This window comes from Sorex fumeus, unplaced genomic scaffold (assembly GCF_029834395.1).
Source record: "Sorex fumeus unplaced genomic scaffold, SorFum_2.1 ptg000014l, whole genome shotgun sequence".
Taxonomy (NCBI): domain Eukaryota; kingdom Metazoa; phylum Chordata; class Mammalia; order Eulipotyphla; family Soricidae; genus Sorex; species Sorex fumeus.
The window spans coordinates 17,010,759-17,082,847 of NW_026606071.1; the positions used below are offsets into that span (position 1 = coordinate 17,010,759).

Sequence of the window (72,089 nt, forward strand, 5' to 3'; positions counted from 1 at the left end):
TCAATTTCAAGGTTTCAGATTAATTTTGGTAACAAGTATATTGGGCTAGTACATCAAGGCCCAGTGCTGGTCCTTAAGACTTAACATGTTTCCTATGAAAGCCTGTCATTGACAAATCAGTGAACTGTGGTTTCCACCAGGTACAACAGAACACTGTTATTAACAAGAAATAATTAGGGTCAAAGGTCTTTGTTGGTCATTATATGTAATATAGCACTTTTCATAAAAACAAAAATGTCAGCATTGACTCAAATTTAAGGAGACATGCCATTATGGGGTTTTTCTTTCACTGTGGTTTAGTTCAAGCATGATATTGAATCCTTTAGGATAGGGATCTGGTATTTGTACTTGTGGCTACAGCATGTGGGAAATAAAATTTCAATATAATTCTATCTCAACTTTCTGACTGGTTGAACTTAACACCACCTGTATTATATCTATTGAAAACTATGTCATCTTCCCTCCTATATTTAATTCCATAAAGGAAGAGTATGTAAGTATGCTTCTGACATTGTATATTATAGTCAAAATAAAATTTATTAGCTTTGCTCAACTCCTTCCTTTTCAGTGATTTAAGTGAGGGACGTGACTGCCTATATCTTATATTAATAACAGAGCATGTTATGCTGAAACTTTAAGGACATTATTAGGTCTCCTTTCATTGAATTGTGTTTTGGGGTTTAGATATTCCATAATATCTTTAAAGTAAAACTTGTGGTGTGCTTGCTCTTCTGATTATAGTCATTTTGAGTACAACCTTATCATTAAATTTCAAGACATAAGTTTTTTTTATAAATGAGTAACTTAACACTATTAAATTGCCATAAAAAGTTTTAAAATTAGATGCATTATCTATTATAAGATCATAGTAATAGATATTATTTATTGAATTAAAGAACTATAGCTAAAATTGTTTAAAGCAGTAACAAAATTTCCATTGATGAATACTAGAAGTATTAAAAGTACATTTATTTTAATGCAATAAACTGGTTTATCTTCAAGAAGACCTGGATATATTAAAATATAACATTATAGGAAAATAAAATCTCAATTTGACTGTAGTGTTCACCTTCAAATAATCATGTCCATAATGACTGAAAATAATACTGAATTGATTACACAAATTCTATCCAGAGAGACTGTTACTAGATTATTGGGTGGTATCCTAGGCAGAATGGTCTTAGAATCAATACATTTAACCATAAACTTGTTGCTTGTGAGATGAAAAACAGTCAATTTAAAGTGTTTGAAGTTTGACCAAAGATAAAGTTTGTTTTTCCTTCAGAAAGATTCTTGAGCAGACTAATGTAATTCTATATTAATGTGGATGTCTAGGAAAAAGATGCTTTCCCCTCTGGTATTTTGTCAATGTTGGATTTCATTAAGCTATAATCTAATGTATATAATGTATCTTTAATCCTAATATAAATAAGAGGTTAAACCCAGAATTAGAGTTGGGATAATCAACCTTAAGCATGCTGTTCTGAGAAGTTAAGAGGTAAGAGGTTATGCTCCTGAAGATACCAAAATGCAGTGTTTGGATTTTTAATGGCCGTTTGCATCTAAACCTATAGCTATCATCACCTCTGTGCAAGCTAAATTGTGAAAAGGAGGTGTGAATGGAAATTAAATGTTGACAGTTTAATGAAGCTTGTATTATTTTTCTAACCATAACCTTTTCTGCATCATGAAAGCTCCGTTTCTTCAGATTTCTTCCCTGGCCCTTCTCGTCTTACCTGAGGACAATCTAGAAAGGTTATTAGGATGGAAAATGTTTTGCTGGAATTCTTTTGCATATCATTTCCGAGAATTTTCCAAAATAGCAAAGGGATGCTGACTTGCCACTAGGACTCAATAGAGTGTAGCAAATCAAACAATTTTCCAAAAGGCATTTTCCTACCGCTTATTTGACCACATTTCCCACCCCACAGAGAAGTATTGTGGCTGCAAGCAGAATTAACACTGAGATTGAAATAGGTGAATTTTCAAATTTTAGAGAGAAAAATGAGGAAATAGAAACCCCAATCAGAACAGTTGATTTTTGATTGGGGCATTGGGTTGGGGAGATGACAAAAGACAGATAAAGTATAATTGGGAAAGAAACAAATCCACTTACTTTCTGTAACTGAGCAAAGGTTGGCAGGAGACATCTGTCCTCTGAAGAGTGCAGAGCCAGAGCGTAACTTTTTTGAGCAACTGAGAGAACAATTTAGATTCTACTCCAAGTGAACTGCGGGTCTGGTCTAATCAGGGAAACTTTATTTTTCATCATTCCTTGCTGAGCTGTGACACATGAAAATAATTACTGAGGTTAGGGATGGAAAATATTTATTAGGTCAGCTCGACCATCCTTCCCACTATGTAGGCTGGCTCCCACTGGGCCTGGAAAACTGAGCTATGATCCCAACCTGGCATGTCCCTGTCTTCCATCACCTGAAAAGCAGGTTATTCAGTTCTTACTTGATTTGTGTTGGGTCTCTGAAAGTCAAGGAGGAGAAGGAAGGAAGGCAGCAAGATGCAATTCATCTTGGAACAGGAAACCCTGCCTTTTAGTTATTGACCTCCTACCTGCATAGGTTATTTGATAGGCTTCAAAAGGTGATGATCAACCTCACCTGAAAGATATCTTTCCTGTTAACCACAAGACTATATTTAAGGCAGAGGGACTTTCTTTTGAAGGGTTGCATCCTGTATGCATGTGTTTTCCTTATATGAATTCTTCAGTTTAGCAGAGTCTTGCTGAGGGGCCTTCATGCCCCACTGGTTGTTACTCAGCCAAGAAGGAAAGAGCAGATCCCCTCTCAGCTTGCCTGCTCAGGTCACTTCCCACGAGCTTTTGTCCCGTCTGCTGTTTTTCGTCTGCATGACTTCCAGTTGGCTAACATTGAACCTGTCCTAAAGAAACCAGAGCAGCACTTAGCCATCTAAACGAAGTCTCTTCAGAGCCATAGAGACAGGGTTGCCCCATATGCTAGGCCTCCCAAATAAATGGTCTCCTCAACCCCCTGCCAGTTCTAGTCTATGTGCCCTTGTTTCATGCGGAAGTCTAGGGCCAGTTCTCTACAGGACTCTGTGCACAGGGGCACTTAATATGTCTAAAATAGTGTTCTCTATCACATCCTTGGCCCATGTGACTTGGGAGTAAGAGGGCTAAGAGGGCTTCCAGCTTCTCAGAGTCGCCTCACACACCGACAAGTAGCTCAAGGACCCCACACAGAAAATAGCTCCAAAGAATTGCCTAAAATTCCTATCCAAACCCCAGAATATCTAGGGGGAAAATGGAGCAAAACTTACTATAAAATGAAGGAAGTGACTGAGGAAAAGGTTATAATGATTGAAGATATTCACATTCAGAGCTAGGGTTGCTTGTACAGGTGGTGTAGGGTGGGAATAAGCATGCACGGAAAGACAAATGATCCATACAGTCTGCTTGTCCATGTACAAGAAGGGCCTATATGGGATGTTTTTAAGGTAACTGAAAACCATCCACAATTCTCCTGGGCAAGTTCATAGGTCTGTGGAGAGAGAGAGATCTTTTACTGGAGCTAGATAGGGCCCTAATATTACCGCAAACTGTTTATATCTTTTAGGTCTGCCAGGCAGGAGTGGTGATAATTGAGCCCTTGGCTTTGCACTAAATCTCTGTGTTTAGTGGTGAGCAGGGTTTTACATAACAGATCTTCACACAGAACTCTGAATAGGCTGAATTTTAATTAAGTCATGCCACTGGCTTCCCCACTCCCTTGTCCACATCCACCGACACTACAAGTACAAAGGCCTTAAAGCCCTTCTCATTTGTCAGCCAGCAACATACCATCCTGGAGAGGAATATTCTCCCAAGAGGGAACTGAAACATTGGGTGTGTAAGGCTTAGGCAGTATTTCACACAAATACCTAATCAGTTTAGTTTTTAGAATGTAAGAGAGGCCATCTCAATCATTAGAAAAATTCAACACATTCTAATTTTAAGAAATTATTTAACTCTATGATGTGGAGACTTCTCTCCTGAATGATCATTAGCTAGTGAGAAGATTGCTTGAGAACTGGGAGAAACACAAATATGAATAAGATGCCAGAAGTGTAAACAAAAGCAACAGTTTTAGAGCAAGAGTTTCTTGAGTTAAAAAAAATTAACAGCATTTCAATACTTTTCTACTGTATAGCAAAACTAAGTCATGTCCTTTTTAATTTTGCCTTTACTATATATTTTCATTCTTTATAGACACTGAAACTTGCTAGTTTCATTTTAATATTTTTGTTCCTTTTAATATCCATAAAGACTTTTGTTCCCTATTTTACTGGGAAAAAATTATGCTTTTAACTCTCTCCTTTTGGAAAATAAATCAGCCAAAATGTAACATGATATTTAAGTGAAGAGTGCCACTGAATTAAATGGTCCATGTGGTATTACATTATGTTTTCTGTTTTATTCTATGCATCCTTTCTAATACAGGCTAACGCTGGTGTTCATGTAAATTGCTCTGGTTTTATAGAACCGGATGCTGCATTCTTTTTGAAACCCAGGGCTCTGGTGCAGTAATAGGGAAAAAAGGCAGCAACAAAATAATGGGCACTGGCAATCAAACTATCATTATAGGTACATTATGTGCAGGGTGCTAAATTGGTAGAGGGCCTTTATTTTTAATTTCTGCTCATCTGTTCACCATTATTAAGCAAGCTTAGACACCAGAGGAGGTTTAAGAGTGACAGAGGGTAATTATACACTTTAGCAAAAGGTATTTTTCTTCATGAGGTTAGAACTGCACACACAAAAAAATCCCCTTCAGAATTTCAGAAAGAACTTCAATGTACATTTTTGTTTGGATAGGAACACAATTTTTATTTTATTTTCCAATTTGAGTTTTACATACTGTCATTCTTAAGAGAATTTTATACTGTGGATATCATTTCGTAGATTTTTGAAGTGATTTTTCAATTATAACTTAGGCAACATGATTATAATAGCATTAAAACTTATCATGTTTATACACAAAGTTACTGTACTTCCCCCCAAAATCAGCTATTTATTTTTATTTTTATCATATTTTCATGACCCAAATCCATAATTATAAAAAGGCATAGAATTTTCACACTTGTAGATTTATTTTCTGGGAGAAGCACACCTGTCATGCTCAGGGCTTACTTTTGGCTCTGCACACGAGGATCACACCTGGCAGGAGGGGACCATGTCGGGTGCCAAGGATCAAACCCAGGTAAGCTATGTGCAAGGCAAGTGCTCTAACTGCTATATTACCATTCCAACTTCTCATAGTTTTTTTTTCAAAAAGATATAATTATAATAAATAATTGTTTAGTTTTGTACTCTGTTTAAAATTTTTCATAAAGGAATTAAATAAACTTTCAGTCTTCCAGTTATGGTTAGGGCTATTGGGGTGAAAATGTGAGCATTTTAAAATTAAATTTGAGATATCAGTTACCTTGAATATCAAATGAACAGTGATAAGAACTATTAAAATAGCAGTTTTTATTGAACTTTAATTGACATAAAATAAATTTTCTGTATTTACATTATATGCTTTTATAAGTTTTAATGTAGTGTAAATGTAGAACATATATATATGTTCTCTACTGAAACTATTACTATAATCACAACCAAGGTAGAGAAGAGAGTCATGGTCCCTAAGGTTTTATTATGTCTCTTCCATTGTAATCCCTCTTTTGCACCTCTCCCTGCATTCTACTACAGGCAACAATTTATTAGCTGTCACTATAGCTTATACTTTGGGGGAAGGGTTATCCTCCCAATTAGTACTGAGGGAATCCAGGAATCACTCAAGAGATACCCTATGCTAGAGGTCAGAGTGTTCAACAATAGAATCTGGTAAAAGAGCCACTCCAGAGATACCCTACTCAGAGGTTAGATTGTTCAACATAGGATCTGGTGATCCACCGCTGCTCAGATTTGGTGATGTTTTAGGCCATGAGAGCCATATGCAGAGCTGCTCAGGAGTGGGGGCATATGGTGCTGTGGACTGAACTCCGAACCTTTGGTATAGAAGGAACATTCTTCAGCCCCCTGAGCTTCCAGTCCTTTTCTCTAGTTCTACCAAATAAAATAAATAAATATCACTCATTCTCTGCATTATTTCAGCACAACTATGGTGTTGCATGCAATAAAAAACTCATGCCTTTTTTAAAAATTAAATACTATTTCATTATACGGGTCACGGTCACAGTCCTCCCGTTGTTCATCGATTTGCTTGAGCGGGCCCAGTAACATCTCCATTATGAGACTTGTTGTTACTGTGTTTGGCATATCGAATACGTCACGGGTAGCTTGCCAGGCTCTGCCGTGCAGGCGAGATACTCTCGGTAGCTTGCTGGGCTCTAAAATTGTTTATTCATCTGTTGATGAAGATTTGAAGTACGTATATTTGGGGCTAATACAAATAAAGCTGTCATAGATGTCCATGTACAAATCATTGTATAGAAATATGCTCTGCGGCCAGAAAGATAGTACAGCACATAGGGCGCTTGCCTTGCAGGAAGCAGAATTGGATTTGACCCTCAGCAACCTATACGGTAGGGTAGCCCAACCTTGCCAGGAGTGATTCCTGAGCTCAGAGCAGGAAAGCAGTAAGCCCTGAGAACCACAGGATGATCCCAGAAAAAAAGGAAACATGCTTTATTTTCTTTGGCATAATTCTGAGAAATATCATAATATATTCATATGATGAGCAGGAGTTTAAATTTTTAAGAAATTGGAAAACTGTTTTCCAAAGTGATTATACCATGTTTATATTATTCTCCTATTACATTCTATGAAATTATATTGTTCCTCATCATCAATATTTGATAGTCAGAATTTAAAATTTTTGGATATTTTATGGGTACAGAGAAACATCTAATCTGATTTTAATTGCTTTTCTCCAATGACTATAATTTTCAGCATCTTCTAACTTTCTTATTTGTCATTCGTATGTGTTTTCTGGTGTACTTAATGTTTAATACTTTTTCCTATCTTTTAATAATGTTGTTTATTTTCTTATGTTAAGTCTTAGAGTTTATTGTATATTCTGATTATATTTTTATCAGATATATACTTTGCAAATATTGCCCCCTCCTGGGTTTGTATTTTTACTCTTTTATAGTGTAAAAGAATAAAGTATGTATATATATATATATAATATATATGTATATATATATATATATCAGAGATCCTGGCAAGCTACCGAGAGTATCCTGCCTACACGGGCAGAGCCTGGCAAGCTACACGTGGCATATTTGATATGCCAAAACCAATAATGATATCAGGTCTCATTCCCCTGACCCTGAAAGAGCCTCCAATCATTGGAAAAGACGAGTAAGGAGAGGCTGCTAAAATCTCAGGGCTGGCAGGAATAGAGGCATTACTGGTGCCTGCTCGAGTAAATTGATGAACAACAGGATGACAGTGATACAGTGAAACAGCGATAATGTAATTAAAATATGAGTGGAGGGGAGAAGGCAGCTGGAATAGAGAAGGAATCACTAAGAAAATGATGGCTGGAAGTATCAGTCGGGATGGGGGATGGGTGCCTAAAGTAGATAACGGACCAAACATGATGACCTCTCAGTGTCTGTACTGCAAACCATAATGCCCAAAAGTAGAGATAGAGTCTGGGGAATATTGTCTGCCATGGAGTCAGGGGGAGGGTGGGGAAGGGGTTATACTGTGGATATTGGTGGTGGGGAATGTGCACTGGTGGAGGGATGGGTGTTAGATCATTGTGCTATTGTAACACAAACATGAAAGCTTGTAACTTTCTCATGGTGATTCAATAAAATAAAAAATAGAATAATATTAATTTTATTAAAGTGCTTTTGTCTTTCATTTATCTTATGGATCATGGTTTAGCTCTCATAGCTAAGAAATCTAATTCAAAAAGACAAAGTCTTTTTCTTAAATTTTTTTCTAAACATTCACAGTCTTATATTTAGTCCCAAGGTCCATTTTTCACTTATTTTCTTGTATATAATATAAAGAGTATTTGGAAGTTCATTATGTTGTATAAATATATTGTTCCAGCACCATAGTTGAAAAACTCTATGAGTTTCCATAAAATTTCATTGTATTTAGATAATAATATTGATTGTTCATGTTTTCAGGAGTCTATCTTTGTATTTTATTTTGTGATATTTGTATAATTAGGTAAAGGTATAATTAACTTTTAACAGTATTGTATCTTGAGACTCATGAGTGTGGTTGATTTCATTTATTTAGGTCTTTAATTTCTCTCAGCAATGTGTAGTTTTAGCACATAGATTTTGCTAATATGTCATCAAGTTTAGAAAATATAAATATTTTAGTGTAACTATAAATTGTGTTGGTTTAAAATTTAATTTCTGATTTTTGCCAATATACATAGGAATATGATTCATTTTTGTATAATAATTTTGATGTATTCAATATGCCAGAAACAGTAACAACAAGTCTCACAGTTTGGTGTGAGACGTTATTGGTGCCTGCTATTTACTTTGGTGCCCATTAGAGTATTTATTCTAAATGGCCATTGAGCTACACTAGCATGCAACATGGAAGAATGGAGACGTTACTGGCGCCTGCTCGAGCAAATCGATGAGTAATGGGATGTCAAGTGAGCAAGTGATCAAATGATTGCAAATGATTTGACACGGGGGATTATTCTTGAGTTTTTTTTTGTTAGGGGAACAATTTCCCACAATTTCTATAGCATGTCCATGTTAGAGTATCTCAAAAGAAACACAACCACTTTCCTCTTGATAAATGTGTATTCTGTGTCTGAACCCACTCTAAGTCTCAAACCTTGGCTTTTCCAGTATAAATAAGGTTACCTAACCTGAGTATGTTCATCTATATCATAGGGTCATGATATGATACTATCTGCTTCGTAGAGTTGTTATAATCATCAAATGAGCAATTTTATGTAGAAAGTTTGAGACAGAGTATGATTTATGTTTAAATATTCAATAAGCATTACTCACTAAAATAGATATGTAGAATGAAGTTCAGTAGTTCCTGCCAACTTAAGGGTATTTTAAGAATTACCAATTATAAATTAATGAACAAAGCATGGATCTTCTAGGGTAGAGATACCAAACCTTGTATCCAACTTATATTTTCTATGACAGTAGACATAATAACATGATCAGACCTAAAAGGAAAAAGGAAAAGGGATGAACTTTACAAAAGGTTACATTACTGAGGTCCAGCCCTTAACTCAAAGAAATGAATGTCTCCTCTATTTTAGAATCATAGACTTATGAAGTGAGCCCATTAGATACAAATTTATGATGTTCCTTAAAGAAAATTTATCATCATAAAGACCTCTAAGTAAATTGAAAGCTCAATGAATAATTGGAAATTAAATCATCATCTAATGGAATGAAGCCAATTTACTACCATCTCCACCTTAAGCAGGAGAAGAAATGGTGGAAGGAGTAGGAGGAAACTTGACTATAATAAACCATCAAGTGACAGTTGTATAAGGATATATGAATATTAACTGTCTCAAAAATTGTAAATAAAATTCAGGATTTTAAAAGAAGAGTTCTTTATTAATGGCTACAGTTTTCTGTTGAATACAGTAAAAAGTCTCACATTCTTTTTCATAGCACCCATAACTTTAATGTGATATCATCTTCCTCCTTCCTTCCTTCCTTCCTTCCTTCCTTCCTTCCTTCCTTCCTTCCTTCCTTCCCTTTCTCCCTCCCTCCCTTCCTCCCTCCCTCCCTCCCTCCCTCCCTCCCTCCCTCCCTCCCTCCCTCTCTTTCCTGGCAGGTATTTATTGATTGTTTTTTTGGTTTTGTTTTGGCATCATACTTAGCTATGCTCAAGGCTTACTCCTGGTTCTTCTCTCAGGCATCATTCTTGGGAGGCACAGGGCACCATATTAGGTGCCCGGGATCTAACCCAGGTCTGCTGTATGCAAGACAAGTGCCCTAGCTACTGTACTATCTCTCCAGCCCTACCAGCTGGTATCTACTTGGTAGTTGATTTAGAGTTGTCTTTATGAAAGTAACTAACCATACTCTAGCATTTTCTTTATTTAAGTTTACAGTTTAGTAACTGTCACTCAGAATATCATGGGGCAATTAACAATTAAAGGAAATTGTTCCCAGGGAGGAAGCAAGTAGCCTGTCCTATTGCATGTCCCTGTTTTTTAAATTTTTCTTGAGGTGGTCATAAACATCTGCAGCTGCTGAGGACCCAAGGCTTTCAGCAAGCCTTTCATTGGATACCTTTGAGGAGGGGATTAATGAGATTGTTAATGTCTCTAATCGGTTGCCACGCCACATAGTGCCCAGGGGCTCTGACTTAGCGACTGTCTTTCTGTTCACTTGGATTGCATTTGAGTCAACCAACATATTTAGAGTCTGCACCACTGGTAAAGCTATTGGCATCCACCCCTCTTTTGAGAAGTCTGAAGTTAGGTGTTATGCTTGATTTGGTTGTGATTATTCTATAAATTTGTGCACTCCTCAATTCAATCAACTTGCCACCACCTATCAGAAATCACAGAAATTGTCAATGAGAGGAGTGTTTGATCTTGGTAGTTAACCAAGCCCTGCAACACTGAATTCCACTTTTGATTCTTGAACTTCTAGAAAACGACATTCTTCATATGAAAACACGGTTGAGAGCATCAAAGGGAAGGCCATGTTGAAATAGAGGTCACAGAGCTAAAGCCAGACATTGACCATGCATGTTGACCTATTGTCTGAGCTTTCTGCCTGGAGCCAATACTGCCATCAATCTCTGAACTCCTAGATTTTCTGTCTTCAGTTTTCTAAGCTTCATGTAGTTTTCTCTTCATTATAGAAGATTTTTACTCTTAATTGTCAAAATATGGAAGCAACAAGTTTGTCCTTTGGTAGGTGAATAGAAAAGCAAACTATGCTACATTAAAGATCTTTGCCAAATGGTCACAAAATATTCTGCCACAAAAAGAATCTATCAAACTTAAAAAGATAATTCAGAACCTAAATTAAGTATTACTAAATGGAAGAAATCTGGAGTAGTCATCTATGGTATGATTTCAACAATATGACCTTCTTTTATAAGATCTCCATCATTCTGGCCAGTTGGAAAGAGTTACCACTCTTTAAAATTCCTTTTTTTCTTTTTGGGTCACACCCGGCGATGCACAGGGCTTACTCCTGGCTCTGCACTCAGAAATCACTCCTGGCGGTGCTCAGGGGACCATATGGGATGCTGGGAATCAAACCTGGGTCAGCTGTGTGCAAGGCAAATGCCCTCCCTACTGGATTATTGCTCCAGCCCATTTTAAAATTCTTAAAACTCTGTGGCTCATTTATGGTTCATAGCATTGCCTTTTGGTCAGTTATGTTCACTGCTACATGGTCTGAAGTGGAACTTATTTGTTTATGTTTGGAAGTTTTTTCTTTCTTTAACAAGAATATAAATGTTTATACATTTGGGAGTATGGTATTACCACAACCAATGTGTTAAAATCTCTCCTCCACTATCTGTAGGAACCTCACCCTTCCAGCCCCCATATTTTTACCTTAGGTAACTTCACTTCTGTAATAAGAGCCTAAGGGTTTATTTTCACTGGACATCGTCTGTTCCATTCTTTTGTTTTGATATATACCACAAGTAAGATTATCCAGTAATTTTCTTTTTTATTCTGACTTTGCTTAGCATGATACAATTCAGTTCCATCCATATGGTAGCAAAAGAACAATTCATCTTTTCTTTCAGATGAGTATTGCATTCTATTCTACAACTTCTTTATCCACTCATCTGTCATTGGGCACTTCAGTTGTTTCCAGATCCTTTTTAATTAAAAAAATTATTTTGTTTGTATTGTATTTCAATCATTACTCTTAATGATTGAACAAAACATTTAAAGACACAGCTTCTCGAAGCACCATTTGTTCTTGATGGTCTTGTATCTCTCCTCGAACTTGACTGTATCCTCTCACTGGGACGTGCATTTCAGAGCAGGGTTTCTGCAGACATCCTTGAGCATAGTTTTGTCCAAGGAGATTCCACAGAGAACCTGGTAGGCATGAAGTGATTGTAGTTATAAATTTTCACAAAAGACTTGATCTTTGACCATTTGGAAATTTTCTTCTTGCCCCTGATGGCTATTACTTTGTAGGGATAGCTGTCAATCCCACTACCAAGGCAAGGCTGTAGTGGTGGTCTGAGGTGTTGTCATGAAAGTCCTTTACAATGACCACTTTGTGTTCTAAGTAATGTTTGGCCATGAGTAGCACCACTTTCTTGGATTTCACAAACTTGCCCTTTTTGCACCTACAGCACCTACTCAGGCCTACAGCAGCAAGGAAAGACCTGCACTCTCAGTCTATATTTTTTTAAATTAATTTTATTATTGTGAGACTTGTTGGGCTGGAGTGATAGCACAGCAGGTAGGGTATTTCCCTTGCACGTGGCTGACCCTGTCGACCCGTGTTTGATTTCTCCACCCCTCCCGGAGAGCCAGGCAAACTACCGGGAGTTTCTCACCCGCAAAGCAAAGTCTGGCAAGCTACCCACGACATATTTGATATGCCAAACACAGTAACAAGCCTCACAATGTTACTGGGCCAGCTTGAACAAATCAATGAACAATGGGAGAACAGTTACAGTGACAATTTCATTGTAGATTATGTAATATAATTACACTAGTGTTAATGGTTATGATATTTATATAATTACTTCATCTACCCACCAAAGTGTCTCATACTCTCCACCAATGTCCTTTTGTTATTTCCAGTGTTCTACATCTTGGCTATTGTTAATATTGCTGTGATGAACATTGATGCATATCTATCTTTTTGAATTAGAGTTTAGAATCTGTTATCCTTTATATATTTGAAGTTGAAGATAATCAAATTAAGGAAATGTAAGTGATATCATATGCTAGCTATGAATCAATATAATGCATAGCTATTTTATTAATGTTATTACTGTTAACACAATATAATAATGTTAACTAAATTAATTAATAGTACTATAAGTTATTGAGAAATTGTCAGTGTCATGATTCCAGAGATTATCTTCACTTTGGCCTTATACTTCTTCACAACTTAGTAAAATGCTTGATGTCTTGATACAAGATTGATAATGAATGATTAAAAGTAGAACATATTTCTGAGTCATCTTTAAACAATAATGATCTGAACGATTTCAACTGGGCTAGCAAAGTATATTTCAAAGATTTTCAGTCACTAATACAGTTAGGAAATTAATTTTTTTACTACACTAGCAACTCAATGATGCATTTAAAATCGGTTGTTTCCAACCTTTCAAAGACCAAGGTCCTCTCCTAATGGCAAATATTTCACATCAGTAAAACCCCATTTATATGCTTTCATCAACATGGTCTTTGATTAAAAAAATAAATTTAAGTTTCCTTTAAAGTAATTTCATAATAACTGCTCTGTATCTTGTTTTTTCCACCATGTCTGAAGCTCAGAGATTGGAAGTCAAAGTTATAAATTCTCTTCTTACATTCTTGTTCTAAATAGAAAGAGAAAATGATTGCTCTGTATCTTCTATATGAAAATCTTCAATGTAATCACTAATCTCAGCATCAGTCACTCTTAAGTATTTTTAAACCTTAGCAAAAATAGATCCCTTTAATCTTGCCTCTCAGGCTTTATTTTTCCAGTACTTTATTTTTCATAGTCTTTTCTGAACCTACTCCAACGTTTCCACATTTTCAAGTTGCAGAACCCACAAGTGGTCACAGCATTGTGGTAGCACTCATTTACTAAGTGAAACACAGTGACAGGCTTCCTAAAGATATACACTTTTAAATATAGGAAACAGCAAATAAAAATTCAACTCAAGAAATAAATATTACTGAACAATTCTGGCCTCTGATGTTGGGTGAAAAAGATATCACAATATAATCCTTAAAGTTGCTGTATTTCTTGGACCTTATCTCTCCCCTACTAGTGTTATTCTGCTGTGTAATGGGATACACAGTTCATGTCTCTAAGCCATAAAAATTCAGGAATGAGTCCCATATGTACCTTTGCTTAGTCCTTATGATCTAGACTCTGATTAGCCTCTGGGCCACACAAGTTGAGTTAACGTGTCTTTCCAAACAATTCTGTTGTATTTCACTGCTTGGACTCCTGTTGGCTGACTGTTGAAATGAACAGTTGTTCTTCCTACATACTCAATCCAGCTACAGTCTCTTGGTGCATGTTCCTGGGAGCTAAACTATCACTTTTAGCATAATCTCTAAGGTATTAATAAAGCACAAATGACCTCATTTGAATCAGTGAAGGTGGGTATTAGGAACTAACTAGAGATTTTCTAAAATCCTGGGTTGGCTGCAAGTTGATGTGGTAATTTATCTAAGCCCTTCGGGCCACTTCACTGTGAAGAAGTGGGGAATATATGTTCTTGGATTTTTATTTGTGTGAGAGCTGAGAGTCTCAGAGGACAGAATGTTAATCAAGAGTTGGCAGCTTTCTCAATCTGATTTCATTTCTTCCAATGACTTTTTTTTACTCAATCTGAGTTTAATAGAGCAACAGACTTGACTCACAAGATGCATTAATTCCTAGCTTTCTCCCTTATCATCTGTGTAGTTTTTGGGCAAGTTGCTGCTCCTCTAAACTTTTTTTCTTCCCTAATACAAGAAAAATTATTTATGCCACACATGCTTTTTGATGATCAAATGAACCACTATTCAAAGATATACTGGCTAAACTATAAGACAGAATAAAAATGTAAGTAAGGTACTGTTGTAATTCTAAGTGGTAGCATCTCATAAACTGATGGTTTACTTGTGATGTTATCTTTTAGTGACCTCATAAAAAGTTGCCAAACTAAGTTCAGTGAGGAAATCCAACCTTGTTTTTGAGTGGTTTGTGAGACAAGAATACTTTTTTTTACAACTTTTAATCGTTGGGAAACAACATGGAACAAAAAGAAGAGGAAGAGGAAGGGATGGGTGGGAAGAGAGAGGACAAGAAGAAACTATAAGTTATCTACAAAACCTAAAATTATCTGGTCCTTTATAGAAAGTTACTAATCCCCTAACTGAAATAATATTTTATACTCACAGAGTTCCTCCAAAGTTCAGGTATCATCGTCTCCTGCTACTTCCATTTTATTAGCTATCTTTTCTAATTCTACCTTGTATGGTCAATGATGCAAATGCTTCCTTATATCATAATTAATAGATGGTCATAAAGATCCTTCAATCACATGTGAAAGACTTTAAAAATTCTCAAATCACATGGTTTAAGAGGCCAACAAATCCATATGCTCAAATTGAGCTGGAGGCCCATAGAATTTCAGAAAAGACCAAAGAATTTCACATTTCATATTTTTTTGTTTCCCTCCTAATAATCTGCTGCAAATAGAATTATCTTTTTTCCTCCTATCACCACCATCTTCAAAACCTCTTAATCAAAACTGATACTGGTGGCAAAGAAACTCTGACAAAATTAAATTGAACCATATGGATTCTGGATCAAGATTAAGAAAAAAATTAAAGCGTTTATTGTGTTGAAATTTTTTATGCCAATTTTCTGCTAAAAGGGAAGATTCAAAAGGTCAGGGATTTTGCAGCACAGACTTAGTGGTATATTAGTTACAGTAATTCAGCCTGAAAATTCCAGCAGAAATAAATACAATGGAATGCTACGAATTACAAGAGACCACAACTTTAATCAGCTCATGGGAAAAGAAAAACATGCATTTGCCTATTGACAGTTGATAAACTAAATCCTGAAGCTTGTTTGGAGGCCTTTAGATCACCAAAAGCTCACCACACTGCTGTTGTATTGAAGCAAACATTTTGAGCTTCACTTTCTCCCTGCTGCTTGTGATATAAAGACACATAAAGTAAAATCCAATCTGCATTCTTCTTGCAGCTACTCATTATACTCATTTAGTGGGTGTTCTATGAGTCACACAATACCCAAAAGCTTGGGAACCAATGTGGTTAGATGATAAGTAAGAGGATGACAGAAACTTTATGAATTATTTCATTATAATTTCAACATTATAATGCAACAGTGGGCTGGAGCGATAGCACAGCAGGTAAGGCGTTTGCCTTGCACGCAGCCAACATGGCCGACCTGAGTTCGATTCCTCTGCCCCTCTCGGAGAGCCCGGCAAGCTACCGAGAGTATCTCGCCCGCATGGCAAAGCCTGGCAAGTTACCCGTGATGTTTTCGATATGCCAAACACAGTAACTACAAAGTCTCCAATGGAGACGTTACTGGGCCCGCTTGAGCAAATCGATGAACAACTGAACAACGGGAGGACAGTGACAGTGAATGCAACACTAAAATCTATAAAATCAAACTTATGCAATCTGATGTCACAAATATAATGAACATCCATATAAGATAGGAAACTCACAAGTAAAGAAAATTAAGTTTTGCCACAAAAATTGGGACCAAGGGCCTAAGCAATAGTAGAGCAGGTAGGTGGCTTTCCTTGCATGCTGCCAAACCAGTTCATTCCCAGGCACCCCATATAGATCCCCCCAGGCCACTCCCAAGCTTATCAAGAGTCATCCTTGAGACAGAAGTAAGTCCTGAGCATTTCTGAGTATGGCAAACCCCCAGTTTTGAGGGGCTAGAGGAATCGTACAATGGTTAAGGCTTATGCTTGTGTGCAGCCGACCCAGGTTCAATTGCAAACAACATGTGGTCCCCTTAGTCCCTGGAGCACTATGGAGAGTGGCTAGAAAGGGACCCTCTCATCTCCTGAGTGGCATTTGTAAGCTCCCTTCCCCACAAAGCAACATTATAGGATTCTTCAACTTTTACTGAAACATAATAGTCAAATTTCATAAAATAATAAGTCAAAATAACGCCTGAATTTATAAATCCCTTCAATATTTTAAGAGTAAAAATTATACCAAAGTATATTTTGTATTTCTTATTAAATTGACCCCAAAATTCATATACAAGGAAAATGCATGGAAAAATTCAAGAATATATTTTTTTCTTTTTTTGGGTCACACCCTGCAATGCACAGGAGTTACTCCTGGTTCATGTACTCAGGAATTACTCCTGGTGGTGCTCGGGGGACCATATGGGATGCTGAGAATCGAACCCAGGTCGACTGTGTGCAAGGCAAACGCCCTACCCGCTGTGCTATTGCTCCAGCCCCAAGAATATTTTTAAAAATAAAATAACAGGGCAAACTTATTTACCTTACTAAATAGGTCATTGATTTACCTTCTACATGGCAAAATATTATCTAAATCTCCAACAATGAGAATGGTGAATAAGAAATAACAGGAATTAGGAGACTGCTTAATGAAACAGAATATTTTGGAAAAAAAACAAAAAAAAACGAAAAACAAAAAACCAATACTATATGGGAATTTATTTTCAGACCAGTAAGTCATTTGGAGACAAATGGTAGAATATTGTAAAGTCAATGTTTTGTCCTTACTCCAAAAATACATAAAAATACAGTCCAGAAAATGATTTCATTTCATTAAAATATTTTAAATATAAAATGAGGGAAAGATCCATTTTAAAAATAGTACTTGAATGGTGTGCCTGATGCCAATTATTTGATTACATAAATTTCTAAACTGTTTTATGGTGAATGTTCCATAAACAAAGCTGACGGGCAAGCCACAAGCAAGAAAATAAATGCAACATATTCAATAGATATTTTTGTAACTGTATTAAAGTCTCCCACAGAGTTAAATACTAAAAAAACAGATGGACACTATGACAGAAAAAAATGGACAAATCATGAACAAACTACAAAATAAAAAATGACCTATAAATGCATGAAAACATGCTCAAATTCATTGATTATTAGAGGAACATGAACTGCTAATAATAAGATACAAAATGTACACTTTCTTGAAGGCAATCTGGTAGCATAAATTAAAATTTGTATTTCTAGAAATTCAACTTAAGGAATTTATTAGGCAAGCATACAATTAAATACACTGGCACAAGATAATAACAAAGAATTGGGACAAAGAATTGAGAATTCAGGGTTGGAGAGATTCCTGAAAAGGCACAGAAAATTCTTTATTTACTGAAGGCCTGAATTCGATTCCCTGCCCAGTGTGGTCCCTCAAACAGCTGTGGATGCAGTCACTAAGTCAAAACAAAAAACAAGCAAGCAATAACTCATCTGTGGAATATAAAGTAACAGAATGGGAGACTAGCACTCAAGAACAGTAGAGATAAGTACCAGGAGGCTTGCTCCATAGCTTGCCTTTTTTTAGGACTACAGACCTCACATGCTGGAGTAAAAGACAGCTCAGATAGAGAAGGGGACACCAAGTATAGTGTGATTGGAGGACCCACTTGGGATGGAAGATGCATGCTGAAAGTAGACTATAGATCGAACACGATGGCCACTCAATACCTCTATTGCAAACCACAACACCCCCAAAGAGAGAGAGAACAAAAAGGAATGCCCTGCCACAAAGGCAGGGTGGGTTGGGGGTTGGGGGGTGGAAGGGATACTGGGATTATCTGTGGTAGAGAATGGGCACTGGTGGAAGGATAGGTAGTTGAGCATTGTATGACTGAAACACAAGCACGGAAGTTTGTAAGTCTGTAGCTGTATCTCATGGTGATTCACTAATAAAAATTTTTTTAAAAAAGCAAGCAATAAAACTGTACTGATTTATAAGTAACTGGTTACCTATGCAGAAAATCATTTTAGAAAACAAACTATGTACAGAAAGAGGGAATATACAGAACAATGTCCCTTTTATATTAACACTCATTATTTCTCCTTTACATTTACCTGAATGATTATAACAATAATGTCCATGCAACACTGAGCAACAAAACAAAAATCTATAGGTACTCTCTTGAAGACATATCTATAAAAATTTTAAGTGAAAAAAGTAATCAGATAATGGAACAGTATGTGTATTTTGCTTTCATTTCAGTAGAAGCAAGGGAACTGAGAGAGAGAGTAGAGAGAGAGAGAGACAGAGAGAGACAGAGACAGAGACAGAGACAGAGACAGAAAGACAGAGAAACAGAGAGACAGAGACAGAGAAAGAGGCTACAAGGAGATAGATACCAAGTGGTTTGCTACAAATATCTCTGAAATAAAGAATATAGAGGATTTTACCTATTTTCTTCTTTGTTTTACATTGAAATCTGTATCACTCTTGAAAAATGAAAAATAAATACATATTCTTAATTTTTAAAGATTGAATATTTCAATGCAAACTGAAAATTTCTGTCAAGTGTTTGGCACATAGTAGGTCTTACAATGGTTTTTATTTAATTTAGAAGAAATATCGATAGACAATTACTAAACCAGGAATACTTGGACTTTTCTAGGATCTCATTCTTTTCTGTTTGCTTCCAAATTGCAAAACAGAGATAGTATTATTAGCCAGCCTATTGAGTCAGTGTGTAGAATGTAAAAATATGTTTCTGCAAGCATAATATTTTACCTAGTTTCTTCTTTAAATGAATAACAATTGTAAAATTAATAGATGACAAACTTTATGATTATATACTGCTGCTGTCCTGGGCTTTCCTGTAATTCAGGCCAAATTTCCATTAGTCTAAATGGGAAACATCTTCAGGAAAAACTGAATTGTTGGTATAAGAATAAGTTTTTAACATGTTCCTTCCTGGGTAAATTACTCTGTGAAAGAATTAATAATTGGCTCCATGTCTGTAGTTCTAAAAGAAAGGCTGTATGTTGCCTGCAGTGAAATGTCCAACGCTAATGCTTCTTTAGGCAGTTAATAAAACATACATGCTTATTATCCAATAGCCCATTAGTGCTCCTTCAGAGTCACACGGTTGCTTTGAAATCTACAGAAGACTGCACCATAAAATAGTGATGTTCCTCGTAGGAATAAAGTGAACTTGAATTATTACTCAGTGTTTCTCAAATTCAACAGTGGCTATTAAAGTGACATCTGACTTTTAAAAAAGTAATTATTTCTCTGTTCTGCTGTGCATAGATAGATATTAGCATCTCTTTGATACTGCAATTGTATAGCACATTAAATGACATTCCAAAATCTTAATATGGAATATGAGCCCAGGAGATGGTTATTCATAGTCACAAAAATAATTCAGGCCTTAATTCAAAATTTTACACTATTGGCATACAGGCACAAAATAAAAGCACTCTAAAATTAATCAAGCAACTATTATTTGAAATATTTATTTGATAATATATAGGCAATTTTAACATCTCATTTACAAACATGAACATATTAACAAAGCCAAGGTAAATTAGAAAATCACAATTCTATATGCTGAACTAGAACAAATCGGTTTGATAGATAAGTAACATGTTACAAAACAGTGGCATTTACATTGCTTTACAAGTGCACACAGAACAGTCCTCAAAGACAGACCCAGCAGGAACACAAGATAAGTACCAAAAAACTTATGACATTTGAAGTAATACTAGTTTGTTCTGATTACAATGCATACTGGAAGAACCACAAAAAGAAAATTGGAAAAACCTCAAACATGTGAGACTAAACAATAGCCAACAGGTCAGTGAAATAATTAAATCAGAAAAAAATATATGGAGATAAATGAAAATAAAAGCATAACATATCAGACTATAGTACGATGTAGAAGTAGTACTAAGATGGAAGTTAATAGCAATTAAAACTTCATAAAGAAACAAGGAAACCTATGAATGGTTTTACTTTACAAATAAAACCACTGGGAAAGGTATAGCAAATAAAACCAATAGGAGAAGGAAAGAAATAATAAAAATCAAAGAATAAGTTAAAAATAGAAAAAAAATTAAACAAAATTCAGAACTAGTTTTAGAAAGAATTAACTAATTGATAAACCTTCTACATTTAACAAAAGAGAGAAAACACTGATAGAGTCAGAAATAGAAGTTATAACAGATACCATGGAAATATAGTCTTTGAAGAGGCAACTATTTACAGATAATGTACAAGGTTAGAATTTTAAACGAATAAAACCTACCAAGAGTGAAAGAACAAAAAGCATGAATCTTCTGAGTACAAGAATGGAAATTGAAATAGTAATAAAAAGAATCTCAAAACTATAAAAATTAAAAATAAAAGGTCTTAAGAGAGATAACTTTGTCTTTGAATTTTGAAAATTTTTTTTGTTTTTTTGTTTTTGTTTTGGGGTCACACCCGGTGCTACTCAGGGCTTATTCCTGGTTCTGCACTCAGAAGTATGCTTGGTGGGGGTCAGGAGACCCTCTGGGATTCTGGGGATCAAACCTAGGTTAGTAGCATGAAAGGCAAATGCCCTACCTACTGTACTATTACTCTGGGCCCAGAATTTTAAAAACTTTTAAGAAGGAATTTAAGCCTATTGTCCATAAGCTCCTGAAAATATTAAAGAATAAATGTGCCTGCACATTGTATGATGTTGATATCAGTGTTATTCTGATACCAAAACCATACAAGAACATCACAACAAAAAATTTTTAATTTATCTCTGATGAATATAAATGCAAAATTTCTCAATGTAATACTAACAAACTGAATTCAAAACACAGCAAAAGAATCATACACCATAACCAAAAGATGTTTATTCTAAGTATTCAAGTTTCATTCAACCTATAAAATCAATCTATGCAATAGACTATATCAATAATAGGAAAATTTAAATATATATATATGCTAATATCAATAGATGCCAAGAAAGCATTTAACACAGTTCAGCACATATTAATGATAAAATTCTCAATAAAATGTATGTAGAAGGAACATATATCAGCATGCTGGTAAAAAAAAGAATTGTTTTTACCTTTAAAATTAGGAGCAAGACAAAGGTTGTCTACTCTTAGCACTTTTATTTAATTTATATTGAAGCATTAGAGCAGTTACACAGATAGCAATAAGGAATAAGAATAAAGACTGGGAAAGAAGATAAATAATTTTTATTTGCAGATGATATAATATGTATATACATAAATTCTAAAGACTTCAACAATGAACTACAAGAAACAGTGAAGATATCATAGTGATTGCTAAAAAATCAAAAATCTATTGTGCAATCTTTCTATGTCTGTCCCTCTCTGACTCATCTGGAGAACATAAAGTAACAAAATAGGTTATTAACACCCAAGAATAGCTGAGATAAGTACCAGGAGGTTCACTCCATGGCTTTGAGGCCAGCTGCACACACTAGAGGAGAAGGCAGCTCAGATAGAGAAGGGAACACCAAATAAAGGGTGTTGGGAGGTTCCTCTCATGATGGGAGATGCGTGATGAGAGTAGACTATAGACAGAACATGATTGCCACTCAATGTCTCTTTTGCAAACCACAGCACTCAAAAGGAGAGAGAGAACAAAAGGAAATGCCCTGCCACAGAGGTAGGGTGGGATGGGGGGGATGGGGTGTGGGAGGGATACTGGTATCATTGGTGGTGGAGAATAGGCACTGGTGGAGGGATGGGTATTTGATCATTGTATAACTGAAACCCAAGCACAAAAATTTCTAAGTCTACAACTGTACCTCATGGTGTTTCACTAATAAAAGTTTGAGGAAAAAGACTATTGTGCAAATGATCAAGAAGAAGAAAATTTAAAAGCAATTTTATTTTTAGCTACATCCAAAAAAATCAGATTCCTAACAGCAGGTAAAGTCTCCAGCTTGTTTTACATGTAACTGACCCAGGTTTGATTGATCAGTTCCCGCACCCCATCTGGTCTCCAGAGCCTGACAGGTACATCCCTGCATGCAGATTCAGGAGTAAGGCCTAAGCACAGCTGGGTATAGTCAAACAACAACTAAAATGTCTGTCATGGATGCAGACTGGGTTGAGGGAAGGAGCTTGGGATATCGGTGGAAGGAAGTTTGACACAGGTAGTGAGGTTGCGTTTTGACATTGTACACTAGCCAGATGCTAGGGGTCTGTGAGCATCGTTCTGAGGACAAGTTGGATATGAAGCTTAATTGCAACAACAACAACCAAAAATCAAGTAAAAAATGTGCAAAATATTTAAATACATACTTTTCCAAAGAGGAATATAGATAAATAGTAGGCATATGGAAAAATGTCATCACTTATCATCAGGGAAATGGAGATTAAGATAAGTTGTGAGAACAACTTGCTTTAGAAGTTTTTATGATCAGGCCAGAGAGCATACTAAGGTAATTGCCTCATATATGACAGGGGATTGACCACATGTTTGAATGCCTAATATGGTTTCCTATGCACTTCCAAGAGTCAGCCCTCAGCACAGCTGAGTGTGGCCCCAAAACCAAATTAAAAAAGTAGAAACAGTAAGGGAAAAAATATTAGAGAGGTATAGGGAAAAAAATAAACTTTATACAATATTAGTAGTAATGAGAATTGGTTCAAACATTTTGGAAAACGCTATGAAATTTCCTTCAGAAGCTAAAGACAGAGCTACCAAATGATTCAGCAATCCCACTTTTGAGTATCTGAAGAATATGAAAATATTAGTACAAAAACATATTCACCCAGTGTTTATTGAAACACTATTTACCAAAGCTGAAGTATATAAACACCTGAGGTGCTTGTCAATAGATAATTGATGAAATAAAATGTGGTGCACATAAATAGTGGAATAGTATTTGACTATCAAAAAGGTAATATTTTGTCATTTGCAACAAATGGAAAGAGCTTGAGGGAACTATGAGACACAAAGAAAATCTGGGGAAAAAAGACAAACATATAATTTTACCTATGTGTGCAATGTAAGAATGTGCAATTGATGAAGAGACCAAAATAAAAACATAAACCAGTGAGTGTTGCTAAAAGAAGTATATTTACCTAAGGAGAGGTGTGGAAGAGGGTAGACAAGCAGAGGGTGTATTTTAAAAATAACGAAAGAAAGTAAAATAAAAACTAGATGTTGGCTGAAAGAGTACTTTTGTAACAATGCAAATAGGCAGTTCAAAATTACATTAGATAGCATTACATAGTCTGTTGTGTGACTATGAACCAAGGAGATGAATTTCCTTCGGCACAAAAATTTTAACTGATCTGAACACATCTGAAGCCATAAGTTTATTGTGGTCCTCTATTGGGGATAATTAACACACCCAATGTTACTCATAATTGATTACCTCTTTGTTTGAGGTACTCAACTGAAAAAGTTCCTTCTCTCAAACTGAAAGTTACTATTATAGGTTTAGGTAGATTAGTTGCTGCCTGTGTGATATGTCTTCACCATTTCAGGAATGAAAGATTGAGAAAGTGGTGGGATTTCAATTTTAGTTACTAAAATAAGAGTTTACAACAGCAACGATGAAGTAAGGGATTTGTTTGAGAAACCCAAGATGAAAATTGGGCAAGAAATGAAATGATCTTAATATGAAGGTCAATTTTGTGGGTAGAATCAAATTGAAATATCTATATACACTGAGAAAGTTTGAGAACTATCTACTGGGTAGAATAAAACATAGAATAAAAATTAATGAACCATGTCTGCAAGAATAGTCTTTGCCAAGTTAAGTGAATGAAGTAAAGGAAAAGAAGAAAGTTGGGAGGATGGATTAAAAAGAAAGGTTTTTTTTTCTCTTCTCCACTTGAAAGATCTACAAAGAATTATTCTTTTAAATGGGATATGCTTCAAATACCCTAAGTCAGAGAAACTGTCTGGTCAGAAACATTTATTGAACATCTCTTTCACATCCCCATTTAAGGTGCAAAAAGTTATTAGCTTCAGATGAGACAAACTACTTGGACAAAATACTCCAACTCTGTGAAGTCTCAGAATAGTTAAATATCTCTTTACCAAGCACAAGATGATCAATATGTGTTGATCAATAATTTCTTCATAATTGTCACTCTTAATCTTACATGCTGAAGACTAAGAAATTGTAACCTCAATTTTGCTTTATTTTTAAAATATTTTTGGATTTGGAACCACACCTAGTAGTTTTTAGGGGTTACTCCTGGCTTGGGGAACCATATGAGGTGCTGGGTATCAAAACTCAGTTAGCCATGTATAAGGCAAGTGCCTTACTAGCTGTATTCTCTTCCCATCCATTGTAATCTCAATTTTTAAGTGCTGTCTTTTTCATTTTATTTTGTGGCCTAGTTACTTCCTTTGTTCATGTACTAAATTCCCTGTTATGCAACAGCTCTAGTGAAGTGCATGAGTGAATCAAAGTATAATAAAGTAGAACCCTTGCTTTTAGGTCCTCACATTCTAATGGCGAACTATGAACACATAAATTTAAGTTGTGTGAGAATTGCTTTCATAACATAATCTTGTCTTTTCTACCATTAATTGTTTGAGATTCAATTTAAAAATGCCTCTCCAAAAGCTCCCTTGATACAAGTGGAATTACATATATCCTTACCCTTTTTCTTTCTGTAGTAAACTACTTAGTTTTAGCAAAACATTGATTTAGTTTTTCTGGATTATAGTTAATTTTGTATATACATGAATCCTGGGTAAACTGTGAACAATCTGAGATCAGACATATATCAGATCTGTTTCTTGGTGCCTAACACAGTGGTTAGCAGGCCTTAGACATTCAATGATAACTTCTAAATTGAACTCACTCCTAATGAGTTATTACATATGCCTTCCAAAGCAGCCATAGCAAGTTACAATGAGCCAATAAATATGAAGACAAAAAAAAACCAATTTATCCTTGAAGGGAAAAACTATATCCAACAGTTTGTCAACAAATTAAATTGATGTCATAACTCTAATATTGTTTTCCTGTTGGCTAATATGAGCAATCTTTTCTGGTAGTGGGGGTCTAAGAGAGAATGAGAATTAAGGGAGATTAGATTTCCTGCTAATGGTTTTCATCAAATGTAAAGAATTTTCTCATGAGTGTTTAAGTTTAGTGTCTGAGGGTCCATTTTAAATCTTCTTTAAATTGTTATTTTAGAAAAAAAGTGTTACTATTTTCAAGTGAAAAAATAAGGAAAAAATAAGAAACAGTTCAGATAATTATTTTTAAAAGGAAATAATATTGAGGAGGTATCAAATAAAAAGTTTTTCATAGACCTTAAGAAAACAATCCTAAAAAAAAGAAAGAATATCCTAAGTAGAACAATTGAAAGGAAATAAGCTAACCAAAAATAATGAATTTTGAAATAGTCTTTTCTGCCTTGTTATAATTCTATTTAGAAAATTCATAACCTCTGCTCTCTAATTATTTCTACATTGTCACCAAATAAAGGAAACTTTGGGAATTAGGCATAGAGTTGCTTTTTTTTTATTGTCCAACCTTTAATTTTACTAAACAGGGGCTTTAAAAATATTGGCAATTATTATTTATAATTTCATTATTTCATAAGAAAAATACTTCATAATTTGCAATATATAGAAGACCACAATCTCTAAGAATATACATTTAAATGGAATGAGTAAAGCTTTCAAAAGATCTATTTCACGTTTTAACTAATCTCATTTTGTTGTAGACCATTAAAAATTTTGTCATGAATTAGCAGCATACATTAGTCAATCTTTGGAGTTTCTGTGCTTTATTTATCTTCTATTTTGGTCCACATCATCCCTTCAGGCAACAAAGTGAACAGAGTCTCTTCTATGTATCAGTTGGAATGGTGCGACTATCCATCAGTGAGAGATCCTAGCACTCTTGAAGTAATTGTTTTCTGATATTGGGGTTTAATAAGCAACAGTCCCTTGCATGAAACAAAACTGAATAAACATCACAATACAAAAAATAAGACACAGCAACTTTTCTTAGGATATGTTATAGAAATGTAACTGATATGTGATAGCAGATAGCATTCTAGAAGATTTAAAATAATTGAATATGCCTTACTGAAGAGATTTCATTTTTAAAAGTCAACTAATGCTTCAGGCAATATCTGTATTCTACACATTGGAAAAATAGTCAAGCAGCATGAAGCAGCATATGGTAAAAAGTGTCTCTCCTTTGGAACCCCAGTTACTCAAATCCTTTCCTCAGAGATAACTATAGCAACTATGGTTAGCAGATTTTGTGTGTATATTTCCATAGATATTTTATGATAATGAAAACATAGATGTCTTCATTTTTGTCTTTTTTACAAAAGTTTTAATACATCTTCCAGGCTGCTCTCTATCTTGCTTTTCTAAAAGCTCCATACTTTATAAAGCTGGTCCATTGTTAGCACCACTGACCTATCTCATTTCTTTTGAATAGTTACAGTTTTTCTTTGTGTAGTTCTATGCAGTTTACTTAGTTAAATGCATTTTAAGTTGTCTTGCATTAATTGCTAATGCAAACAATACTAACATTATATTGGCATCCATATTTGTGTACCCTTATGGATTCTCTCCCTGAAAATAGAATTGTTTTGCTCAAGAATTTGTACTTGTTTTAGCACTCTCACTGCCTTTCAAGAAAAGTTTGAATATGTTAAAATATCCATACAACTCACCATCTTGTCATTTGGTTCTTTAGATTTTGTGACCCAGGTTTCTTCTTTCTTGAAACCACTGGTTTACCACATTCACCATGGGCATTAAAAAATACCAGCATCAATTCCAGAGGTTCTGTTTTAAATTGATGCTTCTAAAGTAGAGCGGTGAGTGTCTTTGAAACCCTCTTACTCCTCTCTGGAATATCCTAGCAAAAAGGTACCCTGAAGAGTAAAGAAAATTCAACAAATTGCCCCTGAATTCTTATTGCAGGAACATCAAATCATTTTTAAGGTTCTGTTATTTTGTCTTTAGGGCAGGAGAATAAAGATTCTTCTTTCTTCATCCTTGCTCTTGGCTGTTCTTTCACCAGTTAGCTAGTTTAACTTAAATAGTTCCAGAAATATAGTTGGGTCCTCTACTTCTGGATTATATATAAGCTGAAAAAATTAGTATAAGTCAGGAAAAAATCATAAATGGAGTCCAAGAGTCCATTAAGATACCAACTTCTCACCACATAGTTATTAGAAAGCCTTGGGTATTTTTCCTCTATTTCACGTTTTTTCTTTCCTTCTTGCTTATCCCCCTTTTTCACTTCATGTTACTGTTATTTTCACCTCATTCTTAAATGTACAGAGATAATCATTGTTCTGGGCATCAGATTATTGCTATTATGATATTTCAGCCACTGAATAATGATTGAAATATTGAGCTTGAATATTTCCTTATTTTTGTGTCTAGTGGAGTAAAATTATTGTACATTTTCCTGTGCTTTATATCAGAACGAACTTATCATTAGTCTTTGATAATCATTCATGCTTAGAAATTTATGGGTTCCAGAAGAAAACTGATAAAATATGCAACCCTTCACTTTAGCTGTTCACTTACAGATGCCAGAAGCTCAATCAGGCCATCTTTATAAGGCTGCTTTATAACAATTAAGCTAGCTTGGTAGGAAATTAGTTCCAGCATGTTTTATGAGAAGCTACAATTCTGGTTCAAGGAAGGAGTGCATAATCTAGCAGTTCCAAAAGGAGAATATGATAGGCAAATTTTGACATGTTTACATCTCATGGCTATTTGACAAATCATCAACACTGCACACTTGTGTGCTTCTTCCAATGTATTAAGTTAATAGGATCACAATAAAGGCTGAAGTGAGAAAGGATAGGGAGTGGAAGCTGTTCTCTGGTTGAAGTGGAATGACATGCCCTTAGTATGATAAGTCGATTCCATTCCATTAAATCACAAATCTGTCTCTTCTCTGTGCATCCCACATGAACGGCTGAAGAAAAATCGTGGAATTGCTAACACTCCTGCAGCTGTCAGGAAATGATACTAATTAGTTTAATTTGCAATAACACAAGCACTTAACTCTCCAAATAATCTAAGTTAGTAAGTCAGTTTTTATATTATGACAATGACATGTTTAAGAGACTCTGGAGCACAGCTTTTTTGACCTTTGACACACATTTCTGATAAAGAAACACATCAAAGATGTTTTGTTTCCCTTCCCCATTATTTTTTCATCTGTTTCAGAGCAAATTATTTGATAGATGAGACGGTTTGGTAACAGAAAAGAAACTGAGATTGACGTTTTTGAAAGCATACATTAGCCAAAGGTTACTTGCAGTGAAAAACCTATTACTGTACCAAGCAAATGACACCTATTAGGTCACAAATGCCCCAAGAATTCAATTGTTCATATCTTGTTTTATTCATTTTTTTTTCTGCTTTTGCCCTTTTTTGGTGATTGCAAGCTTGAGGAGCTAAAGTGGTGAGTTTCGCTTTCTCTCTAGTCCTCCCTTGCTCTCTCTCGGAACCTCAGGCTGCTACCGTTTCTGTTCCCTTCCCTGACAAGCAACTGTTTACTGTACCTCTCTCCTCTCTTTTGTATACTTTTGACATCAATGTCTCTTTCGTGAAGCCAAGGGGGAAAAGTTCTCAAAACATTTGTGTACACATTAAATCATCTTCATCTGGGATCCTCCACCTGGGACGTCATAGAAGACGTACTTTCGGTTTCCTTCAAGCTGTCCCTTCGTTTATGTCATGTTTATTTTATTTCCATATAGGACTAGGGGGTTAAGGCTGCCACAAAGCCAGAAATGATCTCAGACCCCAATGGACTCCAAGTCTGATTAACTGGGAGGTAACAGGGGAGAGGAGATTTCTAGTCATAGGTCCCCTGTTTAAAATAAAAGCTTTACATAGGTAGTTGTTATTTGTACCAGTGACTCATATTCTTATTTTAAATATTTTTTCATTATAAAGTTTAAGAGTATTAAAAATGATAGTGCCTCAAATTTAAAACAATTAAAAGTAAATAAATAACAATAAAAACAAGTAAGGCTTTGCTTAGATCTAGATAGCCCAGTAAATCTTGGAAACAGAAGTATCAGGAATTTCTGTTGTTACTCAAATGTTTGAAAAGTTGTCTGGCTGTTGGGTAAATTGTTTTCATTGCCACCCAAGGTTGAGCTAAAGTTTTAATTTTAAAGAAATTGTTGGATTTGAGTCTACTGTTCCCTTCCCAGTTATAGTTTAGAGGTAAAAAGCAAAAATTACTTTCTCCTGGAATATTTAATTAGTGACAGTTAAACTTAAGATCAAGCACCAAGTGACTGTCAGCTACTTCACTCTGTCTTGCTTTTTTAAATAAATTACTGGTTTTATAGTTTTATAGTTTAAAAAATATGCAACATTAAGATACTTTTTATCTAATGGTTTATGTGTTGATGTCAAATCCAAAATTCTATTCCAAAACATGGGTCAAATATCCTTGAAATAGGAGAAATAGTTCACAATGTTCAGGGAAGGACATTAAAATAGATACTAAATAATTTCAGTATTTGCTCAATTTGGAAATTCTACCTCACTGTATCACTAAGCCAGGACAGTTAACATCCTGTCAATGATTCCATCATAAATAAGTGTTAGTGTTGAAAGTTTTATAATTTTGTTATAAAAATTTGCTTTCTACTAAACTTTGACAAGATACACAAGATCCAATTGTTCTAGGGAGAAATTGTTTTTAAAACATTTAGGAGAATAAATAAATAAAGATGAACATATTATGAAATGAGAATCAGAAGTTTTATGGCATATTTTTAGTGGTCTAAACAGTGACATATTTAGACAAATCTTGGCCCCAAACTAAAATTTTGCAAAGAATTTACTTATCCACTGGGAACTGCTGAATAATCATGTTCCCAGTTTCCCCCTTTCTCTCATCACCAACTTTCAGAGGTATCTTGGAGGTATTTAGTGGAAAATCAGAGGAAATATAGACTATAACAGAGACAAATGTATGTACTATGAAGAAAAGGATGTTCAGCCTTTTATTTTCCTCCTAATTTTAACATTTAAGTTACATTTCCTATTTAACTTTTTCCCTCAAAATTACAATTAATTAATAACAAGGATCCTAATATTATCACTTAGCCTAAGGATAATTATGCTAAATTTACTATATTTAGTTAAAATAATGATCATGTAGAAGAGATGTTTTCTTTTCTTTTTTAAACAATGGCCTGGTAGAGTCAGTAATCTATTCAGAGTTCTCTGTTAAATTGTTTGTGTGACCTAAGTCATGTCTTTTAATCTTGTGGAGTCTTTAATTTTCTAAGCTGTTGACACTGTAGTTCATTGTCAATATGATTTTGTCATGTTAGGTGGAAAGAATATGGTTTGTGAAAGCTCTATTTCCTTTGTAGCACTTTGCAAATACCTCTCACCAAATTAACAGAGCTTATGACTTCCAAAATAATTGAGGGAAAACTTTTCACTCACATGATATATAAATTCATAGGGAATGCTTTTGGTATGCATTCTATGTACAGCTCTAATGACTGGGCAATAAAGATGCTTGTGTAAATTCTATGTGTTGAGAAGCACTTTTTAATATAATACCTTGTTTAGGACTGGAACGATAGCACAGCGGTAGGGCTTTTGCCTTGCGCCCGGCCAGCCAGGTCAAGTCGAGTTCGATTCTTTTGCTCCTCTCGGAGAGCCTGGCGAGCTACCAAGAGTATCTTGCCCGCACGGCAAGCTACGACATATTCGATATGCCAAACACAGTAACAACAAGTATCACAATGGTGATGTTACTGGGCCCGCTTGAACAAAACTATGAACAACAGGAGGACAGTGCTACAGTGCTACCTTGTTTAATTCTCAAATAGGATAAAGATGTGTCTTCACTGTTAGACAAGAATACTGAGACCAACTAGATTCAATAACTTGGCCCAAGTGGTGTAAGGGCACTTCAAAACAAAATTTGGTCCTTTATCATACCCTACTTTCTAACATTAATTTTCCTGAAAATGTGCTTCTAAAAAAAATCAGAAGAGGAGCGAGAGAATAGAACAGGAAATAAATTACCTGCCTGGCATATGACCCAGAGACCCACTGTTTCAATCCCTGGAACCACCAGACATCATTGCAGAGCAGAGAACCAGGAAATGCCCCTGAGCACTGCAGGATGTGATGCGACCCTTCCCCCAACACCCCAACAAAATAAATACATATATAAAATAAAAATCAGAAAAGCTTATTTTTAAAAATCTACTGTTGGTTGAAAGAGAACCCACCAATCTGTGTGTGTTTGTGTATTTAGTATAAGCAGATATTTTTATTTTTGTTTTGTGGCTCTGATACTCTTAGTTGAGAGCACAAACATCCTCATGTCCCACCCCTATTTTTCAGTCCTAGTCAGTGTTTAGATGTTGGAATTAATGTTCAGCTTCAGGCCCATTTCATTACAGCTGCCAGGAGGCTTATTTTCTGGCTAGTATGGCCTCTCCAAAGCAGCCAAGAAATACAGAAGCTCTCAGATTCTTATAGCTGACTGAGCTTTTTTTGACACTAGTTAGGCCCAGGATCTCAGTTTTCCAGAATAAAAGCCCCAAGGAACTGAGAAGTCACTCAGCTGGCTGGTAGAGGAGCCAAGCCATCAAAACTAGTCATCAGTGTCAGCCTAGTGCCATTCCCACACTCGGGGACAGCCTGCCCACCACCTTCACTGAGCTGGCAATGAGACCTTTACAATGAGAGTCCAGGGATAAGCCTCTTTAAATGAATCAACTAAGCCACTTATTTAAGGTCTAGCTAAGCTCCCAAATGGCTGTGTGTGTGTGTGTGTGTGTGTGTGTGTGTGTGTGTGTGTGTGTGTGTGTTTGGTGCATGAAGTCTCATACGGTACATGCACATATCGCTTACAAGCATTCCTCGGTGTTAATTCTGCTTTCTCTTTCCCAAGTTCCACACTTCTCTGTTTCCTTCTGTCCCACTCCCAATGCATATGGCATTAAGGCTGCTTACCAACATTTTCAGATATTACTTAGTTCTTTAAGCATATATTCTTATAACTCTTGATGCTCTGATCTCAAAAACATGAAAGAAATTCAACCTCTAATTCAAAACAGCTGATTAAGGGCTCTCCTTGTTCAGGACAAACAAAACATGCTCTGGTTTCATCTATAGTCCCCAAACTGGCAAAAAAAGAAAAAAAAAGTTCCAATACTTGCTCAGATTACCTTAGGACAAAGGAATGGAGAAGGATAACATTGCCTAGAGGAAGGAGACCAAAGGGACTCTATCACTTTGGAAAGTGAGTTAAAAAGCAAGTCTCTCTTGGATCCTCTCTAGGATGCAAAATGGATTTCTGGTCAGATAATTAAGAGGCCAATTTTGGAGAGAAATGTGAAAGAACAATGTAGTCCTTTACCAGAAATATTCAGCATTTTGCAACATAAATCAATTGTTTGAAACAAAAAAGAAAGGAAGGAAGGAAGGAAGGAAGGAAGGAAGGAAGGAAGGAAAGAAAGAAAAAGAAACTTAGCTATTATCTTCTTTTATTATAACAGCGACCAAAATAGTAGAGCAAAAACTGACATTTTGGTCTTATCTAGGGGGACTGACCAGATTTGTTGAAAATGGCTCCCACAGTGGACAATATTCTGGTTTTGCTTCATAAATTCATCATTATTCAGAACCTGCTGTGATCCACATAATATTCCTTGTTTTTGTGAGGTATCACTTACTCGCTTTTGTGATTTCATCTATACTTCAATAAACAGAATTCAAAGAGTCTGAGGAATTAAAGAAGGTCTAGGAACCAGGCAAGCAAATTGAAGAAAATAACTGATGTGTTGATTACATAGCCTCATTTGAAATACAGGGCTATTAGATGGCATGCGCAAAACATATGGAGTTTGATTGAGGAATCTCAATATAACCTTAACATCCTGAGTTCCCAGTTACATTGCACTTGCTAAGCTCTCTTCCAGCAGACGCCATGAGAAAGGTGAATATTTGAAGGAACAGACTTCTTTTTATCTTTGCTTTAGAATTTCACTCCTAGAAAATTTACCATAGTACAGCCCCTGCCAATTGGTACCATACAGCCAATACCCTTATCTTCAGATCAAGAAAATAGAACTGAAAAAAAAGGGGATGGCTTATATGTTGGATTGTGAGGCTGCAGCAAAAGTTTGTTATGTAAGACGACAGCTTGATTTGGGGATAACAGTTATTCTTAACAAGTACCATAAGACCCTAAGGACTCTTTAACATTTATAATTAAGCAACTTAAGAGACCCACTTCTTCCAAAGCAGAAGTCACTTTGCATATTAAAGCACATAGGTGATCTCCATCTGTCACTCTTCCCCTTTTACAAAAACTACCTGTAAGGCTAAATGTGTTTGTTCAAAATGCCTCCCCCCACTCCCAAGTCACCAGGACTGCTCACTGTAACCAGTAATTTAGAAACAATAAGAACACTTTTCAGTAGAATTATAATGCGGTTGTCTGATACCCAGAATGCCCCCTTGTCAAAGCTTCACTTATAATCAACATGAGAAATGCAGGGTGAGTTGGCAGTGGCCTTGGAGAAAGGGGTGGGTGGAAGGGGGGAGAGTATGCCACATCAGTGCCTGTCGGATGGAACTTTCCTTTTTCCTTCTTGAACACATCAATACAGAATTATCCCAATCTAGGCACATTCACCCCACAACTTGGATTGCTGTCACCTTTCCTGGCATAAGAAATCAGTAACAGATGTGCCAGGCCTTGAGTAAGAAAACAGAGCTCATCGGGTACTTTGTAATATGCTCAAAGCTTATCCTAGAGCTTACAATTAAATTAAATTATGTCGGGATTCATGCTTCAACAGAGTCTAACACTTTGGAAAATTCCACCTCTTGGTTATAATAAGTAAAAATTTAAAGTGTCCCTTGAAATAACTCACAATAGCTAAATTTACTCTATATCTATTATTACAGATGAAAACGCATCTTACTGATTAATTACTGCACATTTTAATGGGGAATGTAAGAGGTAAGATAGACACCTAAATTTTTATTTGCAGAAGTTGGTTTTTTTTAAGTGCCTTTCATTGTAAAAATTAAGGACAATCTTACTTAAGTTACATTACACTAAGAGTGATGGGAGATAATGAAAGACATCAACAGCTGTTAGCTTACTTTTGTCCAACAACAAGGCTTATTCCCATCTGCATTGCCACATGCATTTCCTGTCACTGCGGTTCAAAAAATACAAAATTGACTGTAAATTTATCCATGGAGGAATATGAAGAATAGCCCTAGGTTTTAAGGGGTTTGTTGCCAAAATTAGGTGGTAAAAAGAGTACATTTCTTTCTGTAAAGATGAAGTTGATGAAGGCTAAATCATAAAAGGTGTCAATGCACATTTATCCAAGTACATATTATCAGATCTATAGAAATAATATATTTAGATCAAGTAAAAAGGAATGCATGTAAGCATTCTTTCATAGTAAGCAGAAAATCCCATGTTAACTAAAATATTTGAGAAATTTACTCAGGCATTAGATGAAACCATGGATGTCAATTATTAATTATTATAAAGGGAAGATGGGCCTACTTGAGGAATATCCTTATAATTTTCTTAGGTGATCTCATGATGATAGCAATAGTCCGACACCCTCATTTATCAGAGATGCATGATGTATGATCCAGATGGTTTCCTTTATTCTTGTCTTTGAGAAGACAGAAGGAAGTTTAATGGTTTCCTTGTACTTTCAGGTTACCATGTAAAAACTGTAGTTAGAAGGCCTTGATACTTTATTCTATGTGAAATAGAATAGGCACAACATACTATCCTAGCAGCATTATAGTGGTTATTATTACTTCCCTTATAAAAAATGTTTGAAAAAATATTGCTAATAGGTTTGTTTTTTTTTTTTTTTGGCTTTTTCCTGACTCTCCACTCAGGCATCATTCTTGGTGTTGCTTGGGGGATGATATGGGATGCCAGGGATCAAACCTGGGTGGGCTGTGTGCAAGGCAAATGCCCAACCCACAGTACTATCACTCTAGCCCAAGTTAATAGTTTCTAAAGAAATCTAAAAAAAAGTATAAGAAAATGCATTTTCTTTAATCTATAAATAAGTAAAATCTGGAACAAAATCAAAGCCTTAGAGAAGCTTTTGTTTTAGTCAGTAGAAGCCACTGAATTGTTATGCCAACAAAACAGTAAAGGTTAGGTATACATCGTTTTTGATTTTTTTTTTATTTTTGAGGGGGGTGCATACCTGGTAGTTCTCAGCTCAGAGTTAGAGAGTTGCTCCTAACAGTGTTCAGGAGATCATGTAGGCCAGAGACAGAACTCAGGCATCCTTCATACAAAACTTGTGCCATGTTCCAGCCTGTTGAACTATCTCCCTGGCCAAAAAGAGCACTGGAGCTGGCCATTCTCCAGTATAATAAGATAAGACTTGCCCTTTGACTTCCATTTAGGGTGTCCTCACCACAGAGGACATTCCTGAACACTTTCACTAGGGTCAAGGGACAATAATTATGTAAAATGTCTTTTCTCAGGATTGCTTTGACCAACACCTACTACTGAATAGTGAGAATGTTGCTAGGTCTCACCTGACCCCCCCAAAATTCTCACTTGTTGCTGAGCCTCTCAGGACTGGAAAAATGAAACACGTAGGCTCCTCTGGTATGGGATACCGAGAAAGACCCCAGGACTGCTCTCTGACAGGGAGAAAAGGAATCCCAACATTTTCAGTGACTTGCCTGGATTCAGAAAGAGCCTGACGCCTGCTTCCTTCTGTGAGAAAGACTCTCAAATCCGGCTGACCAGGAGTCAATGAGAAGGAGAACAGCAAAGGACTAGGGGATAAGGAAGCCAAACCATGGTTCCATGCCACCACCACCCAGAGACAGAGAGGAATGGAGAACGAAACATGAGTCAAACTAGCGAAAAAAATATTCTAAATTTCCTTTCTTTTTTAGGCAGTATTCAGGGTTTGGGGATTATTCCCAGAGAGGCTCTAGGGATTGCACTCAGGCCTCCTGTAAGGAAAGCTGTCTCTCGGCCCTTGGATTTTCTCTCCCTTCCCCAGTACTCTAATTTTCTTTGGGGCTGGAACTTTGTCATGTTACCATCTGAAGCGCAAAGACTGCTTCTGGAACCCACAATTATTAAGGATTGTAATTTGTGAAAATGTTGGTAGTACTCTAGGTGCCTGGTTTTAGGAACGCTAAATAAATTGCTTTCTACATTCTAGGATCCTGGAGACCCTCAACTCCTGCTCCAATTCTCCTCCGGCTCCAGCGGCAGCTTTTGACAGATAAATGGTGATGGCGCCCAGGCCTCTTGTGACCATTGCAAGGATGTGGAGGGGCAGTAGGAGGGGTGGGAATAGTCCGTTCATAGAGACTCCCCTCCCCCAAATGTTAACTAAAAGTACCTTATCGCTGCCGCTGCCCTAACTACCTCACTAATTCTGGTAGCAAAGTCATGCTGTTAACGAAATAGCTGATTTAAACAAAGCAGGAGTATTTTTAGAACAAAAAAAAAAAAACCCTCTTCATGATATCTAATTATGCAAACTGTGAACAAGAAGATGCTAGTCTTGCATTAGCTAAGACTTGACTCTTGTTATAATTTGCTCTTTTTTCGCAGCGGAAAGCGGCTCCTTTTTGTCGCTCTCCTGCCTTCCGTGGCTTGCCGCTTTGGGCAGGCACGGCGCAGGTCACCGCAAAGTGTTTCTGTTGCCGCGGTAGACTGCAGTTAGGGAACGTGGCAGGATAATGTATTGTAATGCAGATTACGGTGGTTTGCTGCTGCGTGATTCACAGATATGATTGCATCTAATTTCAGAAATAAGTGGAACCGTCTGCTCTTTTGTGTGAGCTGAAAAGCTGTTCGACGGCATTCAAATGACTGCTGCCTTTGCCACCTAGCAAGGGAGGAAAGACAGCCACCCACCTCACAGCAGTAACTTTCCTCATTGTACCCCTCACATTCAGCAGCATATTGCTTTTTATAAGAATCCCAGTGCTTTCATCTTTTCCTCTGAAAAACAGAAGGGGTGGGGTGGGCATATTTTGTTTGATTAAATTTTCTCGGATCTCCCTCTTGGAGTTGTGTTACACGTTTTTTCCCCCTCATCCCTCCTGGGGGTTCTGCCACAATGCTCTCTGACTCTGGAGAAAATATCTCTGAGCAGGCCCATCCAAGAAAAAATTCCTACGAGTACCTTAGCATTTTGATTTTGGGTAACTTGTATGAAGCATAGAGACTATGCAAGTAATTATTCTTTTGATTATTAATTGGGTCCACTAAGATTGTTGACTTTTGATCAATTTGTAGCTCTTTAACTTTCCAGCTCCCTGGAGTCTGCTTCTAAGGAAGGAAGTTCTCCAAAGGGCTATGAACCAAGTACACACTCTTTTCCTCTTCTTTGACCACACACAGTCCTCTCCCCTTTATGAAATCAGCTCCCCCAGTTAGAGTTTGCATCCCCCTAATTATGTGCTTTCTTAAATGTTTGTTTTCCGTTGCTCTAACTTTGGTTTTGCCTATCACTCTAAAAAAGCCCACAGAAACAAGTTAACTATACTTTTCATTCCAAACAGAAATTAAACCTAGGTAACAAACCCTTTGGCAGGAAAACAGTGGGATTTCCCAATGAGCCACATGAACACAGAGGATGTTGGAAGCCAACAGAGTTCTTTGGGACCCGCAGAGGACAGAGGTTAACATGAGAGGACATCACCAAAGGCTTGTGAAGAAGCCATCCAGATTTAACACTGACATTTAGTTTTTTTTCAAACTCTTTACACAACAAACCCAATCACAGTTTTTTCCTTTCTGAACAATCAGAAGAATTCAAAACTGTCTCTGAGCACAAGATTAAGAATGTGCAAACAGAGGGGGGAACCTTTGGAACAGAGGATCTCCTGCCCAACTCAATCTCTTAGAAGCTAATTCTATTCTCTAAATTATAGAATTTGTGGTGCCAAGCCTTTATTTTACCCATTATAAATGTGAATCTATGAACCAATGAGCTCTCATAAATGAAGCTATATTCTAATGTGATCTTTAGAAATGATCTGTATCTGACTTTTAAGGTTAACTTCAAGTGGCATTTCACTTGGGTGCATAAAAGAATAAGATTTTACAATTTGTGTAATGTTCTATGAAGTGTTTCTTTGGAAGATGTAATTGATGATGCCATAAACTCAAAAACTGAAGTCTGTGTCTTCTGGACAACTGTCTTCACTGACATTCATTGTAAAGTGCTAAAGGATGAGGCTTCCAAGGAGCAATCAAAACCTTTGGTAAATGTCTTGGAGATTTCTTCTCCAGCAGAGTAATTTAGCAAATGCACTCAATAGGTACCATAAGATCCCAGATGGAAGACCCAGCCCTTCTATCCACTCCCACACCTACCACCCCTACACTCCACACCAGAGTCTCTGCTGTGCAAAAAATTTTTTTAAAAGAAAAAATTATCCCATGGATGCAAAGCTTGAGGTGGGAAAAGAAACTCATTAAACAGACTTTTTCAAAGGAAGGAGGGTTTGGTTCTCTTTATATTTAACAATAATTAAAATACTTAAATATCTGTTCCTCTATTCTGAAGTGCTAACAATCTACTTACTTCAAAGGAAATCACTACAACATTAAAATGTTTAGAAAAGGATGTAACTTCCATTAGTTCCAACCTTATTTTTATGTATCTTCTCCTACACTGAGGCATAAAGACAAGAGTAAAAGAAATATGGCCAAGAGTGGGGTGTTGGAAAAGTATCAGCTCTGAAGTTGTAAACTCTTAATAAAAAAAAATCAAAAATTGGAGTTCATGTGTTAGATCACATGCCAAGCATATCTCAAGCCATTTGATAGATTTTTGATGGACTGTGACACCACATGTTTCTGAGGAGGTGTAGTCCTAGTGGTCCCAAGCACTGCTAGATGTGGCCCTATAAAAAAATTATAAACTAAGGGGCAAAGAATATAGGTCTACAAATCCAGTGACATAACTACTGTAATACAGAGGTGACATTAAGAAAATTAATGAGACAGAAATGTTTTGAAAAGAGAACTAAGAATTTAGGTTTTCCAGCCAAGAGAAATAGCCCAAGGGCTTGGAATGCCTGCCTTGGAAGGGTATAATCATGAGTTCAAATCCCTTGTGTGCCCCACACACTCAAGTATGTTCTATAGTTTGAGTGTAGCATCCATCTCGCTGCCAGACCCAGCAGCATAGGTGATTTCCGGTGACACTGCAGTAGTAGCATCACAAAGATGGGTGCATCTGGAAGTAAGTACTACAACTAAAAAGTTATGTGAGCACCAAGGTAATGAAGTATGGCCTCTGGGAAGCACCACAGCCACCCCTTTAATGGGAATCACACCCATAACTTGTGTGCCTCAACCCAAAGTGAAAGGCTGACAGGCAAGTGCACAAGCACAGCAACTAAAGGGAGCGAATGTCAGTGAGCACCATGGCTGAGTGTGTGTGAGAACGCGAGCACCACAAAGATGGGCTTTCATCACAGCCAGTCATGTTCAAACCCTGGTCAGCACAATTACAAAAATAATAGTGAAGGGAAGGGGGAGGTGGTAGGGACTATTATTAATTAAAGAAAATGAACTTTAGATTTTCTCCTGGCACACAGTGACAGCTTCAGTTGCACTGACCATTGTTTTTTTTTTTTAAATTCTTATTAGTGAGACACCATGAGGTACAGTTGTAGACTTAGAAATTTTTGTGCTTGGGTTTCAATTATACAATGATCAAATACCCATCCCTCCACCAGTGCCCATTTCCCACCACCATGGATCCCAGTATCCCTCCCACCCCCCATACCCCCTATCCCACCCTGCCTCTGTGGCAGGGATTTCCCTTTTGTTCTCTCTCTCCTTTTGGGTGTTGTGATTTGCAAAAGAGGCAATTAGTGGCAATCATGTTTGGTCTATAGTCTACTTTCAGCATGCTTCTCTCATCCTGGGAAGATTCTCCCAACACCCTTTATTTGGAGTTGCACCATCCATTCTCCCTTCCCAGAAATATCACAGTTTAAAAGTTTTTCTAAAAAAATCAAATATACACCATATTAAACTGTTGAAATCTTAGGGCCAGGGTCACTCAGCTGAAAATGAACTATCTCCATGAGAATTTAGTGGTGTCAGGCTGCCAAGCTCCATCATTGAGACCAGTGAAAACAATGTAATTAGCTATAACTGTACCAGGGCACTTCATAGCTACTGGTCTATGGTCTAAAGCTCCCACTTTAGAGGATAGGCATGCTCCATGGAAATCTGAGGGTCAGTGGAGGCAGGATATGATGGCCTCTTTCCTGAATGCATAAAGGACACTTCTCACCACACCAGACCTTAGTGTACTGGCCAGGAGAGAAGACTAGATTCACCTCTGCAAAATGAAATTGGTGCTCCATGTTGTGACTGGTATGCAGACCCAACTGAGTTGATACCGCCTCTTCCCCTGCCTGCCTCCCACCACATGCCAATCCGACTTAGGAAAAGAGATGATGATTCCCTGTCACTGTTTTTGAGTAATAATGGGCAATTACCAAACTCTTCTGGAAACTCCTGTCTTCTCAGAGCCCTAATGGAGCATTTGATTCCCAGTATTGGGAATTTAAATAGCAGTGAGGGCGCCCACATATTTCAAAGACTGTAGAAATTACATTGCACAACTTAAACCACCAGAAGTTAAATGGCTTTCTGAAAGGATACTGCTGGGATATTTTTCATCACTTTTACAATATTTTTTTCCTTGCTGTCATTTAAAATAGATTCTTGGAAACTTGAAGCTTAAATCTGCTTCCTTACCCAAAGTTTTTCTTTCAGCATGCACACATACACATGCGCGCGTGCACGCGCACACACATGTACACACACACATGTACACACACACACACTGGCTTTGTTATTTTAGGATCACTCATGTACTGGTGGCACTGATTTTTTTAATCAGAAAAACACATAAATGCCTTCTCTCCACATATTTTCCCCACACACGCTGTGTCTCACAATGGTAAATTAAAGCCACGTAGACAAAAAAAAAAATGAAAGAGAAATACAGAGAGAGTGAGAGAGAGAGTACTATCCTCACTAGATAGAAACAAGAGAGATGGACACAACCATTTCAGATCAATACCCACTATAATTATTTCATGGAGGGGTGCTTCCTTAAAGATTTAATTATGCAAAGCAATAATATAAAAATAATTGTATTAGGTGCGAGGATTGTATAATGTTTACAACTAGAGTTCTTAGCAAAAATAACCTTCACACTCTTTATATAAGAAGACTAGCAAGGAAATCTGATTTTCATAACAGCTTAGACTTGCATACATTGTTGGGGAAGTATGATAAATATGCTTTGTATTAGTTCTGCTAACTTTATATTCAGTTTTCCTTTTAAAAATTTAATTGCATTTCCCATTGTTTCTATTGCATTCTTATAACACAATTTGTGTTCCCTTTGGTAGCTAAAATTACACCTGTAACTGTCCAAGACTATTAGTAAAGTCAGCCTAGTCTGTGGGATAAAGTATCTGTCTTGTATTTCAGACAGATTGTGTTCCAACATCATTGTGGTCAGATTTTTATTAAAAATTCTTCATATTTCTTTTCTTTCAGTGCCAAACAGATCGCTACATTTTCAACACTTAATCATCTTCATCATCTAAAAATATTTCCACATTAAATAAAAATATTTAAACTTCTTTTTGATGCAGCAAAATTTAGAACACTGTGCAAAGTCTGGTTTTCATAAAGTTTTGCAGAGGGCAGTGTGCATATAGAAGCAACTGCGTTGTAAATAGCTGTTAAGGTCAACTCTGGGAGAAACTCAATGGTTCTCAAAGGAATGGCTCTTTCTCAGGGATTCAAATGGCTTCCTTCAACTGGTTGTGTGCTCTCTTTTTTTTTCTGAAAGCTCTCTGGAAAATTACCATTTAATTATGATATAAAATTGTGGCTTGTCTCAGGGGAGATACTTCTCTTAGTATCATGAAACCTTTCAAGCTCCATCAAGCAAGAAGAAAAGTATATCAAGATTTGACCCCTTTCCCAAATGGCCCCAAGCCACATCCTTAATTGCTCACTGCTTTACCAATTAGTCCAACTGGAACACAGAACCTTCTCTGAACTTTTATTAATTAATTTATCTATTTAGAACTCGGTTCGATTCCTCCGCCCCTCTCGGAGAGCCCGGCAAGCTACCGAGAGTATTCGATATGCCAGACACAGTAACAACAAAGTCTCCAATGGAGACGTTACTGGGCCCGCTCGAGCAAATCAATGATCAACGGGAGGGCCTTTTATCTATTTAACTTTGGGGGATGGGGGAAAATCTGATAGTGCTTGAGGCTATTCCTGACTGCTCAGGAATGATTCCTGTTGGTGCTCAGGGGGCATACTTGGTGCTATGTATTAAACCAGGGTTGGATGCACATATGGTAATTGTCTCAACCCTTGTATTGATTCTCTTGGTCTTCTCTGAACTTTTAAAAAAGATTTTAATACAGAAATGGCTACATTGGTGCTTCAAGAGGACAATAAGGGAGAACGAAGAAAGCCAGAGATTAAGAATAGCAGAAACTGAAGCTAGTGCAAGGGAGAAGTCAGTGTCAGCTTGAGATACCACTTCAGGAAGAAATAAAGGGGATAGCCGAATTTCTAGAAAACAGATAGCAAGGCCCTCAACTAGGTCTGTACTTAGACGCATCTCCAGATGCATGCTCACCACCTCATGTGGAAGGAGGAATGATTGAAGAGGTATCTAAGGCCTCAAAACCTATGCACCTGCCTTAGGAAAAACTGACTCTACCTCTGAGGCCTGTAGCCCTACCTCCTGAGGCCTTTCATGCCTCCATATGCACTATAGGAGATTCAAAGTCCCAGAGCCAGTCAAGGGCAACTAATTGCGACAAGGGAATGGAGCTTAGACACCTGTACTGGAATATCCACAAGATCTCGGGAAACATCACAAAGAATTAATGGCATGTCTGCAGTTTGGATAGGAAGAGGGAGGACAAAGTTTGTACGAGGTACCTATGCCAGCTCTTACACATAGTCCTGGTGTGGAATCCTTGGAATACAAGAATTCTAACTCTATCTAACCTTCAAAGTGAAGGTACAGAAGGTACAGTTGATGAGGTAACAGCTTAAAAGATAATTTGTTAGCTGGCTTTATCACTCTTACATCTGTAGACATAAGTAAATGTAGGATTCCAATTGCCCTTTTAACTTGAACTTTATAAATATTAGGGATGGGCTATAGCAGAGATCCCTTTAGCGTCTCCTTTTCTCTAACATTTCAATTGCTCACCCTGACCTGTATACTGCTAACTCTGATTAGGACCAAAACAGGGGAGAGTCAGCAAAAGACTTGAGAACAAACAAGCACAGGGCTGACCATCCACAAATCACATACTTAAGGACTCTGAGGCCTACAGGTCAAAACTGCGCAGCCTTTTCATGTTATCTTATAAATCTATTACTCAAATATATGTTTTCAATTTCTTCCTTTCCAACCATCTCTCTTCCTTCTAATGGTTCTCCTTTGAAAGGCAAAAATTCATGTGAGGGGTGATAGTTTAAGCCCCCAGATTCTTAGTGTGAAAGAATCTGTTAAATATTTTTCTTGGTCTGAAAAGTGTGATGGAACAGGCTGTCTAAAAAGGTGTAGGATGAAGAGGAATGGTCATCTGCAAAAGTCATTTTGTGAATGCATGTGAGCTATATGATGCAAATAATCAATGACAATTTTTGCAATGTTGCAATAGTTAAGATTATGATCTATCTAGACTTCAGACTGGTTTGTGATACACCTATGTGACTGAGTAAGAGTAGTAAATACCTCTATACCTTGGGTCCTCATCTGTAAAATAAGAATGATAATTAATGGCCTTTTAGGTTGGGGGGTGCGGATAAGAAGGTTGAGTAGAAAAAGTGACTAATATAGAGCAATTTCTCAGTGAATGCCAGCGGCTAGGATTTCCTCCAAAACAAGAGATCAGAGTAATCCAGGGAAGGAGCCATAAACTAGAAGTTGAAAGGGGCAAGATAACTTTCCCCTGAAGTCTCCAGGAGGAAAAGAGTCAACTTTACTTCAGACTTATGGCATACGTAACTACAAAAAAAAAAAAAGAAAAAGAAATTTGTATTCTTTAAGCTTATGGCAATTTGTAATATCAGCAAGAGGATACTAATCTCCATAGTTATCTACAATGATCTGTAAAATGCATAAAGATGCATAAGAGAGTTTGAAAGAATGTATGAAATACTTAGAAACATGCATAAGAAGAAGGAAAATTCTGTTAATTTTAAATCTCCAATATTGAGTTAAATTAAAGATTGGTACTGAGAAATGTATGCAGCTTCTAATACCAAGAATTTCCTTAATTATGGGTATTCAAGAAATATGGATATTTCTACAATAACAAAGTCAGTTGGGGAGTAAAGGTGAAATCCAGTTTTCTTTTTTATTCTTTCTTTGTCTTCTATTCTTCCCTATGAGAACTACTCCCTATGGAAGTAAAAAGGAGCAGTGAGAAGTTAGCAACGCAGGGGAAACAGACCCTGAAACCTCTACTGCATCAAACTGGCATAATATTTTGCATGTTTTGTTATATCATGGATACTAGATGGCAAAGTGGAAATAGAAGAGGCTGAAGTGGTTGTATGTTTTGACTTTTTTGCCACTTATTAACTGTGTGATATTGGACATTTATTTAAACTTCAGTTTTCTAAAAACAATAAAATGGTCAATAAATGTATGTAGAAATGTTCATCCATGAAAATGAATCAATAAAGTTTCTCTGCCCCTAGCCCCTTAAGTTGGCAAGGATTGAACTGGTAAAAATGGCAGAAAAGGACACTTAAATGTTGTTGTTGGGAATTACTGGGAAAATAATTTGAAATATCTAGATTTTAAACTATTCCCCTAAGCTTTCTACCCTTTCTTCTAGTTACTGGACAACTTCTTGTGGTTTTCACTCTCTACATCCATACTTCTGAAATAGTTCCTGTGCAGATTTTTGAAATTGTGCATCATTTTGAAATGGCATGTCTTGAACTTCTCATCTCCTTCTAGAACACTGAATCAGTTCATCAAGCATCGGACCACCTGAAAAGTTCTCAGTACATTTAAATCCACTCTTAAATCCACTCTTTCCTCTTCTTGTGCCATAAAGATTTTGATCAGTATTTATTTTATCCTTTTTAGCTTTTTGGGTCATACGTGTTAGTGCTCAGGTCTATTCCTGGCTCTGTGCTCAGGTTATTCCTTCTGATTTTCAGGAACTATATGTAGTGGTTGGGGTTGACGTTGGGGATGGAGGGGGATAAGGACTGAACTGCACTTTACTACAAGTCAGGTCAGTGCCTTTTCCCCTGAACTATCTTTCTGGTTCCCAAATTTTAAAAGTTACTGGATACTCAAATTTCTTCAACAAGGAGTGTAGGGTGGGAGAGAATTGGGGGTCATTGATGGAGGGATGTATTTGCTGGAAGGTGGGTTTGGACTTGGGAACACTGTATGCCTAAAACTCTATTGTCATCAATTTTGTGAATCATGGTGTTTAAATAAAATTTAAAATCTGTTTTGTTTTTATTTGATTTTATCTTTAAAAAGATAAAACTGGGACTGGGGAATAGGTTAAAAGGGTTAGAATACATACTCTGAGCATGGAGAGCCCTGGGTTTGATCCCTGGTACCACAAGATACCCAAGGAGTATTATACTATGCGTGTGTGTATTGTGTGTGTGTGTGTGTATGTTTGTGTATGAGAGAGAGCCAGATAGATAGAGAGAGAGAAAGAGAAGGAGAGAGAGAGAAGGAGAGAAAGAGAGAGAAACCTCAAGGGAAGCTAAAAGGATTTTCAGATGGGTGAAGGTGAAGGAAGGGTATCTTATTTACAGGTTTGTGTAAAGGCATTTCTGGGAAAGACTCCCCACAACCTGATGGGAATCGGTTATGGCATGGATGAGTCTTCTGGTTCTGAGACTTAAAAGAATTGTTGGTAACTTCACTCTTAGTTGAAAATGGGAAATGGGAAGAGAAAAAAGAAAAATTACTTTCTTCACTGGGAGCAGAAAATCTGATGGCGAAGACTTGGGCTTTTTTTCTTTCTATTTCTGAGAAGAGGAAACCACTGTAGCACTGTCCTCCCGTTGTTGTTCCTAGATTTGCTTGAGCGGGCCCAGTAATGTATCCATTGTGAGACTTGTTGTTACTGTGTTTGGTAAATCAAACACGTCACAGGTAGCTTGCCAGGCTTGCCGTGTGGGGGAGATACTCTTGGTAGCTTGCCGGGCTCTCCAAGAGAGGGGTGGAGAAATTGAACCCGGGTCAGCCGAGTTGGCTGCGTGCAAGGCAAACACCCTACCCAAGAGGAAAATGATTGGGAAAATGTGAGAAAAGCAAGTTCACAGCAGCAAACTCGAGCAATAGTTGTGAAGACCCAGTAATATAAACTAGAGTCACTGTATATGAATAGGATGACTCTTCTATTTTGACACGCTAAAGCTGATTAAACTACCCAATATTCTCTTCTAATGTTCAGCTACATGTTAAACATGTGCACTCAGATATTTCAAAAGAACACTGGGAACCAAGGGTTAGTACAGGGATTTAGGCTATTGCCATGCATGAATGTGACTCTAGTTCATTCTTTGGTACATCCAGACCTCTGAGCACTGTCAGAATGACCCCTGAGTATAGAGACAGGAGTAAGTCCTGATCACTGATATGTGTGGCCCTTAGAACAGAGCAAGTAAAAACAACAACAACAACAACAACAACAACAAATTCCCAAATAACCTCAAACTCAAAATGTCCCACACTGAACATGAAAACATGTTTTCCCAAACTATGTCCCTTACTTAGTTAACAACACCAACATCCAAACAGCTGTACAGGCCAGAAACATGAGGACTTTTCTTGACACTCTACCTACATTGCTCCTATTCAACAATTACTATGTCATCTTTGTTTTATAGCTAAATGTCATTTTTAAACTTTTACTTATCATTCAAGGAATAAAAACATATTTATTGGTTGTAGGTTGGAAGAATTAAATGTTCATATGGCCATCCTTCCTGAAGTGATATATTTTGCCTTTAGACAGATCATAAGTTTAATGCATTCTCTATCAAAATTTTAATAGCATATTTTAAAGAAATAGAACAAACATTACTGAAATATGTATGAAACTAAGAAATCCTTTGAAAACCTGAGGAAAAAGAATAATAAAATGGTGGTATCATACTCTCCAATTTTAAACTGTTCTGCAAAAACATAGTAATCAAAATGGCATTTTATTGGAATCAAAACAGATACGCATATTGATGGAATGAAAATTGAGTTAGTAATGATTAATAACAAAGGAGTCAAGTGCTACAACAAAGGAAAAAGAAGTCTCCAGCAAATTGTGCTGGAAAATTGGACATCCATAGGCAGTAACATGAAACCAGGCAACCACATCGCACCATACAGGAAGATTAATTTTATTTATTTATTTATTTGGGCGAGGGAAGTCACTCCTGAAGATGCTCAGAGGTCACTCCTGTCTCTGCACTCAGGAATCATTACTGGAGGTACTCAGGGAACCATATTGGATGTGGGAAATCAAACCTGAGTCTGCTGATGCAAGGTAGGTGCCCTAACCACTGTGCTATTGCTCTAGCCCCAAGATTAATTTTAAAGATGTGAATGTAAATCCTGAAATATGTTAAAGAAAACATAAGTGATACACACTAAAGCATCAACCTCAATGACATCTTCAGGGACTTGTTTGCAAAAGCAAGGAAAATAAAAGCAAATAAACTAATGATACTACATTAAACTAAAAGTTTTCTGCAAAGAGAAACTATAATACAAAGAGATACTTTACTAAAAAGGAGAAAATATTTATACATCATAAAATTATTAAAATTCAACATATAAGTATTAAAATTCAAAATATATAAAGAACTCCTACGACTTAACAAGATACATACATACACTAATAACTCAATCCAAAAAATTGAGCCCTACCATTGAATTAGCACTTTACTAAATGTGGCATATGGTCAAAGGATATATGAAAGGATCAAAACCACAATGAGTGATCACCTCACAGTTGTGAGAATTGCTTATAACAAAAAATGCCATAAATAAAAAGTTTTGGTGAAGTTGTAGAAAATAAGGAAACCTTGTACATGGGTAGGAATGTAGATTCGTTTCAGTTTCATGGAAAACAGTTTGAGTTTCATCAAAATATTAAAAATAGATCTATCAAATAACCCATTAAAACAATCTCGGGATCTATTAAAAGAACATAAAATAATAATTGTAAAAAATATATGCCAACTATGTTCAGTGCAGCAACATTTACAATAGCAAAGATTTGGAAATTGCACAAATCTCCTAGGACTAATGAGTGGATAGAGATGATGTGCTTTAAGTACATGATAGAATACTACTAAGTTACATATATATATGTATATACATATAACATAATTGAATCACTGTGAGATGCTTACAAAGCTTTTATGTTTGAGTTTCAGTCACACAATGACCGAACACTCATCCCTCCACCAGTGCACATTTTTCATCACCAATGTTCAGAGTACACCCTCTCCCCATCCCACCTCTCTTCCTGCCTCTACAGCAGACAATCTACCCCATACTTTCTCTCTACTTTGGGGCATTATGGTATGCAATGCATATACTGAGAGGTTATCATGTTTGGTCCTTATCTGCTTTCAGCACACATCTCTCATGCCGAACTATCCTTCCAACCATCATTGACTTAGTTATTCCAACTCTATTCCAACTGCTTTCTCCCCCAACTCATGAGTCAGGCAACCAACCATGGAGCAATATTCTTGGCCCTGTCTCTACTGTCCTTGGGTGCCAGTCTCACATTATGTTATTTTATATTCCACAAATTATTGCAGTCATTCTATGTCTGTCCCTCTCTTTCCAACTCATTTCACTTAGCATAATACTCTCCATGACCATCCACTGATAAGCAAATTTCATTACTTCATCTTTCCTGACAGCTGCATAGTATTCCATTGTGTAGATATACCAAAGCTTTTTTAACCAATTGTCTGTTTTCAGGCCCTAGGGTTGTTTCCAGATTCTGGCTATTGTGAACAATTCAGCTATATATTTTTAAGGAAACCAATAATTGCAGCCTGGCTGGAATATGGGGGATGTTAAGCTAAGAAAAATAAGTTAAAAGGTGAAAAACAGGTTTTGGATGATATTTTTGCAGTGAAATTTAAAAAGAAACAGAAAAAATCAAGTCAAAATTGAATTCTGACTGCTGAATTCACCACTAGAATGGGTGACAGCAAAGGGTTCACTATAGTGAGGTTGGTTTATATTTTGGTGGTTGAAATGATATGGTTACCAAAAAACAATCCGAAAGATCAGTGAAACCAAGAGCTGGTTCTTTGAGAAAATTAACAAGATTGATAAGACTCTAGCAAAAGTCACAAAGAAAGGGAGAGAGAAAAGCCTAATAAACCGAATCAGAAATGAAAAGGGGATCATTACAACAGAAACTACAAAAATTCAAAGGATACTCAGGGAGTACTTTGAGAAGCTTTATGCCACGGAAAATGAAAACCTCGAGGAAATGGATAAATTCCTAGACTCCTACAGACTCCCAAGGCTGAACCAAGAAGACCTGGAATACCTGAACAGACCTATCACCATCAAGGAAATTGAAATGGTAATAAAAAGTCTCCCCAAGCACAAAAGTCCTGGCCCAGATAGATTCACTAGTGAATTCTTCCAAATCTTTAAAGAGGACTCACTCTCAATCCTCTTTAAGCTTTTCCACGAAATTGAAATATCAAAAACACTTCCGAACAGTTTCTACAAAGCAAATATTACCCTGATACCAAAAGCAGACAGAGATACCACAAAGAAAAAGAATTACAGGCCGATATCCCTGATGAACACAGATGCAAAGATCCTCAACAAACTATTAGCAAATAGAATCCACTACTCATCAAAAAGATCATACACCATGACCATTTAGGATTCATCCCAGGGATGCAAGGATGATTTAACGTTCAGAAATCAATCAGCATAATCCATCATATCAACAAAAGAAAAGATAAAAGTCATATGATTATATCAATAGATGCAGAGAAAGCATTTGACAAGCATTGACCTTTATGATGAAAACCCTAGCCAAAATGGGTATAGAGGGGACTTTCCTCAACATAGTTAAAGTCATCTACCACAAGCCTACAGCAAGCATCATCCTCAATGGGGAAAAGCTGAGAGCCTTCCCTCTAAGATCAGGGAAGAGACAAGGATGCCTACTGTCTCCACTGCTGTTCAATATAGTACTGGAAGTACTTGCAATAGCGATTGGGCAAGAAAAAAATATTAAGGGAATTCAGGTAGGAAAGGAAGAAATCAAGCTCTCACTACTCGCAGATGATATGATACTATACTTAGAGAACCCTATAACCTCCACCAAGAAACTCCTAGAAACAATAGACTTGTATAGTAAAGTTGCAGGCTATAACATCAATACCCAAAAGTCCATGTCTTTGCTATACACAAACACTGTGAGAGAATAAAGTGAGATGAAAAAACAATCCTGTTCACAATTGTGCCCCACAAAATCAAGTACCTAGAAATCAGCTTTACTAAGGAAGTAAAGGACCTGTACAAAGAAAACCACAAAACGCTACTTCAGGAAATAAAAGGGGACATGAGGAAATGGAAAGATATCCCCTGCTCATGGGTCGGGAGAGTTAACTTTGTCAAAATGGCAATACTTCCCAAAGCATTGTACAAATACAATGCAATCCTTATAAGTATACCCATGACATTCTTCAAAGAAATGGAGCAAACAGTCCTGAAATTCATATGGAACAATTAACCCCCATTAATAGCTAAAGCAATTTTTGGGAAAAAGAAAATGGGAGGAATCAACCTCCCTAACTTCAAACTCTACTACAAAGTAGTACTAGTTAAAACAGCCTGGTACTGGAACAAAGGCAGAGCTGCAGACCAATGGAACAGGGTTGAATACACTGACATCTCCCCTCAATCATATGATCATCTAATCTTTGATAAAGGTGCAAGAAATGTGAAGTGGAGTAAGGAAATCCTCTTTAACAAATTGTGCTGGCAAAACTGGAAGACTACATGCAAAAAAGTGGGCTCAGAACTCTGCCTAACACCATGTACAAAAGTAAGATCAAAATGGATTAAAGACCTCAACATCAGACCAGAAACCATAAGGTACATTGAAGACAAAGTTGGCAAAACCCTCCATGACATTGAAGTTAATGGTATCTTCAAAGATGCCACAGCACTGGCCGAGCAAGTGAAAACAGAGATAGATAAATGGGACTATCTTAAACTAAGAAGCTTCTGCACCTCCAAAGAAACAGTGACCAAAATACAAAGACAGTCTACAGAATGGGAAAGGATATTCACCGAATACACATCTGACAAGGGGTTGATATCCAGGATATACAAAATACTGGTTAAACTCCACAAGAAGAAAACATCCAACCCCATCCAAAAATGGGGCAATGAAATGAACAGAAACTTTCTCAAAGAAGAAATCCGAATGGCAAAAAAGCACATGAGAAAATGCTCTACATCATTAATCATCAGGGAGATGCAGATCAAAACCACAATGAGATACCATCTCACACCTCAGAGACTGGCCCACATCCAAAAGTACGAAAGCAACTAATGCTGGCATGGATGTGGCGAGAAAGGGACACTCCTTCACTGTTGGTGGGAATGCCGACTGGCTCAGCCCTTTTGAAAAACAGTATGCACGATTCTCAAAAAATTAGAATTTGATCTCCCATTTAACCCAGCAACACCACTCCTGGGAATACATCCCAGAGAGGCAAAAATGTATAGTCGAAGTGACATCTGCACTTGTTTGTTCATTGCAGCACTCTTTACAATAGTAAGAATCTGGAAAAAACCTGAGTGCCCAAGAACAGATGACTGGTTAAAGAAACTTTGGTACATCTACACAATGGAGTATTATGTAGCTGTTAGAAAAGATGAAGTCATGAAATTTATATACAAGTGGTACTACATGGAAAGTATCCTGCTAAGAGAAATGAGTCAGAAAGAGAGGGACAGACATAGAAAAATTGAATTCATCTGGGGGACATAAAGTAACAAAATAGGAGATTAATACCCAAGAATAGCCGAGATCAGTACCAGGAGGATTACTCCATGGCTTAGAGGTCAGCCGGGCATTCTAGGGGAAAGGGCAGCTCAGATAGAGAAGGGAGCACCAAATAAAGGGTTTTCGGAAGATCCTCCCAGGATGAGAGATGCATGTTGAAAGTAGACTATGGACAGAACACGATTGCCACTCAATGCCTCTTTTGCAGACCACAACACCCAAAAGGAGAGAGAAAACAAAAGGGAATGTCATGCCACAGAGGCAGGGTGGGATGGGGGGATGGTGGGTGGGAGGGATACTGGGATCCATGGTGATGGAAAATGGGCACTGGTGAAGGGATGGGTATTTGATCATTGTACAATCGAAACCGAAGCACAAAAATTTGTTAGTCTACAACTGTACCTCATGGTGTTTCACTAATAAAAAAATATATATATAAAGAAAAGAAATGATATGGTTACATATATTTGTGGACCTGTGCTTCTAAAATATATGCAATGTTATAAATCAATGTTACCTGGATAAACATTAATAAAAAATAAAAACCTAACACAAGACTTATGAAATAAAAGAATCCATATATACATACACATATATGTGTACATATATACACATATACATGTATGTATGCGTATATAGAAACACATATATGTGTATATATGCACACATATATGTGTCTCGATATATATATGCTCACGGAGTCTGTACTCACGGGAGTCTCTACTCACGGAGTTTGTACTCAGGAATTTGTGCTCGGCAAAAACTGCAAGGCATTCATGGGGTTTGTTCATACTTATGGATTCTGTGCCTGTGAAGTCTGTCTTCACAGAATTTGTGCTCAGATTCCATACTCACGGACTCTACTCATGGGAGTCTGTACTCACAGAGTCTCTACTCACGGAGTCTGTACCCATGGGAGTCTGTGCTCGTGGAGTCTGTGCTCGTGGAGTCTGTGCTTGGCTGATCTATATTCACGGAGTCTGTACTCACAGGAGTATGTTCTCGCAGAGTCTGTGCTCGTGGAGTCTGTGCTCATGGGAGCTTGTACTCACATGACCCTGCATTCACAGAGCATTCACCCCTGAGTTTAAACAAGGTGGGGACGGACACCACACAGCAGTCAATGCGGCTGGAGCTGTCTTGGGGCTTGGCAAAGCCCACACCCCCAGGGGGCTGCAGGCAGCCAGGTGCACTCCCTGTCTCCTTCTGCTGCTCCAAGGATCCCTGTGCTGAGCCAGCAATAAACCTGCACCCGGCGTCCAGGGGTGCCAGCTCGGAATAGTCACTGTGCCTCACCCTGCTGGCCCTACACACTCCATGAGCACACACTCCCATGAGCACACACTCCCGTGAGCACACATTCCCATGAGCACTCACTCCCATTAGCACTCACTCCCGTGAGCACCACTCCCGTGACTACACATTCCCATTGTTGATTACCTGTTGAGGTGGTATTTTGCATGTGTTGGATTAAATAGGCTCTAATGTGAAATGATTTCCACCAGCATTTACTTGTGGGCCAATGTGGCAACACGAGTACTAACTCCTGGGTACAAATTCCGTGAGTACAGACTCCCGTGTGTACAGACTCCATGAGTATACACTCCCGTGAGTACACACTCCATGAGTACACACTCCCATGAGTATAGACTCCATGAGTACACACTGCCATGAGCAAACACTTCTGTGAGCACACACTCCCTTGAGCAAACACTCCCATGAGCACACACTCTCGTGAGCAAACATTCCCATGAGCACTCACTCCGGTGAGCAAACACTTCCATGAGCACACACACCCGTGAGCACACACTCCCGTGAGTACACACTCCTGTGAGCACACAGTCCTGTGAGTACACAGTCCCGTAGTTGATTGCCTATTGAGGTGGTATTTTGCATGTGTTGGATTAAATAGACTCTATTATGAAATGATTTCCACCAGCACTTACTTGTGGGCCAATATGGCAACCATTACATTTATGTCATATGTGGTTGGAATCTACTTCTCTTAGGCAATGCTGAGCTAGAGTGCCTTGCAGTATGGCCCCTGGAGAGAGAACTGGGTACATAAAAGCACTGTTATAGGTAGAGGGGAGGAGAGTCAGAAGTGCAAAGGCTTGAGGGGCAGTGCTCAGGGGTGGGGGTGGGAATGTCCTGGGACAAAGTTGTTTTGAATGCAACACAGCTGAGGCACTAGCAGCAAAGCCAATGTGCCTGAGTATTGAGAGCAGAAAGGAGAACAGTATGAGCCAGACTTGGAATGAGTCTGGATCTATGATCTTATCGGCTGTGAGGAAGTTGCTGCTGGTCCCCCTCACCTCCAATCGTCTTGGGTCACATCTAGCAGTACTCAGGGCTTACTCTTGTCTCTGTGCATGGGAATCACACTATATGGGGTGTGTGGGATCGAACCCCAGTCAGCAGTGAGCAAGGCAAAGGTACTATCCACTACACTATCACTCTGGCCCCTCACCTCCAATTTAAACTGGCTCTGACTTTTGTGATGAATGGGATTGGAGGGCAGAAGAAAGTGGTCAAGAGGACCCTTGCAAAGCGTTTGTGGCCATCCAAGGTGAGCACTCTCCTGTGATTATCTGTAGGTGGAGGGTTTGCTTGTCTGAATGTGCTATGCCCCTCTGGAAAAGTTAGAGTAAACAGGGCCCCCCAAGACTTTATTTGATTCTTTTTCCACAACACTCACTTTGACTGTACTTTAAAATGTTGGGAATTAGGTACCAACCACTTCTATTTATTTAGAAAAGCTGATTGTGGCAAAACTGTAGCACCCAGGGAAAATTAGCAAGTATTTGCACAGGGCAGAAGCTGGTTATAGTGGAGCTTAGAGGCAGCTTTACTCTGACGCTTCCTTTGCTCTCCCGTTCGGAAAGACACAACTGTAGTTGGTTGATGAACACTTGATGCTTGACTGATATCATTGAAGGATTAAATTTTAGTTTTATTTAAATTTAAGTAGCCCATGGAACTAGTGGCTATCATATTGGATGGTTCTATTCCAAGTCTACCTTAGTCCATACTCTGTCCAAATATATTCCTGACACCATAAATTAGCATAAATGGCCCTGCAACCAAATGAGTTGTGACCCCTCCATCTCTGCTACAATGACTACAAAAATTCATGTTTAGCATGTGGTTTTCTTTTTAAAGATAAACTGCAATAGATACTGGCCATGGGATGATAATACTGGAAAAGAGAAGATTATTTTATATTTCTATATGGGTGTTCTTGTATTAAGTTTTTTTAAAACAAAATTAAAAGAAACATTGTATTAGTTACAGGTGTATGGTATAATGACTTGATATTTGCATTCTATACTTGTATTCTACTATACAATAGCACAGCGGATAGGGTGTTTGCCTTGCACGTGACCAACTTGGGTTCAATTCCTCCATCCCTCTCGGAGAGCCTGGCAAGCTACCGAGAGTATCCTGCCCGCATTGCAGAACCTGGCAAGCTCCCCGTGGCATATTTGATATGCCAAAAACAGTAACAACAAGTCTCACAATGAAGACATTACTGGTGCCCGCTAGAGCAAATCCATGAACAACGGGAGGACAGTGCTATCTATATCTATATCTATATCTATATACATATATATGCAGTTATCCTCTCCCCCTCCTTCTATATGCTGATCCCAGCCTCTGGAATATCTCTGTCACACCTAGTTGAGTAATTTTGGTGAATTCTCTTTGTTCTACAAGAAAACAAAACCTAAAGACCAGATTTCTGAATTTTCTAGTCTCTCCCTTTTTTTTCCTTTTTGTTTTTTGACCCACACCTAGCTGTGCTCACTTACTCCTACCTCTATACTCATAGGTCACTCCTGGTGGTGCTCAATTAGATACTTGCAAGCCAATCACCCTATGCATTATATTATCTCTCTGGTCTCCTCTCCAGACTTTTAAAGCAATGAAAGTAAAGGCTTAACTGCTAGACTGCTGGGTTCAAACCCTGGCTTAATACTTTCGAGATGTGTGACCTGGGTGCTTTGATTCATTTCTGTCTTAAATAGGGATAATAACATCAGCTAATCCACAGGTTTTTTTTTACCCAAAGCTTTACTCATACTGCATCTAAATTTTAGCTGGAGACAATAGAATGACTCCATTTCCAATTCTTACCACCGTCCTTTTTTCTGCAGGAAAGGAGTAAAGCAGAATTTTTTCTGCTCTCTCAATTGATTTCTTGTGCAGTGTTTTCCCTACCTATTCGCCCACAACTTCCTTCTGGCCTCCTATTTTTCATTACAGACAGTGTGGTTCTTCTACTCCTCCCAGACTATTGGCTTTGAGAGAAAGCCTTCACTCTCTACAGCACACACATATTCGTGAATAATGTAATGAATGAATAACCTGTTTTACTCAGTGGAAATTTCTTTCTTAATAGTGTTTCCTATTGTAGGAGTATCAAAGTTATCTTTTATCATCATAAACCCTACAATTCAGAAGAGAATGGCATAGGGCAAGGGTTAGATAAATGTGTGGAATAAATGAATATATTTTCCATCTAGATCAGTATTGAGTTCAGAGATCTGCTTATACACTCGTGGATCAACATGAATCAAAAAAAGTCTGTTAAAGTTTGCCAATTCACATTAGAGGTTTTTAAATTTTTATGTTCTCTCCAAGTTTCTTACCCTTCCTATCTTCTCTCTTTAATTATCATATACATAAAATGATTTTGAACTCTAGGGATTCATATATTTATGTCATGTGACAAGATATTTTTTTCTTGAACTTTAAACCTCTCTGATCCTGCCAACTGAGCAGACTGTATCAGTTATTCTGTATGGATTCAAAACATTACAAGTTAAAAGCAAGTCATCAGTTCTACCACTTTATATAGTTTAAGAGCAAATCTCAATGGGTACCAGGAGCTAAAGTGCCTGTTCAAGCTGGAGGCTGAGTCTTACCCTGGTGGATGCACCAGGCAAGACCCTGGCGGTTCTGTTGTGTAGGATACCTAGTGTCACAGCAATCACCAGTCACATAGCAGTCATTTGTGTATAAGCACTGAAATTAAAGTCTCACTCCCCCCAACTGGTGAGCAGCACTCCTGAAAAAATGGCACTGGCACTAGGGTTAGAAATGCAATCTCTCAATGAGCAGATGAGTGAGCACTACAATTAAATGAGTTATTAAACAACATCAACAAAGATTAGGGGAGGAATAAAGCATTTTTCAAAGAACTCAGGGACTGAAGGGAGAGTACAATGGGTAGAGCAAGCACTTGCCTTGCACGTGACCAACCTGGGTTCTATCACAGTACCTTTTATGGTCCCCCAACCACACCAGGAATGATCCCTGAATGAAGAGCCAGGAGTAACCCATGAGTGCGGAGAGGTGTGGCCAAAACCCCCAAAAAAGAGTAAATTAATAAAGACCTCAGTTTTTCTGTCTCTGAATCACACTAAAATATTAGTATTTTAAAGACTACTTTTGCTGATACAGACAGTATAATACCTATTATTAAAATTTTAAAAAATGTTTAACTGCAATCCAAATCTTTCTTTAGCTATAGTTGACTTTACATTGCTTTCTTTTTTACTTATACTTGGGGAAAAGGGAAAAAAAGGTCAGATTGATTTAAAACAACAAAACAAAATCATATTTTGAAGCATATTTTGTGGAACAAGTACATACTAATGCAAAAAGATCATTTTTGATAAAACAGAATAATATAGCAGTACACAAGACACCAAAGGTATAATTCAGTTCCTTTGTTTGATCTAAAAGTAGTGGAGGGGAATTGTTCATTTGGATTTTTAAAATAAGTGATACAATAGATTTTGCTGCTTTGATCTACAGTTGGACAGAAGACTTTAGTTTTTGCTTTAACTTCATGTATCTTGGAGAACTATGCTCTTATTTTTCTCTTACTTTGTAGTGAAAAAACATTTTGACTTAATCTAACATAATACCGAAGAAGTACTCTTACACTGAAGAAGCATTACATATTGAACAAATAGTTTATAATACATTGAGCTGATTCTTTACTAAGATATTTCTTTGACTCAACTCCATTCTATGAATTTCACAAATGATAGCAAGGTAGGTGACACTAGCCACAAATGTTGGAAAGATGGATAGAGAGACAGGCAAATAACTCAAAGTCCTGAAAATAAAGCTGTTAAATATTACAAGCACAGCCATGCCTTGCTAAACTCATTTTTTTTCAGGACAGAAAAGCAGATTGTGGAATTATTCACGCCAAAGTAATCCTTGCTTAATTTAATCATTGAACTAGGTTTCCTAATATGGATATTTTCTTAGACTTCAATTTGTTACATAGCTAACTTATTTTCTAATAGACTATGTTGGTAATAAGAAAATGAATTACATGCTCTTGGCAGAGAGATGACAAGTTAGATCTGAATTTATCCCACACAAACTTGGTACCTCCTTTTAAATTCAATAAGCTTGGGATACCTCTATAATGTATCAGATCTGGATGCCAATTATAAACAGATGGTAAGCTGCTGCACCCAGAGCACTGCAGAGAGCACAGGCCACACTGCAGTTTCACAGGGATGGTCCAGGGCACCATCAGGAAGCTCACGTGGTGCTGTGGATTTTGAACAGAGCCCACTCCGCCTCCTATTGTCGGAATTTTTAAAAGCGTAAATCCTGTTGGCTTAGCATTGGCAAGACGTGACTTCCGGGTAGACTTAACACTTCCCCCCCCAAGAGAGATCAGTGACCCTCCACCAACTTGTGACCACAAGCCTCAGACGGATGAAATGGGACAACAGTGAAAAAAGGTGCGTGATGTTTGAAGGAGTTTTGGTCTTTCCCTAGCCACGTCTCCCCGAACAAGGACTAGGAGAAATTTCAAGATGAGGAACACGCAACTGTTACTATTTCATCCACTCCCCCTTTCCCAGCAGGGAGTTCTTTAACAAATAATAATGCATTCCTCTTGGGACAAGAATCAGAGTGATGACGAGCCTCGCAGGCACCACGACAGCCCTCCTGCACACCGGCTGCGGATCATCCCTCTCACTTGCCAAACATAAGTTCCTTCTCGACACTGATTTCTTAAATTTCCGCTGACTTGGCAATCCGCGGCCACATCGCCCCAACACTGTAATATCGTCAAGACTTCACAGCTAAGCAGTTAGAAAGGATTTGGGGTTTAATTCAGTTCAGTGACCTGTTTAAGAGAATGACGGAAGTAAAACCATTTTCAGCTCAAGGCCCGAGAAGGCCTCGCGCACTCTGAAAGACTCTTTGTATCAATGCCATGAATCAAAAGGTTTGTCTAAGTGCTTCTGCTGTGCCACCAGTGAAGGCCCGGCAATGTGGCAGTGAATCACATTTAATAACTTGTGGTTAGCTGTCACGAACACTTAATTTGATGCTGAACACAAACCCTGCAGGGGTGGAAGGGGGCTGGGGAAGGACTAGGTGTGTGGGGTGGGGAGGAAGGAGGCAGGAGAGTTAAATTCCCTTTGCGAGCTGCCCGCCGCCTTCTCCCCGGGCGCGGGTGCAGCCCAGTTGCAGCAGGGGCCCGGGTCTGCGCCGCCGTTGCCATCAATTTTCCGCCCCGCAGACCAGGGGTCCTGCGCCCGGCGGTCAGGGAGGCGCTCGCCCGGGCCACCGCGCGGCCGGAGCACTCGAGGGCCGTTTTAGAAGAATTCAAACCCATCCGGGAAGCCACAAAAGATTTTTTTTTTTCCTTCCAGCTTTCTAGCTGTCTGGCAAGCAGGAGAAACTCCTCTTGTGTCAACTGCTAAAAACACTGCTGTCCCTGTGTCCTAGATGGAATGCGTCAAAACTCGGGAATACCACAGCTTCACATGCTGTCCATGTGTGCTGGCGGCACCGGGCTCCAGCCGCTTCAGACGTTTTCATTTGTCACTCGGGAAAGCAGATGTGTCGGGGAAGTTGGAGGACTTGGGAGGTGACCACAGGAGGCCTCTTTCGCCGGGCCCCCGAGGGAGGCAGGAGCAGAGCGCAGGGACAACAGTGGCGTCCCGCGAGACTGGGAGTCTGCGGCATCCTCCTCCACCCCCTGCAGAGCGCCCCCGCAGGGTGCCCGGCGGGAGCGCAGTGGGCGTGGCCCCGTGCCCCTCGGCGTCCCCCCCCCCACCCCCCCGCTGTCTTTGTGCGGGCGCGTCTGCAAATCTCCCTTTCAGCTGCCGCCCCTTTCGCCTCCGTGCTTTGAGCCACAGGACCCTTACTTGTAGAAGACCCCACTCCCACAACCCCAGTGTGAGGGTTTTAAAGACGTGCTTCCAATGCTCCTTGGCAGTGACAAGAACCAGGCGCGGGTTCCGAGATTCCACAGCGGTCTGCACCCAGGACTTCTGCTATGAAGCAATTGAAATCTGACATTTAAATTATTGAATAGTCCCCCTTTCCAAGGGTAAAGAAGCAGTTTTCAGGTAGTAGGGATTTATTTTAAAGTAAAGACAACTTTAATACATTAAATAAACACTAATTGAATGAGTACACCCCTGAAAGCATTAAGAACATTTTTAGGGTCCAAAATCTTCCTGCAGCTAAAGGCCTAATCTGATTTCCACAGCACCTCACCACCTGCAAAGGGACTCAAGCATGATTGCTAAAAAAAAAAAAAAAAAAAAAAAAAAAATCATGGGATCAAAATGCCTACAAACTCAGTAACAGGAGTAATGTGGAAAAATGGAAATCTCTATCTGACAAATTCTAATTAATTTATAACAGTAATGAAAACAAATATTTACATTAAAAATAATCCAGATCAATGAGATCAAAAAAGCAAACCCAATTACCCCCAAGAAACACACCTTGAAAATAAAAGGAATTATCCATGAACTAAGCAGGCATACACCATACACACATACAATACCTCTGCGTTTCCCCCCTCCCCAAATGTGGCAAGTACATGTAAACCAGAACGACCACACCCAGTTTCATGGAGCAAACTAATTTCAAAGACAAAATCAGAAAAACAGACTTGAATAAGGCACATCAGCATTTAGAGATTTTCACTGCAGCAAACACGTGGAAGCTATAAAATTCAAAGATTTGAAAAATGGAAAGTCTGTAATGAACGCGTCATTTAAATAATCTAAAAGTTTTTATTTAAATAAAGATGAATTTTATTGAATTTAAATTATTTAATATTTATTAAAGTATGAGAAACAGCCACAGGTAATTTAACAAGTATAGTTGGCTAGTTAATGAGACCTCAAGATTACATTCTAATGTATAGAAATGATTCCTGCCTTTCTTTCCTCTCTCCAGTCACATCAATGAGAAAGATAATTATTTATGACAACTTTACAGGGCAGAAATTGAGGCAAATATAAGCAAAAATCACCGAGCAAATTGATAACAGAAAGAGTTGCAGAAGTCTGAATGGCTAGCTGTTCCACACAAAAAAGCAATATTTCTTATTTTGAGAAGTGATTTTCTTAAACCATTTAAATTCTCAGAACATTATGGGTAGACCGAAAATATGCAGATAAACACATTAAAATATTTGAAAACTATTTCCTCCTTTACTTACTTTCCAGGACCTGGGCTTGGGATTTATGCTTCTCTTGAAAGACTTCCTGAGCTTTTCTTCAGGCAGTAAGACTAGGCCTCCTTCAGGGTCCGAGCCTTCAAACTGAATACTTAGCCAAGAGCACAGATCCCAGGACCTGAAGAGACTCAGACCGTGTTCCTTGTGCTTGATTTAAAGTCTTCAGGATTTGGTTTTAGTAAGAAGGATGCAAAACCTGATTTCTCCAGGACCATACTATCTCCAGCAACATACTAAGTTTATTAGTTTCTGAGCTCCTAATTTGACATTTGCCTCCTCTAGTTTATCAAGAAATGTGAGGGTGGGGGAGGGATGGGAAGGCAAAACCAAACACTGAAAAGAAAAGGGTTCTAAATAGGATGGCAAAAATCATGTCATTTATAACATTTCAGTCAACAGGCTTACTGCATGCCACATCTTCATAGAAATCCTATTATCAAAGCCACCAGACACTATATTTGCTTCCTAATTATAGACCCTGAGCTAACAGTTACTTTTTCTTCCCTATAATAACAACAACACTTTGTATTTATCTAGCGCCTTTCTTCCAACAAGCTCAAAATGCTTTGCAGACATTAACTCCTAAATCCCAGGTCTCTGAGTGGCGATGTCTCTTTGTTTCGACAATTTGTTGTTAGAGAAAACAAGGCAAAAGCAGTCAAGGATTTAGAGAGGAACCTAGTGAAGAAGTTCAACTACTGGGTCTCAGAGACAATGACAAAATGCTTTCACCTTGCCAAGTTTTACTTTTCCCTAGTAACAAACCAGGAGAATTCATGGGTTGGCTGTCCCTTCAATTTGGACATTCTATTTTTTCCTTAGCTTCTTGATCATGATTTACAAAAATTTTTTTCACAAAAGTTTACTAATTCTAATCCTGAACTTAACCACAAAGATCTTAATCACATCTATGATTCTCTGTTACCACAAGCAACCCCTGTGTGCTTGGGGCCTCAAAACCAAGAAACAAAACACAGGCCTTCACCAAAGAGGTTAGGGGTTGCTTTTTAGACAAGTTTAGTTAGAGGCCTGGGGTTTTTACCTTTCACTATTGCTGAACATTTCCAAATGGATTTCCTCAGTGGATTCTGTAACACTTAACTAAAATAAAATAGAGGACTGCAGAATCTTAGAGTCTGAAAAAAATGCTTGAGGTTTTCTAGAACTCCCTTTCTAATATTGCTGACATATTGTCATTCAACTGTTGCCTGAACACTTCCAGTTTTCAAGACAATCAGACAAACAGCCCATTTATTTTTTATAATAACTCTCATTGATTGAAACGTCTTCATTATACAAGCATGAAGTCATTTACCCTATAACTTCATCTCATTCAAGCTTGTGTTGCCCTCAAAAGAACTTAGTTGACATCAATCATTCTTCTACACAACAGTTCTGCAAACATTTAAGAGAACAATAATGGCTCCATTAAGTTTTCTCTTTGCTAGATTAAACATTCCCAGTTAAACATACAGCATGTTTTCCAGACCCTTCATCTCATGGTGGCACTTCTGCTGGTATTGTATCCCTACAAAATCCCAGATCAGTCTGGAAGTATTTTATCTATTGTCTTATCTTCAATGCTTCTAGGGGTATAAACTGGAGTTTCAACAAATGTCAACTATACAGGTGGATACCAGCTACCCACACCCCTCCCCTAATTTATTCCTCTGTTATAGCTAAGAATAAAAGAGCCCAACTTTATTCTGTTGTTGCAGGTGAATTTTCAATCATTGGCTTCTGTTAAAACTAATTGTATTTGTGATCTTTCTAGATTTTCTTTTGTCAGATCAGAGCAATGATATCTATAGTTGAATCCTGACTAATTAATTTGTTTTCTGTTTTGTGTCTACTGTACAAAACATCCACTGTGTCAGCATTCTTTGATTTTTTTAAACTTTACAGATCAGCACCTGTCCTGTATACCAGTTCATGAACCAGCAATCGGTTTTCTACATTTCTACATAACTATGGACTAGAACTGGCCCACGAGCTAGTGGTTGAAGACTGCTACTCTGTAGGGTTAGTTTTGTGCTAGGTAAGAGATACCAGAATAAGTGAGATCCTTTTTCTCGAAACATTCACTTTCTCCTGTGACCTAGACAAGGGAAGTGTGAGACATGAAACGAAAGAAGTTAACATTGGAAAACTTAGCATTGCTTACAATGGCCACCACTGTTAAGAAATTTGAACTTAACTATTTAGAAACTAAGGAATTTTCAAGCAAAGGGAAAAACCTGACAAGATGTCTATTTAGTGAGAACACTACTGGCAACAAGTGGGGTGATCAATCGCAGGAGAGAACTCTGGAATTGGAGAAGTCAATTAGAAGTATTGCAGCATTTCAGGTAAAAGTTAATAAAGACTAAATTACTATAGAGACAATGATAGAGTAAATGAAAGAACCGGATTTAGAATATTAAGAAGATATTTATTTAATTTAGAAGATAATGAAAACTATTCGTGAGCTAACAAAAATTAAAATACTGAGTAAGGAAGACAGCGTTACCAAGTATATTCTCAGGATTTCAGTTTCAGTAAATGGTGTCACTCAGAATAGAAAGCTTAGGAAATGTAATAATTACTCCAATGAAGGACATCCTTGAAGTAATGGGGAACCATAGGTTTGTAATTTTTTTTCAAATAAATTTCTATGACCTAGGATAATAAGGGAGGAAAAAGAAAGGATATTGGCAAGTTGCAATGATCAAAGAACCCAGTACTGTGCTGGAGTGCATGTGAATGACACTCTTCTGTTATGAAATCTACTGGAGGTTGAGGACTGGGACACTGGATATAGGAAAACAGGTATGGCAGAAATTTAGCAATGGGAAAGTCAAAGCACAGGAAATTGTGCTAGCCATCAAAATTACTGAAGGAATGAAAGTTCTCAGTAGCACATTCTCAAAATTTCTTGTTTTCTGGGTTGATCTCCACACATTAACCAGCACCAGTTCTGAACACAATCACCACGTGACGTTTCCGCATTTTAAGCCCAAGGCAATCATATCTAAATTTATTTGACACTTGAGTAATCTTATGGATAATACTCACTATCCTGAGACTATTTTATTCAATAATCCAACCAAAATAATAAAATAAAAAGCTCTTTGTAATGAAAGTTTTTAGTGACCCTGTATATGCACCTGGTAATCATTGCATTCTTTCCTAAATATGTGTCTCTTTGATTATCCATTCTTGATGTTTGGAAGAAGGCAACAAATTTGCCATTATATATTTTTCCCTTTTTTGAAAATCAAGGACACATTTTACAACTCTATTTTCCAAGTAATTTCCCTTTCTTCATGATTTCTTGAAGATACACAGGTGTTTATGAGATCACATCTTGAAAAAATATTTCAAGTTTTTATTAGGTCTTGCCTGAGGCTTGAAATAGGGAAGAATTGAAACTAGTAGGTTTCTGACTTGATTCTTCTCTAGGCCACATCACCTTCACTATTTTCTTAATGAAGATTTCTCCACTAATTCCAGTCTGAAGAAATGATTTTCTTTAAACGACTGATAAAGAGTCAACACAGGGATCGCTTCCTTAATGTCACTACATTATAAAATTACCTAGGTATTCCTGGGCTGGAGAGACACCACAGGGGTTAAGGTACTTGCTTGCATATGGTTGACCCTGGTTCAATCTTCAGCATCACATATGGTACCACAATCTCCTCTAGGAGTGATTCCAAAGCACAGAGCCAAGAGCAGGCCTGATCCCTGCCAGGTGTGTCCAGTAAAACAAACAAAAAATAAAAATTCCTAATCAATTCTTGGGCTGGAGTGATAGCAGAGTGGGTAGGTCATTTGCCTTGCATGTGGCTGATACGGCTGACCCAAGTTTGATTCCTCCATCCCTCTCGGAGAGCCCAGCAAGCTACCGAGAGTATCTCGCCCACACGTCAAAGCCTGACAAGCTACCCATGGCATATTCGATATGCCAAACACAGTAACAAGTCCGTTTGTTTATGTACATGTGCTCACAAAGTGATACAATGGATATTCTTAGCAATTGAAGGTCAAATTCAATTTTTCAAGGGCCATCCTGTGAAGATGGCTTGATAGTACCAGTAGGTGACTGGTAGAGGCAAAAGTCCTCAGAAACAGAAAGAGAAATCAGAGAAAATTTGTGCTGAAACTTGGCAGTTTAAATATATCTTAAATACATGACAGTATTCTTATTGTCATATTATATGTAAATATTCTATTTTAATCTTTATATTTCTCTTTGAATTATGAGGCCATTAATGACTCCTTCGTGCATCACATTGATTTCCAAACTGTTTCTCTCTCTTCTGGGGCAGGTTCATTTTTGTCTATAATGTCATAATTTCACTTCTAGAACCCGCTGTTTGCCTGGGTTGTCTCCTGGGCAATCTTAGATACCCCACTGCCATCTGTTACTTGTCCAAGAAACCTGGCATCGTTATTGAGTTCTTTACTTTCCTTGAGCATTACTCCTTTGTTACACTTTCACATCCACTCAACAGCCATTTCTATCTTTTACACCTCCAAAATATGTCCCAAATTAATCTCTTCTTTCCATCTTTACTGTTTAGCATAAATTAGCATCACTTCTTGCTTAGATTACTCCCCAAAGCTTTTTAGTTTTCCTTCAGATTTTCACATTTATTCCATCTAATACATTTTGTACACAGTGGCTGGAATAATTTTTAAATCTCAAACAGGCCCTGTCATCACATGGATCAACATTCCAAGACCTCTGCAGAGTTCACTCCTTCCCCTGGCTTACAATTAGTTTCCTATCACATTGGCCTCTTGAGGATCCCTTATCCCTTGTTGACTGCACTTCTACCCCAAGTTACTCTGTGTGCATTTACCTTCCTGCCCCCAGTGACTTCTTCTTATCCTCTTTTCCTACTCACCATTTGGCAACTTCCTATTGGTCCTTCATATCTCAAAGTCTTTCCTTAAGTTAGGTAAGCTGCCCACTATCCTGCTATTCTTTCTCATAAGTCTCATAATCTCTGGGAAGAGATTGCTTTGGCAAGGCTGCTATTTTTTTTAGATGGTATTTAGCACAGTTTCTAATTAAGCCTCACTTATGGCTTACTTCCTTGGTATCTATTTCTCTTCTTGGGCTGTAAGATTCATAAGGAGCAAAGTGCACTCATTTTGTTGTTTGGTCTACACCAATAATGTCATTGAACAATAAGCAGACTCATCTCAAAATTTTTGACTTCTGTCATCCTACTCAAGCACACAAGCTTAAGTTGCAAACCAATAAATTCTGTTTACAAAATAGCCATCCTAAAATGAACCAAAGCCGAGATTAGTTGGGAGTTAATCTTAATAGAGAGCTTAGCCCAGGTCTTATATATGGAGGGTCCTACTGCTACAAAGAAGTTCTTGGGACTTCAAGCCCTTTCCCACCCCAGAAGAGCAATATAAGAGGACAGGGATACTATGAGCCAAATGTCTCACCCCAAATGCTTATGTTGAAGGCCAAACCCCTAATACCTGAAAGTGTCTTTATAGAGGAAGTTAAAATGTGGTCATTAGAGTGGGCTTTAATCTGTAATGGCGACCTTAGAAGAAAATGGGAATGAGATGCAGAACCACAAAGGAAAGATCACTTGAAGACACAGAGAGAAGACGGCTGTCTATAAACCGAGAGGAGCCTAAAGGGAAATCAGGTGAGCCAGCACATTGAACTCAAACTTCTAGCCTCCCAAAAAGGGCAGGAAATGCATTTCTGTTATTTAAGCAAACCATTGAACTTTATTACCAGGGACACTTGAGGAAGTAATATTTACGTAAAATCTGTTTGTTTGTTTTTTTTATGGAGTCAAGGGCCCCACAAATCTGCATGTGCATTTGAGCAGAAAGTTCCAGAATTTTCTCTATACTTGGCCATCTAAATTGAGTGTGCAATACTCCTTATTTAAACCATAGGAAAACTGAAGGTGAATAGGAGAGCCTCCCTATAGGTCCCTTATATTCAGAGTTCTAACATGAGGTAGAACTTTTTACATTCTTATGTTTTACCTTCCACTTACACACTGACTTCTTCTCTCTCTGCCCAGGAAAACAAAATGATTTCTAAGCATTAGTCACTATAAGAGTCATTCACTTGTGATTCACAAGAGTTTTCTTTCATCGGTTTTCTCCCATCTGAATCTATCTACAAATCAACCAGGGAGAGGTATGTTCACAATGTAAGTCCAAAAGAGTTTTCTGAGAGCCTAAGAGCCTCCAACTAACTAAAAATCTGACTTAATTTGTCTATTACTTCATTAATGATGCACAAAAAGCAGTTTCTGCCTTTGGACGAAAATAGGACTTATCCTATTGCTTAGAAGGGAGGCTGTGGGCTACTCCTAGACGTCCTGTACCCAGACATTGGGATCCGAAAGTTCAGCACTGAATCCCATGTCAGGAGACCACCAGGGAAGCACCAGATATTCAGAGGGCCACTTGGTGCCAGTGACAGATTCAGGATCTCATACAGTTTAGGCATGTGCACCACTGAACTATCATTTCAGTCCTACAGTCTCTGACTCTTTATTTATTTATTTATTTATTTTAGCTTTTGAGCTAAACTCAGTGATGCTCAGGTTTTGCTCCTGGCTCTGCACTCAGGAATTACTCCTTGGTGGTGCTGGGGGAAATCATGTGGGATGCCAGGGATGGAACTCAGGTCAGTGGTGTGCAAGGCAAGACCCTACATATTGTACTATTGCTCCAGCCCCAGTTTCTGACTTTTGAATGCTAGAGCTCCTGGCAAGTCTGTGTGTGTGTGTGTGTGTGTGTGTGTGTGTGTGTGTGTTGCATTTATAGTTGGTCAAACTTACTGTGATGTTTAATTTGTCACTTTAGAATAAAGATTTTCTTCTAATCTTTTCAACGCACTTTTATGATTCAGTAGGCTTAGTATTTCATAGATTTTGACTCAGGTTCAAGAAAACATTTGTTAATATTTCTTTAGTTCAGACCTTGGGCATCTGTCCAGCATATTCTAATCATTCACTGAAATGGTAGCAAAGTTTTACGGGAAAACCAATTGGGCTTAAAAAGGAGAAGTGGTATGAAATTGAGCAAAGAAAAATATAGAACATATACTGGGTTGAAATCTATTCAAAAGAGAAAGCTGGAAACCAGTGTATATTGAGCTAGGTGGAATATAAGAGAACTCTGATTTATTCAACCCAGATAGGGATTAAAGTGAGTTGTTTATATTTTCACGTTTTAGAAAGTATGTATCCATAAATACTTAGAGATTTTGGGAAAACAGTAAAAACATATTTTTTATATTTAATCCTAACTACTTAAAAAGTCAATTTACACTTTTATCATATTAAGTTATATATTAAAAACTGGTCCCCTTGCACACATAGCAGTTTATTTTGGCAGATCCTAGCCCAGCCAACCACATTTGTAGGTGCTATTTGTAAGAAAATTTCTGTTTTGTCTGCTTCAAGTCTTCTCAGATCTGCACAATGATCTATTTTCCTCTAGCACATGCTGAAACCAAAAATGCTACCATTACCGATGAATTTCCTATTAAAAGAATGACACTCTGCAGGGAAAATAATACATAAATTTCTATAGTATTATTAACGTTGCCGAGTTAATTTAGTCCCCAGAAATCTTTATCCATGCCAGTGAGCTGACTCATACTAGGGCTGAGAAATGTCAAGCACTTCAAGGTAGTGTGCCTGCAAGAGCCGGGGGACAGCTGATGAGGGACTGAAACTGGGAAGTCCCCTAGCTGTGGGTGGCCCTCAGTTAAATGCTATACTTCGAGAATCAACTGTGCCTGCTCATAGCTGAGGTCACAAGCGTGAATGGAGGAGATAACTGAGCAGGAGAGAAGTAGCAGAGGCACTGGATTTAGTCAACCACAATGCAGTCTAGTCTTTCACTAAGAGCTTCATGAAAGTGAGATAACTCTGTGACCTTAGTAATTCTAAAAGCTCCAAGCAATGTTCCCCACATTTCCCAGATGGAAGAACTAGTAGTCATTCCTTTCTTGGATGGGGTCCCAAACTCTGAGGTTGATGTGTTAGTTCTGTAGGAGTGTCTCCTAGAGCAAAGGTAATGAGAGACGCAGGAGCGGGAACTGAGAAAATTACATTCCAACAGTGTTCTCAATTGATACTATGGGGAGCCTTGTTCCCTGCAGGACAGCTCTTCAGAAATAGGATTTTTTTCCAACACTGGATAAAGATGGGTCCTCTTCTATGGAAGGGAAATAACCCTGGAACATGTAGCTCCTTTCAGTTGAGACAATGCTCAGAAAGGACTCACCTGAAGCCATTAGCTTTCACTCATGCTGTCAGTTTGAGGACTATGAAGGTCCCTAGAATGAAGGGTTTGTATAGCTTGTGGCATCATATATATATATATATATATATATATATATATACACATATATATATATATATATCCCTGAGCTGCTCAGCTGTAACTGGTGTTGTATGTAAGTAGACCCTAGCTTAAAGTAGCTTCCTGGAATTGTAGTGTATCTCTCTTCCTTGTGAAACTAACAACAAGGAAGCTTTGTGGATGATCTCTAGTTCTGAGCACTACAACATATCCTGAAGCTGCAAGTGACCCTCATCATCTCATCTCTACTACACAGTCAAAATTCTCTGCATTCTTGGTAGTGCTGTTGGTCTAAGTGCTTTACATGATGGAGAGATACAGATGCTTGTTTCTGAATAGGTCTGAGTCCCTGTCTTTGTGTTTTTCCCCAGTACTTTACCATTTGCCATCAAACTTGGACAACCAGGCACCAAGAGTTTAGCCAATGTATCAGTGAATAGGAAACAAATTCTTCCTTATCATATATAAGCTTGCCAACTTCTTCTGATGATTAAATTATTCTAGGTAGAAGGTTATTCTCTTTGCCTTTGCTATGTTGCTAAAGTGATCAAGCAGCAACTATACTTTAGAGTTTAAAAGAATTCTTGATATAAGTCTTATTGGGAACATTTTCTCTTAAGAGCCATGACCTCTAAATCCACAGAGGATAGAATTTAATAGGAGCTATAAATGCTGGTACATGTGGCCTGGGTCTTACAGCTCTTCAATGTCTAGGCTCCATCTTAGCAGGGCAATGTCTTCTTTGCCAGGTTAGTTATGGTACCCCCCAAATTTTTGGCCAGCAGCCAATGGGAGTAAATTCTAAGTGTGTGTATGGGGGAATATGGGTAGGAACATAGGGGGCATTATGGGGGCTGGGGAGGGGTAAAAAGATGGAGATTTGACAAAGAAAACTATGAATTATCTTCAAATAAGGGGAAATGCTACACTTTTGTAGAAAAGAATAGGCTGCTTTTGCATATCAAATGTTCTGGAACATCTGGGGTTTCAAGGTTCTTGAGAGCACCAGGATGTTTAATGTCAGGTCACAGGGTTTCACTCTATCTCAATTTTGATATAAGAAATGTTGACTTTTCAAAAAGCTCTGGTGCTTCGCTATTTATGTTAAGAATTGGCACTGAATTCCTTAGAATTCTGTGCTCTTATCACTTAATCACTTAACTTCCCGTTAGTCGTCGATTTGCTCGAGCGGGCACCAGTCACGTCTCCATTTGTCCCTGTCGCATGCCAGTGTAGCCCAATGGCGTCTGTTTGCTCTAGGAACATGAAGAGCCTCAAATGGATCGTTCATGATCTTGAGAAGAAATTGACTATCTGGTAGGTGGGCGGCCAGGCGGTCTTTTGACATCCCGTGGAATCCAGTCGGTAATGGCTCTAGTCCAGCGGTCGTCTTTAAATCTCATTACGTGACCAGCCCATCTGATTTTTGACACCTTGGCAAACGA

At 37.8% G+C, this 72,089-nt stretch overlaps 1 pseudogene; it reads right to left on the reverse strand.

Moving 5' to 3' along the window:
• Nucleotides 1-11,849: 11,849 nt before the first annotated feature.
• Nucleotides 11,850-60,423, reverse strand: LOC130021152 (60S ribosomal protein L27-like; annotated as a pseudogene).
• Nucleotides 60,424-72,089: the final 11,666 nt, after the last annotated feature.